At 38.1% G+C, this 72089-nt stretch overlaps 2 protein-coding genes across 2 annotated transcripts; one reads left to right on the top strand and one right to left on the bottom strand.

Annotated features, from left to right (window-relative positions):
- Positions 1 to 9252: 9252 nt before the first annotated feature.
- On the bottom strand, positions 9253 to 10177 carry LOC135610172 (photosystem I reaction center subunit II, chloroplastic-like). The gene has a single exon (XM_065104338.1). The coding sequence runs from the start codon at positions 10160 to 10162 to the stop codon at positions 9383 to 9385; it is 780 nt and encodes a 259-aa protein (XP_064960410.1). The 5' UTR covers positions 10163 to 10177; the 3' UTR covers positions 9253 to 9382.
- A 2864-nt stretch (positions 10178 to 13041) lies between these two features.
- LOC103981815 (aminopeptidase P2) lies at positions 13042 to 58764 on the top strand. The gene is made up of 13 exons (XM_009398558.3): positions 13042 to 13604; positions 20582 to 20707; positions 20836 to 20955; positions 22992 to 23267; positions 25503 to 25675; positions 34375 to 34632; positions 40580 to 40731; positions 43024 to 43214; positions 43362 to 43470; positions 43578 to 43732; positions 54195 to 54287; positions 55410 to 55490; positions 58282 to 58764. Exons 1-13 carry the CDS (start codon positions 13191 to 13193, stop codon positions 58351 to 58353), a joined length of 2220 nt encoding a protein of 739 aa, XP_009396833.1. The 5' UTR covers positions 13042 to 13190; the 3' UTR covers positions 58354 to 58764.
- The last annotated feature ends 13325 nt before the right edge of the window (positions 58765 to 72089 follow it).

Genomic DNA, 72089 nt, shown 5'->3' with positions numbered 1-72089 from the left:
AGGAAGATTCTCATTTTAGTCTTCTAACATATGTAATACATCCTATTGAACATGGGCAGACATGTAATTGAATGATCCTCTTGGTTGTCGACAAATGTCATCTCTCTTGGGTTTCAAACCAAATAAGAGTGAATCTTGCTCTGATACCAATTGATAGGATCAAGAGCAGCACTAAGAGGGGTGGTGAATTAGTGCAGTGGAAAATTACTAATTTCAAAAGTCTTCGTTTCGATTAAAGCTAATTCCGACAAAAGTCGTTTCATAAATATTTTAACTTGAAAGCATATGGAAGTGTAGAGAAGGCAGTAAGAAGGTAAAGTAACTTACAATAAAGATAAACTACTCAAAATAAAATACAAACCAGAATTTAGATTGGTTCGATTGTTGTGACCTACATCCACTTTTGGATTCCTCCTTCGTTGAGGTCACCGGTATCCACTAATGACCTTCCTTCAATAGGCGAAGACCAATCACCTTTTACAACGCTTTCTCCTTTTTATGAGTTTAGGAGAGAACCCTTACAAGTCTCACACCTCTCTTGAATGATCTCAAAACTTAGAAAGGGAGGAGGAGGACTCTACCACTTGTTTACAATACTTTTACACCCCAATAATTCAAGATTATCTCAATACTTTCATACCATTTCATGTAGAAAATGGTGGGATATTTATAGGCCCCAATGGCTTCAAAAATGGAGCCAAAAAATGTCTCATCCTGGATTTTTGGGGTACTAGCGGTACCACCACCTGACATCGACACTGGGCGGTACCACCGCTTAATAGAGCTCAAAGACCGAGCTCTGATGATACCACCGCCCAGACCACCTGAGAGACTATCTCCTAAGCGGTGCCACCGTCGACCATGTTTTCAAGGGCTGAATGAGTTGTTCAATCCGGCCCAATTCAGCCCTGTTAAGGGCCCAATTGGCCCTTAATTAAGTTAGTGGGATTACCTCCCAATTCTAACTTAATCTACTATCTAACTACAATTGCTAAGATATAATTTAAGGCACTTTTGTTCCGGTACGTCAATTGCTCTTCCAGCGACCTTCCGATGATCTTCCGATGAACTCTTGGCAATGTTCCGGTGGATTACCGACAAGCTCCTAGACTTTACGATAATCTTCTTGGTGAGTTCCGATGAGCTTCTTTGGCAAGGTCCTAGACTTCTCGGTTTGTTTCAGTAGAACTTCCAACGAACGTCCGAACTTCCAATGAACTCTTGAACTCCTAACGATATCTCGATCTTGACTCCGGCACAACATATACTTTATGTCTTACTACTATCGTAGTTAATCCTGTACACTTTTCTCAACATATAGATTAGATCAAACAATTTACAATTGACTTCATCATCAAAATCCAAGATTCAACATTATATACTTAAGACATTACCAAATTAGATATCAGTTTTGTAGTTAAAAATATTAGAAAGATATTAAAGTTGTTGGGAAACCTAGATAACATCATATGCGTAGTGGAAGAATAGAAAAATAAAATCCTAAAATTTCCCATAGAAAAAGTTTGTTATTATCGTGCAAAGATTGATGCGCAAAAACTCGCAAAACCAAAAAATTATGTGTATGTAAAAAATATGTTACATAAGGAGATCGCATATCCCTAAAAACCTATAGATTTATGGGAGAAGATGAAGGAGATCAACTATCCTCCTCTCTAACATGATCCACATGACAGGCGCTGCAAATACGCTCCTCAAATCACTACATAATCCTCCTCTCCATGCACACTATGCGATCAAGAATAGGTCGGCTCTTCTTTCTATCCACATACTCCAAACTAGAGCTGTTGGCTGAGGAGGAGCGGGAGAGAGGAGTATAGGAGGTGGCAGCCAAAAAGGGTATAGCCTATGGCCCTTTGGTTTCCTCCTATTTATAGAGGTCCCTATAAACTTACCCTAATAGATCTTACTTTATTGGGTACTGGATCTCCATCCAACTACCCAAGCCTCATGGATTAGTGAATCTCTACCCAATAACCTCTCATTGGCTCTTATTGAATCTCATTCATAAGATCCAATAATTTAGGGGCTTACTAGATATCCAATAAGATATAAGCTCCAGCGAATATCTCATATTTGAACCTCTACTCATTGCAACACCTACCATATGTGTATGACTATCTAAGCCTAATATCGAGCTAGTCATGAGTTGTACCTTTCAGAACTCATTTTGGCTTAATAAATTATTATCTTCATAATGATTCACACGACTCATCGACTACGGATATATTAGGTCACTATGTCGCAGTCCCCAAATGATACAAGGGAATCTAATCATTGGACTTGTCTGTTCTTAGTTACCATGTATCTATAGTCATTTATTCATCTAATATCCAAAGATCGTATATTATGCATGGTGTTATCGGGCCCATACGAAATCTACTCGAGTCTCGTTCTAATCGGATTCTCCTAGAGAACTCTTTCTCTCTTAATTTAAATGACCTTGGCTAGGGATTTGCTTGAGTAAGAACACATAAGATATTCTTCTCATAGAGAGCAGATGATCCTTAATCGATACTCAATTGCCCTCGTAAGGTTGGCTTCCACTCCCAATTGTCGGTTGTGCTAGATCAGGAACGTTCAGACCTATAAGTCTGATATCAAAGAGTGGATTACTCATATAAGACATCCTTTGTGTCTTAAGTCTAAGGACCAAATAGACCACTGAGACACGAAATTGTTATTTAACAATGAGCTATCATCAACCATCCAACATTTTATGAACAAATCAATTAGTGAACTCATTCTTCAATAAGCACCTATATTGTATCCACCTCACATGAGCAGCTATGAGATCAGCCGCCTCCATCATATGGATAAGTATATAACACACCAATATGTCCGGTTATCTCGATGTCCCTCTCGGGTAACCTATGACCAGGATTATTTATAGTCTGTGTTTAAAGGTGAATCAGTCTCATTATCGTGATATTATCATATCTAATTCTCATTGCACAGATCCATAGACGTCACAATATATGCAACATGCAACATAAAGTGAAAAAAATACTAAATAAATAATACGCAAAAAGAGTGTGTATCGTGTCACACGTGTCATCACTAACGTGATTGACTTATAGGGTATCTATGACTAGCAAAAGTTATCCAGAAATAAAAATACTAAAAGACTATAAAGAAAATAATAAAATATATAGAAAGGATGAAAGATTTTATGGCCATATATATGAAATTAGATCGGCATGAAATGATAGTATTTTTTATGAAATTAGATCGGCATGTTGGTTCTATAAATTGCATCGATAATAAGAAGTTCACTTTATGGTTTATATTTACATGAACTTGAGGGATAATTTATAGGAAATAAAATAAAATAATATATTATTATATTATTAACAATATAAGCTAATTTTGTGGCATGGTTTGATGCCACTAATCAAACTTTATGATTATGAAATTTTATCTCATGACTTAGTATTGTCAGACTCAATTGTCAAGTCACTCAAGATACTTTATAACATATCACAGTAGTTTTCTTTTCTAAGAATAATAAGTACTTAATAGTTAGAGAAAAAGAGTTCAGAAATAATTAATGTCAATTAAAAACTTGAGTTCCACTCCACTGTATCAATTGTTGATTTATTTACTTATGACTTAAAACCTAAAGTGTTTGAAAGAATATATTATTATAATTAAATTTATGAGCAACTCATAAAAGATATAATTATGCATGTCTCAATAGATATTATAATTGATATTCTTATTTATGTAATTAAAATTATTTATTTCTATTATCCTGTTTATATGTATATATATGCATATTGTGATTGAATGTGCTAACAAGACAAGATAAATTATGAGAGTCATTTTGGAGAAGAGTTAATAGGATTATGGTATATAGGAAGAAGTATGATATTAATGACATATAACCGTTATAACTTATATTGGTAATCAAACTTAACGTGATATTTATTGAACTTAGTAGACTATTTTATAAAATTAGTGTATACGTATATAAAATATTTTTTAAAGTTTTAGAATCCAATTAAATAAAATTATTTTTAAATAAAATTTTATTTTATTTATTTTGATTTTAATTTTTTTCTATATCATACCAATTAATTGGTCAAGTAGGATAATGTTAGATTATGCGAGATTCTCCTAATTATTTATCCTAGACCCTTTACTCTCGTCTATAAAAGGACAGAACCTCCTAAGAACTATATACACAATGTGTGAATACATTGATATATAAATAAAAGGAGACATAGATATATGAGATATTACATATCTTTTCTTATCTCCTCTTAGCCATGTGAATCAATCAATGAGAGATTACATATCTTCTTTATCTCCACTTTGTTACTAATTCATCGCTTATAGTGATCCACGAAGGATAGAAAGAAATAGGAAGGTGAATCTAGTTCTCTTGCATATCAACATCACTATAGCTTTTGGATCCGATGATACACCTACGGATCAGATAAAAACTTTCCAAATAACATCAAAAAATATGTATCATAAATTTAATATATTGTTATTTAATTTTAGATTTTAATATTAAGATTTTTCACATAACAAAAATATTAGGATGATTTTTATGCTCTAACACGTCAACATTAGCGGAAGAACTTCATTAGCGAAAACATTAATGAGATGAAGCCTTATTAAGTGGAATATATGCACAATGCTCATACGTAATTCATTGCAATGGTGATCATTAATTTTGACTAGGGTATTGCAGTGTCGAACTTTACCCATGACACTATGGATTGGTGAAGAGTCTTCTCACGTATTGGGTGCGAGGGGATGATCATACTAAGCACATAAATCTCTTTTAATTATATTTTCTTTGACCTAATATAATAGTACAACCCACTTTCACTGAAGACGATCATGCAATGGAATGTAATGGGTTGTCACAGTGGCAAGTGTCTTTTGTGACTGTGGCCAAACATAGTGAACAACATCTGACTCTGAATTGCTTGTTTGACCTACGAGTTGATCTATTGTATAACAGTCCGGTTGAGTGAATAAACAGGAGATTAAACAAGCTGAACATGAACATAAATTTATTCTTCTTTAAAAATTTGCATGAATGTAAAGCACGAACTGAATTTGAGTTTGATAATTTATTCTTCTTTTAAAACAGGATAGTAATTCTTATCAACTTTGAATTATTGGCAACAATTTAGTCGTATAGTTTCACGGTGACTATTATTTTAGTACTATATTTGTTACAATACAAAGAAAAATGCTGTTAGTCTTATACGTTCTGATGGAGACGTAAAACCACATGACCTTTATTTTAAGAGTACATTATAATGTGCTTTTTAAGGTGGATAGGAACGTGTATACTAACTAGGAATATGTTTCTTTGGGTAGATAGTGAAGTTGGGAATTTTGTCAGTTATTGGAATCCTATAATATATACTATTACGTGGTCTATATGTTTAATATTGATTTCAATAATATTACTGTCATTATGGTGATATGATATGAAGTTATATGATAGGTAATGACCAAATAATATTATTTTTATTAGTCACAAGAGAGGAGGTTGCCAAAATTGCTTTAAATTACTTTCATGGTGGATGAAAATGTTGAGAATAAATGCATTAAGTATGACACTAAATATTTCATTAATTAGAATGAATTGAGATCCCTTGGCTAGCTACTCTTTAAGTCTATTACTATCTATTAAGGTATATGCATCTTTGAAGTCTCGTAAAGAATAGACTCGAAGACACCAATTGTTTATAAGTGCAACAATTCAAGGAGTCTGATATGTTTTTTCGAACACATTTTCTTAAACAATCATAGCTGGATATATATTCAATACATTGATTCTTTTGCTAACATCCGTGATAATGCTGTTAAAAACATAAAGTAAAAAAAATTGAGATATTTCTTTGATAGAATTGATCTATTTGATTCGATTGCGAATTTTATTTTAATCGCTATCCTTATAAAGTTCTCTTATTCTTTTTTTATAATTGGTTTATAATGTTTATGCTTTTCTCTTTTTATACATGTTATATAAGGTAATTCTGAGAACTATCGAGTAGGCTTTAGGCATATAAAATAAAAAGATTTTGTTATGTGATATTGATAGATGATGCTTTGATTAACGAGATAATCTTTTGGGGCTTATCTTACTTGTTTCTTGTTAATATGACTTGTAATTGATGAGTCCTTTTAAAAATTAAAGTGGCACTATTAAAAAATTTGTGTCTTGTTATAACATGTATGTGCTATTTCGGTTATTTCCTATATCATCCATCAACATGAGGATTTATTGATGAGCTTATTATGAGATGTCATATAAATTTTCAATATTTGTAACGTAAGAGTAGACACAACGTCAATATTGGTTGATTGATGGCGACATCTATTATAAAGTAAACACTTTCATATGACTACAAAAGGTAAAAAGACATTAAGTAAGATTGTACTTAATTTGTAAAGGATGAGCATTTGGTCCTACAAGGAGATAATAATCTTTTATTGGTTAATTGAAATAAGATGATAATTTAAATTTTTATTTTTATTATAGCCATATGTGTATGGAAAATCATTATAGGTCTTATTAATTAAAGTATTAAAGTTTGATATAAATTCTGTACACAATGCATTAATATGTATTTGTTTCATAGCATAAAGTTGATTTCTTTTTTTTTAGTTTTACAGTTTTTCCTTATGCTCTTGTTAGTGATGTTCTTATTTTAAATAATGAAAATTTTTAAGCTACAAAGAAGGTCATAAGGTATTTGCAATGAATCAAATACTATATGCCGAGGTATAGACATTAAGGATTAAATTGAGATAATCGAATATTTAGATTCAAATTTTGATGGATGTGTGGATACTAATAAATCTACTTCTAATTATATATTTTTATTAGTTGGAGTTGTAATGTCATGGAAAAGCAGCAAGCAAATCGAGTTGAATTTATTAGCTGTTATAGAAGTACTGTACGTGTATTATGATTGTGGAACTTCATATTGTCTATAAAGATCTATTATGATAACTTGATCGTTATATTTCTTGAGAGTGTAAGTCATAACAATCATATCAGTATAAAATATTTTACTATTAGTGATCACAGAAAGAAGAATAAAATAAATATTAATCATATTAGCAGTAAACTAATGATTATGGATCCTATGACCAAATGATTACCGACAATACATTATAAGGGTACGGGATTATTAGTTCATTTAGTATTTGTTGTGATATATTATTTATATATTTTATGCACATAAAATATGCATAAATATACTTTGTTGGACTTTAAATGACCAACGGTTATTCATAAAATAATTAACTCAAAAAGTACTTGTTTAGTGGATATTATATATTATAATACATGGAAGAAAGTTTTCTAGTTAAAAATATTAAGAATAAAAAATAAATATGATATTAAATATTTCATGAATTACAATAAATCAAGGTTCCTTGTATAGCTTATATGTAGGTAGGTGTATGGTCATCCATCCTGGTGTTCATTGAAAGGTTTGATCTTGGACAACCATAGTTAGAAGTCGCGTGTTTGTTTGTTCAAAGGCTTTCTTTATCTTGGACAAGAAACTAGAGGTGATTTTATATTCAGCTACATGGCCTATCCTGATATCTATCGCTGGATTTGATAGTCCTGCTGCACTCTGTAGCTCGCACAGTAAAGAGAGAGGGACGGCAACATCAATGATGTGCCCATAGATTTATTGGGTATACAACAGCAGAGGAAGGAGTAATACATCGAACAATTCGTGTGCAAGTTCGGACTTTTCCAGGGCGGCTTCCCTGTTGTTGATCCCAATTCTCCTCTTTGCTCCATCCAATTCACTCCATCAAACAATTAGTTGAAAATTCTAATCAAAGGTAGAATCCACAATCAATCCACAATGGATCGGATAGGAATGCACACACGTTGTCGGAAAGCAAACAGGTCCACCAAGCCTTTGTCCTCCTTCGACTCACCAGTCTCTTCCAGCCACTGATTCGTCAAGCAAAGAATGATCTTGCAGGACTATCCAATCTCGCCCCGCTATGACCATGACTTGCACAAGGGTCGATATGCCAATGTGGCAACTCCTTCTTGGATGACGCCAAGTAGCCGTGCAATGATGGCCCCAGTGAAGAAGAGAACAGGGGAGGCAACAAGAAATAAAAGTAGGATACGCGTCCTTACGGTGACTAATGTAAAACACAGATCAGTCACTGACGATAGCCTCGAGCAACAAGTTTTGGATTTTGCTCGGTGGATATCTTATGAGCTAACTTGAATAGTAATGATTATTACTTATGTTAATGGTCTTTCAAAGACAAAATGGCAAATGATAAAGACCCAAATTACTCTTCATCGTAACAAAATATTGATATTTTTTGGAAAACAAAAACTAATAATTACTCGAGTCTGGTTTCATACTAGAGCAAGTAATTGGTGGCAAAATACCACCTTCCTCCAGATGGAAGAGGTCTTAACCTGATGACCGTAAAAGTAGGATTCATTTTTGTGTAGCCAGACATGCCATCATGAGGCAGCTATAATGCTTATAAGATGGAAGGTTTGAGAGGCTATGTTTGAGGATATTTCATGAAGCCAAGAATCTAAGTGACAAAAAATCAATGAGTGGAAAATTTATGTGGAGGTTGCTTTTGATTAGGGATCAGAAATCACGAACATAGTCACGTTTAATAAAGATGTGTGTTGGAGAGTCAGAGTATCGTTTGCAGACATGACAGGAATCAATTTGGGAGTGAAAATTTTTTAAAAGGTAAGATAATCTGGAGAGTTCTTTTTAGGCTTAGAGTTTTCTATATATATATATATATATATATATTAAAAAAATTAAATAATAGTTATAAAATAAAAATGCTCTACTTTATGTTTTTTTTTTTTATAGATTTGATACTATCAAAATCAAACAGTTACAGTATCAACCTAATGGTGACAAGAAATAAGGATCTCGATTGGTTTTAAATCAACATCCAATTCAAATAATTAAATTCTTATTTAACATATAATAATTCATAATGGGAATAAATTATGACTAAATGTAGAAATTACAGAAGATTATGTTGTTACAATAATAAGCACACTGATATGAATGGTATTAAAAACCCCAAAAGATTCGTCCAAGTGATTGGTGTTGTCAAGTGACTTAATTATCAGGGAGTTATAATAGGAAAGATTGAATGGTTGTCTTACCCTAATGATATTAATTCTTTTATGTAGTTTCCAGAATCAAAATCACATGACAGAAGTCAATCCCATGAGAAGGAAAGCACAGCAAGTACACACAGTCTGCATGAGAAACAATACAAGTTTACCAGATGTGGAGAGGAAGAACAGATTTCAAAAGGCCAACAAAATACAACATATGATGTCTACTGATCCATGTGATCACAGATCGTAAACTTGCTTGCCGGTGAACTTGACCTCGATGGGGCTGACGTTCTTCCCGATGGATCTCATGTTCTGGCCGACGCCCTGCCGGCCGGGGTTCACCTTCTCCGGGTACACCCCGTCCTTGGGGTGGAGGTACTGCACCTCACCGTTGGGGAACACCCGGTAGAACTGGTACTTGATCTTGTACTTGGACCGCAGCCGGGTGCCGAGCGCCAGGCACTGTTCCTTGCGCGCCAGCTTCAGCAGGTTGGGCCCCTGCCGCATGATGGCAGCGCCGCCGGTGGGCATCTCGAACACTTGCTCCTTGGGGGAGTCCCAGGTGATGACGTAGAACTCCTCCACCTGCGCCTTGCGGAGGAGCCCCCCGGTGCTGCCGCCGAAGATGGGGGAGGGGGTGCTGGGGTCCAGCTGAGGCGGGGTGAAGCCGGCGGGGGCCTCAGGAGCGGCCTCGGTCTTCTCCTCCGTGGCCGACACCCTAAAGCTGGCGCCGCGAAGCGACATCGCCCCGGCGGTGAGCGGGGTATGCTTCCACGGGAGGAGGGAGCGGGGGGCGGAGGGCTTGGAGGACGGGAGGGCGGCGGGAGGGGTGAAGAGGGAGGCTTGGGGCGACGTGGCCATGGAAGTGGTGATGAAGCTAGAGACCGTGGTGGTGACAATGGAGATAGCAGGTGGCGGAGGGCGAGGGGAGAAGCTATTTGTGGAGGAGATGAAGGATCGGAATCGGATATGGTGGGATGAGTTGGACCAATGGGAAGGGGTGATTTTGATAGGCATTGTTACACACACCACTTGTGAGCAAGCATGGAGATATCGTTTCTTTTTGTTTGCTTTGTGTTCAAATCTATTTTGGTTCTCCGGATATTGCCGATCTCTCATGAAAACAAACCCATGGACTGAGGAAGAACTCCTCTTATTGGCTAGGATAAATCAGAGATCCAGTGGCAAATTTCCACCTCAAGATTGGATATATACCATTTCAATGGGTTCCATATGTAGTCTATCTAATGGTATAATGTTTATACACACAAAGATTGATATGAACTATTTTATAATGCAACGTAACATACTTGAAAATCTTAATGTTAAGGTGGTGCATGTTAAGAAATAATTTAATACTATTTAAAATTAGAATGATGAGTTTGTTTAAGGTTTTGAGTAATCTTAATATGAGTGCAGAGGGTTCTAAAGATTTTGCATTTAATTTTTTAAATTATTTTTTTAAAAAAATTGCTTAGTTTTTGGTTTCTTTTTTTTTTTATTGTAAATGTATGACGATAATGGAGAACGGGATTTAGAGGGGGGAAACATTGGTTGTTACAAGTAGACTTCTTTTTTTTTTGGATATAACTCATATTCTCTTTATCTATATAGATAGTGTAATTCTCTCAAAACGTGCAGGAACTTCATCTTATAAAAATTATATTTCATGTTAAGTGTATTTTTGTCTATTTATTCAATATCAATAGCCTTTAAGTTGATATTGTTAAAACCAAATATGATTTGATAAATCCTTTGATCATTCACTATTCTTCAAACCTAAGCTAGAGTTGGTATTTCTTTTTTCCATTCTTTTAAGTTTTATGATATGATTTTATTAAATTTATGAGTAATGGTTCATTTGTTAATATTCTCTTTGAGAATTGAGTATCTGACATCCTCTTAGCTTAGAAGCAACCTTTTTGAGTATTAAGCATTTAATCTGGTTTTACCCTTATTAACAATCTTCAATGGGATATTGACAAGCTTGACTCATTATTTGGTAATCCCTTGATCCAAGAAATTTATAACAGTGACCTACCTATCGAATCCTTGATGATTTCTGATTGTGGAAAATGATAGAATCCCTATTAAATTTGCTTACTCGTTTACTCTCCTCCATTCAAAGTTAGCCATTGAGTTTGCAGGCCAATGACAACGCATGTGGAAAATCCTAATTGTGTCTTGAATAAAATTATCTGAAAAATTTTACATTGTCACCTCTCTTTGTCTAATAGGCTTGCTGGAGAACTAATGACATTCTTCTCTATCTATATTATGGTGTTGATCTTGAATTTTTTTCACTGTTTTTTTTTTTTACTCGTTTTTTGCTAGAATCTGACAACTTATTTAGGATAATATTTGCTTTCGATTCTCATTTTTTGATGAACGGATTTTCTGATTGTTGGTTTGAGGAAGGTAATTGTCTTCAAAGCTTCTCTGGTGATAAACTAATTGGCATGATGGATTTGGAGGACTAGAAATGATGTCTTACATAATCACCTTTTTACTTCTCCTGTATGCATTTTGCATTGAATATTTTATTCAATTCTAGATTATGATGTTGATGTTGCTCATTCCTCTAAAAATACTCTCACTGAGTCTATTTCAAAATATATCAAATGATTAAAACAAGAATTATAAATTAAACTATGATGGTTCAGTAAAATACCAAGATGATGGTCTAGGATTTATTCTCAGAGATGATATCGATAATCATTTATTTGTTGGTTGTAGGTGGCTTGACGGGAAAAGCATCCCTTTTTGTGAAACTGCAGCTATAAACTATTGAATCTAACTATAAAAGCTTAATCCTAAAGCTTAGTCCTCATTCTAAAAGAGAGTTAGCAGCTCCTGGATATATTTTGAACATTGTCAATGATATCTAATATTTTTAAAAATTTTGATTTCTCTCATGCATATAGAGAGGGGAATAAGGTGATCAATTGGCTAATTACACATACTCAGACTTGTAGAACTATTTATTTTTGGAGAGATGACGGGTCCTCGAATATGCTTTTGCTTCTTTCTTCAGATAGAGTATGAGCGAGTATTGTATTCCATAATATTTAATTATTAATAAATTTCTTTAAAAAAATCTCTCAACTCCTTTTTTAAATAAGCAACCCACTTATAGATGTTGTAATTGCCCATAAATAAATAATATAAAGCGCATATAGTTATTCTTATCCCCTCTTCCTCTTACCTGTTGAACGTCATTCTGCTCTCTTTCATCAGGAAAAAGAGAGAAAGGGAGTCTCGTTGAAGCCCGTGGATTGATCGGATGGGGCGGGGTCTTCCATGAGGCCTGCATTATTTGCATTCATAACATCGATCTAGATTGGTAAACAAGGTTCTAAATATAATTAATGTCATTGCCCTGTCATGTTTGTTTTGATCTGTGGTGAGATCCATTTCCATTTTTTAATGTCCTCTTCTAATCTTCTTTTGAATCAAAGCTCTCGTTTGATATCTTATGGACCCATTGACTGGACCAATACGAACTTGGTCCATGACGATATAAACTGGTACACAGAACATTCGTATATCAATATTATAATATCTAAAAGATCAAAAGAGAATAATAAAAAAATGAGAAGAAAAATAATAGTTTAATCAACAGAGGTGAACCTATTTCGTAAGACCTACAAACATATAAATTGAATCGGACCATCCGAAAAATGGATGATCTGTGTCTCGTTCATGTCCGGACCAATAAATATGCTCGAGTACCAATCGGTCCGAACAGAACCGAATTAGAATTTTAATAGTTCTATTCGATGGATTTTATATGCAACATATCTGAGAAATCACAACAAGTCGTTAAATTATTGGTTCCTCAGATCATGGATTTTAGGTTGCATTCGGTCCAACCCGAATCGAGCACGGCACAGAAATCGCGGAATTCTAATTAGACATGAGTCGACGCAACAACAACTAGAAGGCGTCGAAGCAACGGCATCCGCCTCTTGCGGATTTCACGGTGGACATCCCCCGATCGCTTCCGGCAGCGCTTTATCCTCTGTCACATGCGCAAACCCCGTCCATGATCGTCCTCCAAGCCAAGCCTCTCTCCGCTCTGCTCCCCGTCCGCTCCGCTGCCATGGAAGCAGCAGCGACCGCCGCGTCGCCGCTCTCTGCCCTTTTCTCCCGCTCCCCCTCCTCTCACCTCCGCTCCGCCCCCGGCTTCCGCCTGCTGGCCCTCTCGCTGCCCCTCGCTGACGAGCTCCGCGCTCCCTCTGGCAGTGCTCTTCTCCTGCCTCCTCGCCGGTTCTGCGTATCTGCTCGGAGCTCCGGGGATCAGATCGTTGCCCGCCCGTCCTCCGAGATGCGGAAGAATCCGTTTGGAGGCTGCGACCGCGGTACCGGTGACGAGAAGCTCCGAGCTCTTAGGGAGCTATTCTCGAGGCCAGATGTCGGTATTGATGCTTACATTATCCCCTCTCAGGATGCCCACCAGGTAGTCTTCGCCAATCCTTGCAAGAATCAAATGAGTATACCGTTTCTCTTCAGTAATATTAGCTCTATGGTTAACGGAGTCTCGTAGAAGTCGCTGTAAGACGTCGAGCTCTTGGAGCGGAGGTGTGTAAGATTTGGTGATTTACGCTTATACTCGTGAATCTCAGTCATAAGTTTTGTAAACCAGATGTAATGTAGAAATTTTTGGCTCTGAGCAGCGTGAAATGATCCGTTACCTTCATCTGATTCTAATCGATAAAAAGGACTAGAACCTTGGCAACACCCTTGACTATTCCTTGGCTTAAAGAAACTAAAGTAAAATAATCATTTATTCACCCTTGACTATTCATTTAATTGTCTTTTTTCTGTTTCTTACTCACCATGAAAGCAGAATTTAATGGGTTACATTGAGACTGCTAGAGCAAAGTTGGATCTAAAACTAAAGTGTAGGCATGGATTATAAAAATGCGAAACATGAAGACAGGGAGAAGAGAGAATAAAGTAATAAGAAGAACCAATGAGATGTTTAAATATCTGCTACAAAGAGATTATATTCCTCATAGTTCATGAACTGTTCTTTATAAGTGTGTTCTTCCTCTTCGGTCTATCAAAGTTAAACAGAATGTAGCCATGCAAAAGGTGAGCAACTTGTTAGGACTCTAGCTTGGAGAGTCCTAATTGAGAGGGACATTCATGTAAAACTGTTAGGACTCTAGCTAGGAGGGTCCTAATTAAGAGGGACATTCTGTTAGGACTCTAGCTAGGAGAGTCCTAATTGAGAGGGGCATTCATATAGAAGGTTTTTTCTTAGAGAAGAATTAGGAGTTGTAAGGGAATAGGAGTCTTGAGTAGGAGTCCTATTAGGAGTTGGTTAGAAGTAAGAGTCTTAAGTAGGAGTCATATTAGGAGTTAGGGTTTAGAAGCCCTATAAATAGCCATGTATTCCTTCTCTTTTCTTAAGCAATAGATGAATCTTTTCTGCAGCCTTTGAGCAGCAATTTGGAGGGAGGAACCCCTATAGAGTTCCAAGGAGGCCGATCCCCTAAAGAGATCAACCTCAAGTTTAGAATCTGCAAGGGTTCTAACACCTGGTATCAGAGCAGCGTTCTTGGCATCTCGCTGCCCTTCCACTGCCATCCATCAGCCCTCCACAACCGCCCAAAGCAATTCCCACAATTGCTTAAAAGATCGTCGCCGAATTCCGCCATCATCTCCACCACCGCGGATCATCCTTTGATCTCCCCGTGAATTGCAACAGGTTCTGGTTTCCTACCTTACTGCTGCTGCAATTTAGTTATCCTTATTCGAAAATCCAAAAAAAAAATTGTTCCTATATTGCTGCATAAACCTTTCGTCACAAAGTTTTCATCTCTACGACGAAAGATACATTGCAGAATTCCAACCGCATAGTACCATCTGTTTGATCTTGCTACTATGCTTTTTCTATCCAAATTTCTATGAAATTTTTATGACATCTTTGACACTTCCTAACAACAGATTTCCCTTTGGTTTTTTCAAAAAATTCTCAATATAAACCATTGATCTTTTACGTCAAATCTACTATACTTGAAAATCTGTACTGTAAAATTTTAGCCGCATAGCACTGTTTGTTTGATCTTGATACTACATTGTTTTTATCCAAATCTCTACGAAATTTTTATGATAGCTTTGACACTTCCTAATAGTGGATTTCCCTTTGGTTTCATCAAAAAATTCTCAATATAAACCACTGATCTTTTACGTCCAATCTGCTATACCTAAAAATCTGTGCTGCAGAAAATTTCAGCCGCATATTGTTGCCTTAACCCATCTATTTGTAATATTTTTTGAATGAAATTTCTTATACACTTCATAGATCATCTTGGCTTCCATCTAAGATTGATCTATTAAGAAATTCATCTCTAAAAACGATTTTATGTTGCTGCAAATTTTCGTCGTAACCCGTTGAAATTTTTCGACGATAATTCTGCAATCGCAACTTGCACCAATTTCCTTGCTGTTATACTGCCGAAATTTTCTTGATTAAATTAGATATCCTTGCTGTCATATAAACTGTGATTTTGCTATCAATTCCCTCCTTAATTCTCTCAAGTTTTTGGTGGAAATTACGTTGAGAAACCGTTGTTTCTTTGATGACAATTCTACTCTTACAAGACAACACATACTTGCTGCAACTTCCACTGATTTCTATCAAACCTTTGCTACCATCTACCACAGATCCAAAACATTCATCCATAGCCCTAAAACTCCACTAAATCACACCCTCAAACTGCACCCAAAACAGCCACAAAACAAGCCTAAATCGTAGCCTACATCCATCGATCCACCAATCTTTTCGACCATCACTTCTCTCAACTATACATGCCTTTAACCTGACAACAAAAGAGAGATCTTAACATCATAGATTTGGAGGCATATACTATGGCATCTAAGGAGGAAATCAATGCTAAATTCGAAGCCTTGGAGGCGCGAATGAAGGATAAGATTCGGACGCTCTTTACCGAACTCAGATTGGGCCTACCATTAAGCCCGAAAAAATCATATCACGGAGAGAGCTTTGCCCAATCACACCAGGCTCGAAGAGATGAGTTCCAAGGGAGGGGAAGCTCTATGACTGAACCCAACTATCCATGCATGAGAATGGACTTCCCTAGATGGGAAGAAGGAGACCCGATTGGTTGGATCTCGCGCGCGGAGCGATATTTTCAGTACCACAAAACCGCGGATGCATCTATGGTGAAAATTGCAGCTATACATCTTGAAGGGGATGCTATACAGTGGTTTGACTGGTTTGAACATACATATGGAGTCCTTTCATGGTAACAATTCAAAGAAGGACTGCTGATCTGCTTTAGACTAACCGATTACGAGAATATTGATGGACAACTAGCAAAGATCCGACAAACTTCCACCATTCAGGAGTACCAAACCAGGTTTGAAAGGTTATCTAATCAAACTCATGATTGGTCTCAAAAACAACTATTGAGGACCTTCATTGAGGGCTTGAAGCCGGAGATCCGAGGAGAAGTTAAAGCGCGACAACCGTATACGCTTATGGCAGCCATCTCTTTCGCACGACATCAAGAGGAGCAATTGAACCATGAAGCTCGGAGGACTAGGGTCGCTCCTCAACCAGTAATATTGAAGCCCTCAGCCCCCCCTACTATTGACCAAGTCCCTACACCAAAGAGGTTAACAAGAGAAGAGCTTCGGGAGCGATATGCGAAGGGGTTATGTTGGCATCGTGACGAGCCGTGGAGCCGTGAGTATCGCTGTAGTAAAGGAGGACTTCTTATGATTGAACCGATAGAAGAAGAGGTCATTGAACATTCAGAAGAGAGCCTTGAACATGAAGAAAAAGATGCAGAAGAAGAGCCACAACCAACCGAAGTTACGGTACATACACTAGCTGGCTACTCAAACCCGCAAACGATGAAAGTTGGAGGCCTTCTCAAACAACAACCGATCACTGTTCTCATCGACACGGGCAGCACTAATAACTTCCTAAACAGTAAGGTTGCTGTCCATATGAACTTACTTATTGAGAATTGCAGCAGGTTTGTCGTTAAGGTCGCCAACGGACGGATTTTGAAGTGTGATCATAGGTGCCCGCAGGTGAAACAGTTGCTGCAGGACCAAGAGATAATTACAGATTTCTTCCTCCTCCCTTTTGATGATCATGAGGCCATACTCAGAATTAAATGGTTGATGACATTAGGTGATATTTCTTGGAATTTTATGCAACTATTTATAAAATTTTACAGTAAGGAGAAACAGGTGATACTGCATGGGAAACGTAAGGGCGACGTAACGATGATTTGCACACAACAAATGGAGAAGGTTTTGCATAAAGCATGCAGGGGCTTTTTGGTACAACTTGAGCAGCAAATTAAAGGAGAGCCAATAGAATTTGAAGATCCAAACCTATTTCCTTTGCTTGCTGAATTTTCAGATATATTTGACGAGCCGCACAACCTACCTCTTACTCGTCGGCATGATCATTGTATAATGATTTTTCCAGTCAAATCTCCAGAAAATACTTAGCCATATCGGTATCCACATCTCCAGAATGATGAAATATAAATGATTTTAAAAGAGATGCTTGAAACAGGAGTTATTCGGCCAAGTTGCAACCTCTACTTTTCACTGGTGCTACTTGTACACAAGAAGGACGGAACATGGCGAATATGCGTTGATTACCGAGCTCTCAATGGCATAACCATCAAGAACAAATACCTTATTCCAATAGCAGATGAATTGCTAGATGAAAGGGAGCACAAATTTTCACAAAGTTGGACCTTCGATCCGGGTATTATCAAATACGAGTGTATGAAGAAGTCATACCGAAAACCGCCTTTCGAACACACAACGGCCACTACGAATTTTTACTTTCTTCAACAAAAGGTGAAATATCTTGGGCATATCATATCAGAGGAAGGTGTGACGGTGGACCCCTTCAAAATTGAAGCAATGCAAAACTGGCCTACCCCGAGGAACATAAAATTGCTACATGGATTTTTGGGTTTAACAGGCTACTACTGTAAGTTTGTGAAAAACTATGGAAAGATCAGTGCACCACTTACTTCCTTACTGGAAAAAGATGTCTTCCAATGGTCGGACAGAGCCTCCACTGCCTTCGACAAACTTAAGGCAGCCATAACGACGATGCCGGTGCTAGCGCTATCAGATTTCAACCGACCCTTCATCATTAAGGCCGATGCATTTGGAGACAGAATGGGAGACGTTCTTATGCAAGATGGTCGACCACTCACATACATTAGCAAGACATTGTCTCCCCCCTATCAAAACATGTTAACATATGATAAGGAGATGCTCGCCATTGTGCACGCAGCAACGAGGTGGAGATCGTACTTGATCAGGCGATACTTTCAAATCAAGACCGACCATAAAAGCCTAAAATATCTCTTGGAGCAGAAGATATCTTCCCCCGAGCAGCAAAAATGGGTAACAAAACTTCTTGGATTTGATTATGAAATAACTTACAAAAGGTGGAAAGAGAATGTTGTTGCAGATGCGCTTTCGCAGCTACCCGAGCAAGCTGAATTTTCGGTCGTTTTACTTCCAACCAGCGACTTCCTTGAGGATATTAAAATGGAATGGCAAGAAGATTTGGAGACCAGTAAGATACAAAAAAAATTAGAGGAAGCACCAAGCTCCGTGGCTCATTACAATCGGGACTCAAAAGAATTATGCTATAAGGGACGCATTGTGCTTGTGACAAATTCTACTTGCATCTTCAAGAGCAGATTTTGGACAAGGTTATTCTATATGCAGGGTACTAAATTGAAAAGGAGTACGACATATCACCCACAAACCAACAACCAGACGGAAGTTTTAAATAGGTGCTTGGAGACAGCCCAAAGCCACCCACCAAATATGACTACCCAAAGAGAACTCTAGACCCAGCCAAGTGCCATTATTGATCGACGGATCGTGACTCGACGACGACGACCCACTAATGAAGTGCTAATACAGTGGGCGAACCTACCAATAGAAGATGCCACTTGGGAGAACTATGACGACTTGAAGATCAAATTCCCAGAATTCACGAATCATCAACCTCGAGGACAAGGCTGATTTGAAGAGGGCGGGTCTGTTAGGACTCTAGCTTGGAGAGTCCTAATTGAGAGGGACATTCATGTAAAACTGTTAGGACTCTAGCTAGGAGGGTCCTAATTAAGAGGGACATTCTGTTATGACTCTAGCTAGGAGAATCCTAATTGAGAGGGGCATTCATGTAGGAGGTTTTTTCTTAGAGAAGAATTAGGAGTTGTAAGGGAATAGGAGTCTTGAGTAGGAGTCCTATTAGGAGTTGGTTAGAAGTAAGAGTCTTAAGTAGGAGTCCTATTAGGAGTTAGGGTTTAGAAGCCCTATAAATAACCATGTATTCATTCTCTTTTCTTAAGCAATAGATGAATCTTTTCTGCAGCCTTTGAGCAACAATTTGGAGGGAGGAACCCTTATAGAGTTCCAAGGAGGCCGATCCCCTAAAGAGATCAACCCCAAGTTTAGAATCTGCAAGGGTTCTAACACAACTGTACGTGTCTTGAAATGATATAGAGGCAATTTGATCCCAGGCCCAACTTTAAAATCCTGGTGACCCTTCCTTCACAAAGTTTGACTTGTTTTACTAGATCATGAAAGCTTTCCTCTTCCCTTTCTTTAGTACTTTAGGACGCAATTATTGTATCTGCAGGCTATCTCATTTCAAGTTTGACAGTACAATACAGGCACAGGTTCCCTTGGTGTGGAATGTAATAAATAATTAAAAGAATCTAAAAAAAAAACTATTTCGAAGAAGTCTGGGGTGTTGAATTTAGATACATAATCTTGTTTGTTGTGCTTATTCCATGTGACCAGTTAATAACTTTTGCCAAATGAGTCTTGGCCAGACCATTTTGCATTCTGGAGGTTGCATGAGGTTGGTAAGAGTCTGTGTGTGGTGAAAATGGATTTATTTTGTCTATGTGCTTATATTATGAGCACAGATTTTCTGAGAGGGTCGGGATGGTTAACAATTTGCAGAAAAGGGACTGGTGCTGTGTGGTTCATGGCATAAGTTTGTTAACATAGTGGAGACTTTCATCTATCTATGATTGGACGTTATCAAACATCCTGAACTAAATCCAAAATTAGGATACTTTTATTCAGTCACTTGTTCTTTTGTGCTTTCTTCTACACAGTACCCTGATGAGGGCTTCAAGATGAGAAAAATGATCAGTTGAGACGTTCTGTGGAGCCAATGTTTACTTCGATCAGTGCTTTCTGGCCGTTGTAATGCTATCTTTAGAAGTAGCATGATTACTTCAATATAGCTGCATTTTTGCACATCTTTGTTCGTAATTGACCTCCATTTATTTGAAAACATTATCATATTCTGTTCCCTTGATGATGAAATTATTTTTCATTTTTCATCATTTGTTGTCCTTTATGACATATCTGATTTTTAATTGATAGAGTGAGTTTATTGCTGAATGCTTCATGCGACGGGCCTACATATCGGGCTTTACTGGTAGTGCTGGTACAGCTGTGGTAACGAAAGAGAATGCTGCTCTTTGGACTGATGGGCGCTATTTTCTTCAGGTATGCAGTATTTCGCCAAAAGTTGTCATTCTATTATGTATATCTGGAATTAGTCAATGATATTGGTTCATATTGACTGAAAATTAATATTCATATATCATGTTAGCATTTGTGTTATTGGTGAATAGGCTGAGAAGCAACTGAGTCGCGATTGGATACTTATGAGAAGTGGAAATCATGGTGTTCCCACTACCAGTGAATGGCTTAACGATGTCTTGGCTCCTGGTTGCAGAATTGGCATTGATCCTGTAAGTTTTATACTAATTCCTTATTGCATCTTAATGAACATTTTTTTCGTATTAAATATTTAGCTTTGACATTAGAATGTTGCTGAAACTGATTTATTGGGCCCTTCTGTTCATGATCTATCATTTTTTACATAGGTTGAACATTGGCAGGTTAAGTATCTTTCAAAGTAGAGGTAAACAACATTCTTGGCAAGTTTTGATATCGGAATTGTTCGTTCCAGTTTACATTTTCATCTTAAGACAATGGGAAATGTAATTTATACTTTGAGAACAAAGTTGGATAGTAAAAGCATCATGGCTTTACACGATGGAACTGTTGGAAGAAATTCACTGAGAAGAACACTAAACATGCAAAATAGTTTTTCTTTTGTTTTCATATGACAAAATCCTGAACTTATTAGATATTTAACAAAAAAGGCATATGTTGATATAGGTCCTCGGAAGATTCCACGAATTGTTTATTATTGTCATGTCCTTTTTTCTTCCATCAATTTCTGGTTGCCCATCGAGCATGACCAAAAGGTTGAGTAGGCCACATGGAAGATTTGCATTATTTTCACCTCTGGCCACAATTGGCTATCAACTTGATGCTAACTTTTATTGTGATGCTGAACTTCTAGAAAGCAAAATTTGTTCACAGATGAATTGACCTGGCAAACCTAAAAGAGTGAGGAAGTTTCTTGTTCTGACTTTTTTTTCGCTGTAATTCAAACTCATGCAACCACGGAGAAAATAAGCAAATTTAAGTTTGCAAAGAGAGTTGTTGCAATGCACGGAGCTTCTAGAGTGGGCTCAGGTCTACCCAGTGGCAGTAGAGGATCAACAACATCAGGGGACCTAGTATCAGTATCAAAGGCCTGGTCCTGGCTAAATCCCTCCCAAATTAGGACAGTACATTCCAATCCGATGCAAAAGAGTTCTGTTAGATCCATTTTCTTATGTGAACATAGGAGCAGATCAACATAATATCCTCTTGATTCCCATGAGGAACCAGTGATCATTTGAACTGAAATATCAAACATGTCCACCTCACCTTGCTGCACCATGCCACACAGCATATATTTCTGAGAGATACAGTTCTTTTCAAGATAGTATTGTCTCACTCTCATCTATATGGCACAACTCAGACTCGAAAAACTCTTTTCAAGATGATATTCCACTACCTTTTACCAATTTGAAGTCAACACAGAAACTAGGTGAAAGAGAATCTTGCCTACTCTTCGGATAAAATAAATTTCTTTCATGAGAAATTTGAGCTGCTGTTGAAGTGAATTCATTTACAGTGCTCTCAGGAAAACCTGGCTCTTTCTTTTGCATATTTTTTTTATATTCCTGCTTATAGTTACTATTTGACCATCACTTTTCCTTTTGGTATTTGTTAATTGATGTATAAGTAGGTATATCTACAATCCTCGTAATGGCTATTAACATTTAAGAATCTAAATTTCATCCCATAGTTTAAAAAATTGATACAATTCTAATGTTGACCACCTGTCTAACTGAAGTAGCACACCAACATGTATCCTCCAATATCATTGGAAAAAAGAAAATGAAAGGATGCTGAATGTTATACAACTTTTTCGGTGCTTTGTTGGACTAGTAGCTTCATCCATTTATCTTGTTGTGTTAATAGTTTCGACTCAAGGAATCAAACACCGGTTATATTGGAACTTACCAACCAGTTTTTACCTCTGACCAAGGTTCCGTCCTTGACTATAGTGGTCAGTGCTGATGGGTTTTTATTTTTTTTAAATTTTTTTCAGTGGTATTGGGTGGTACAAATTGATATATTGCTCGTATGTTGGTACTACTGGTCTAACTGGTTGCCGAATGTGGTAATGGATCAAAATTTAATTCCTTGTTTCTGCTCTTTGCTGCATTTATCCTAGACATGTTGTTTTTGCACTCTTGCTTTTTTGTTGTCTGCTGTGAGTTCACATATTAACTTTTTGCTATATAAAAAGTTGTTGCTGGAATCCTTTTATGCTTGTGCTGAATATAACATCATGTTCTCTCTGACGTTTTGAAGGGAGCAGTTCCTCTTTTCTTCCAATGCAGCAGAAGAATTGAAAGATGAAATTTCTAAGAAGGATCATGAACTGGTTTTCCTGTATGACTACAATCTCATCGATGTGATTTGGGGAGAATCAAGGCCAAAGCCTCCAATTAACCCAACTAGAGTTCATGACATTAACTATGCTGGGGTTGATGTCTCATCTAAGTTGTTTTCTTTAAGATCTGAGCTTATCGAAGCTGGTGGATCTGCCATCATTATATCAATGCTTGATGAAGTTGCTTGGCTATTGAACATGGTAATCTATCTAGCCTACTGGACAATATGCACAATTACATCACAACACCATAAATAAGTTATCTGGGCAGGTTTCTTCACCAATGGGCTTTAGTATTCATAAATCTCAAGGCCACCAAGGTTTTCCACTTCAAAGAAATCAATGCTCCATATGTTGATCTCTTATCCACTGCAAAATCTGTGGTCGAATTCATTATAGTGTTATCTCATGTGTGACTGTGGAAATACTCTTGAATTTTGAGTTTGTTTAGTTTGTATCAGGGTTTAAATACTGGTTTGATACTGATTTCAGTAACCTATTAGACTAATAAGGTACTAGGCAATATAAAGTGACCTTTACAGCCCAATATAATTGTATAAAATAATAAAAAATATATGAATGGTATAGGTATTGGTATTAAGCTCTATACTTTTTGATACTGGTACTTTGTCGATCTGCTAAGGTACTAGTTGGTATTCCAACCTGTATTTAAAACCTTGTTTTATACCATTAAGTTATGGCATCAACAACCTTTCAAGTGAAATAGTACTAAGAACCTTGTTTCTTTCTTTTTATAAGCTACAATTAGATGCTGATTTAAGACTTAACTTTTATTTTAGTGAAATATCTCAACATTTTATTTTTACATTATTAGTTGGAGCATGTAAGAGATTATTAGATACTGTGGTACTGAATTTTTGTTGCTGCACTCAGCTGAGCATTATTTTTGAAATGCAATTATCACTACAATTAATGATTTCTTTAGTTGCCTGAGATTGATAACATGCCTGGAAAAGATTTACATTAGTACTGTAAAAGATAGATGATATAGCTTCAAATCTGTGAACAACTGCTATAGCAACATGATGATACATGCTAACAGTTCTGGACTGAAAACAACAGTGCTGATCTCTGCTGGACTACACAAATATTTGTGCATCTGCAGACATGAGTATAATGACAAATTTCATTGTCAAGCCTCCATGCAAATTACCCAATATTTGAGTTCTTCTTTTGTTAGTGCAATCTGCTAAATGCCATTTCTGTGGTATTTGTGCCAATATTCAGCTCATTATAGAACTAGGCTCTTGAATGGAGGCTTCATGCTTCTTTTGTTTGCTAATTAAGCAAAAGTTAACTTTTAACCTTGAACCAATTGCATAAGGTTATGGTAATCTGAGAATAAATTTAGCATTTGATGTTTCTCTGTCTCTATGACTAGCACTTCTTGGGAGAACTTTATTTGTCTTGAATATTGTTCTTTCAATTATAAACATGGATATTTGATTAGGTAGTTTGTTTTCTACTTGTGTATCAAGCATTCGCTGATGAAATCAATAGAATTATTTGATTTCATTTTCTGACAAGCTCTTGCAAACTTCATCATCTTCATCAGATTCTTCACACTGTATTAAAGTAATATATTTCATGATGAATACAGTAAGGAAGTCAGTTAATTCACAATTATCAAAGTTGAACAAAACAGCGCTATTCATCTAGAGAAACTATATAAGCATGTGGTTTAAATGACTGACCCACCAGTCTGACCAATGTCTGTATGACCTGAGAGCAAGGTAACTTTGTAGTCTGGTTTTGGTAATTATTAGTTAATCATTTAATCCTTATTAGGAATCATGATATATAAGTAATTATTGTAACACTAAGTTACTGTTTAAGTATATGTTGTATAATGTTTGCAAGTATTTTACATTGCCATATTCTTTTCATATTCATGACCTCTTTTTTTTCTTTTTAGTTTTGATGTATTAGCATATTTGAATGATGTTGTCTTGGTACCCATTATCCATTTTCATGCTTCTTAGCTCTTATGGTTATGAATCTCTGGCAGTTTTAGTTACATAGATGATAGATCTCTTCCACACTTGTGATAGAAAGGCGAATTACTTACTGCCATATCGTTTTGTGCTGCTGGAGGGAACTTTATTTCTGTTTCTATCAAATTGTTGTACAGATTTGGGATCTGAAATTTTACATGGTGTATATTGTATATCTAGAAATTTAGATTACATTAGTCCATTAAGGGGATATTGTGTTCACAGATTGGTTATGTAATGTGATTTCCTACTAGTACTATTTTGCAAAGGTAAATAATAAACTTTGTCTAACATCATGAAAATCTGTTTGAAGTTTGAACTTCCATGTTTAATGTTCTTCATATGTTTTGTTTTTGTGATAGTAATGTATGCTGTGATGCCTTCATTATACTAATGAACGTATCCCTGTTTCACTTTGTAGAGAGGAAATGATGTTCCAAATTCACCTGTGTTCTATTCCTACCTATTAGTGGAGATGAACAGGGTCAAGTTGTTTATTGACAATACTAAGATCACCATGGAGGTAAAGGATCACTTGACTAATGCTGGAGTAGAATTGAGACCATATGAAGGAATTCTACCTGAAATAGAGAGGTATTTTAAATAATCAGAAGATTTTTATTGAAAATTTTGCATGTCTTGAAGATGTACTTAAATCTTTGAAGATACTTATGTTGAATTTTTTGCATGTCTTAGAGATTTGCTTAAGATATGTTTGGCATCTAATTGCCATTCATGACCTAATTCTCTAGTTAATAAGATTTTGTTTAGAACCAATTAGGTTCCCTTTTCTTTACCAACCTACTTAGTAAAGGAGAAGAATAGCGTATATAAATCATACATATGCATTTTATATGTATATAAATCTATTTCTATTATCTATGTATTAGTTTGCTCGCTCTACTTTGACACCAGGTATACTACCCTATAAAATTGCCTACTAATTGCAGTGACTGGTAAGATAACTGGTGCAGCCCTGTACTGAAATTGGGATTTTTCAATAATATATTTTTTAAATATGAACTTAGGGAGGGTTGTCAACTGATAGCTTTCGACAATTGTTAACTAGTCTCAGCAGCTCTCCTTGCACCTTCTCTTCTGTTAACTAGTCTCAGCAGCTCTCCTTGCACCTTCTCTTCTCTCTCTCTCTCTAAACCCCATCTCTGCCCTTGTAACTTCCTCTGCTTTAGCCCCTCATTTCTTGCTCATGCCATTGCCTCCTAGCATCATTGCTGCTGCCTTCTTCGGTATGGGTTATTGCCTCCACCGCCTCCTCTTCTTCTTCCTCCTTTCCTTTTTCTTTCACTTTGGATCAGGTGATACATGATCCATATTGAGTATCCATATGTCATCGATCCATACCAATATCATACCAATCCACCCATAACTGCAAATCTTGGTGTACTCTAGGTAGGGGGGGTTGATTCGTCAGGTAATATGTGGATTTTTACATGAGTTATAGATGGCAGTTGAACTTGGAGACTATCCTGGATGTGCGTCATAGGAAAGAGAATCAAATTGGCTGTTGCAAATAGTTTTTGAGAGATGCCGTGCCTCTTCTGAACCATTGACTTACCTGTAGTTATCAGAACTGGATTGGTAATAACCTGACCAAACCTTGGGTCGAGCATTGGTCAGATTACATGTTCATTAAAATATATGAAAAATTGCACATCTAATATTAAAAAAAGAAAAAAAATTCATTTTTAACATTATTTTATTATTTTCTTTTTTCGTCCATTTTTCCTTATTCTTCCTTAGATTCTTCGCTTTCTTCTTTTCTTTTTTCCTTTTTATTCTCTTTTTCCTCTTCTTCTTCCTCTACTTTCCCCCTTACTCTATTTCTTTCTCCCCTAACCTTCCTTTCTTTGCTTTTCTTTATCTCTCAATTGCTCTCACTTTCTATCATTCTAATTCATTTTTAATAATGTGTTGGCAGAAGGGACTCAATAGGGTGTAGCCTATATAAGCAGCTCTTCTATCCTTTCTTCTCTTGTTTGTCTCCTAAGGTGAAAATAGGCCAATACATTAGATCGAAATAGGGGTGAATAGCTCACAAAAAATTTAAAGACTGGTTGTTTTTGACTTCAAATTTAATTGCTTTTTATTTACTTATTCTTCTGAACTAGCCAGCTCAGATCGTTCAATCAATAACCCACCAAGTTAGACACCTCTGTTTGATTTAACAGCTTATCTGATCGAATTGTAGAGCTGGACCGGACAGCAGTATGTGTTTCATTTTTCTGGTACATATTGTCTGTTTCAGTTTGGATTTTGTAACTTGGACTTTCCATTTATGTAATTAACCACAATTAATCAGGTTTATAGTGAAACCTAGAAGTTGATTATGATTAATTTTGAGTTGAGTAAACTCTACAACTATACCTGAGCATAAAACTAAGAAATGGAAGCAAACTGATTTTTCTCACAGTAAAAGATTGCTAGAGTAAGCATGTTTGTTCACTACAATTATATAGGAGTTTCTGTAGTGTAGCTTGAGTTTGAGTATAACTCAATCATTTAGGATTTCTTGGAAACTTGGGATTAGTTCTGTTGCTTTGGTCTTGTGTTGGTTGTAGATTGGCATGGAGCTAGTTGTGCTGTACCAACCCTGCTCACCTATGTTAGGTAATGTACCAAAATTTGTCTAGGACATGACCTGACTCTTTGCTGGTACATATCGTGTACTGTACATTTGTAGAATGGAAAACATGTGCTCGTTAACACAAGACATGGAGAACATATAACATGCAATTACTAATGCCTCTATACTGTACCCATATTTACTTTCTCGGCAAGTCTTGTATAGCTACATTATACATGCATATAGGCAACATTCTAAAGCAACAAGTATGTTAGGAAATATTGGCAACTTATCTAACGTAATCTCAAACACCATCGAGAGCTTCACATCACTCAATGAGAAGTCATGAAACAAAAACTTAAGGAAAAATATTTATCAACCTACTTTCAAAGCCAATCGGTTAAACAATTGTTAAATCTTAAACAGTTCAATTCTAGTATGGCAGAGTATTTGATCCAATTTGAGGAACTTTTACTTATGTGTGAAATAGAAGAGGACCAAATCATTACTATTCGAAGATTTGTTAATGAGTTGAGGTTTGACATCCAACGGGAAGTCTTCCCTAGTTTCCCCAAAACCATGGAGGAAACTTCCTGGAGAGCCCTTGAGATTGAGAAGTACATCAAAGCTTGTCCAATTCATCGAGCATCTTCTCAGTCTCTCGACAATAGAACTATTTTAAAATCTGCCCCAAGTAGTGGCTTTGTTAAGCCAAAAATCCCTTCAACTAGCAACAATCATGGCTCAACCATGAATCGTCCAACTCGTTTAATTACTGATTCTCAAACTAATTTGTTTTCAATCCAATGTCATTATTGCCATAATAAAGGTCACAATACCTCTCGCTGTCCTCAAGATACCCTTGCCTTAAAACAAGAACTAGAGGAGCAAGTCGAGGAAGCAAACCAGGTAGTTGAACTCGAAGCGTACTCACGAGATGAAAACGAACTAGAAATTGAAGATGCCCATGTTAATGTTGTTCGCATTATTCTATCTATTGCTAGTGATTCCAATGAATGGAAGAGGACAATTATCTTCCATACTTTCATCTGAAGCTGAGAGAACTTGCAAATTGATTATAGATGGGGGTAACACTATAAATGTAGTTTCAAGATCTACTATCAAAAAACTAAACCTTAAGGTAGAGTTACTTTTGACCCCATTCAAAGTAGCTTGGGTTGACAAAACCACTTTACTCGTGATCGAAAGATGCCTGGTACCAATCAAAATGGACGATTACCAGGATGAGATTTACTGTGACGTCTTACCAATAGACATTGCCTGCATTCTTTTAGGTCAGCTTTGGTTATATGACCTTGATGTTATCAATCATGGGAGAGAAAACACGTATGCCTTTCGATACAAAAGCAAAAACATTATCTTGCAACTAGCAAAACCATTAAGAAAAGGACAAAACAGGAATTCCTAAGTCTCTTCCGCAAGCTCCAACTACCAAGGGACTTCACTTATTGGATCCTAAATCTTTTGAAATAAAGAGCCTTGACAATAAATTTTGTTTGGCCATTATTGCTAATGAAATTCCTAAGCCTTTTACTATTCTTGACCTAACTCTTGAGGTTAAATCCTTATTAGATGAATTTTCTAATGTTATATCCTCATAATTTCATAATAAGCTGCCACCCTCATGGGAAATTCAATATGCCATTGACCTTATCCTAGGATCGTAGCTCTATAATCTCTCACATTATAGAATAAATCCTAAGGATAGAGCTGAGTTAAACAAGCAAGTTGAAGAACTTTTGGCTAAAGGCTTTATACGACACAGCCTTTGTCCTTGTGTTGTCCCTGTCTTGTTCCCCTAAGAAAGATGGGTCTTGGAGGATGTGTTGATAGTCGGGTGATCAACAAAATAATAATCAAATATCGCTTCTTAATTCCTCGACTTGAGGATATGTTAGACCTTCTCGTTGGATCTAGTTGGTTGTTGAAACTTGACCTGAAAAGCAGATACTAGCAATTCATATTAGACTTGGTGATGAATGGAAAACAACATTCAAAACTTAAGATGGGCTATACAAATGGCTAGTCATGCCCTTTAGTTTATCCAATATCCCAAGAACTGTCATGAGCTTCGTGAACCAAGTTTTACAACCCTACATAAGCAAATTTGTTGTAATTTACTTTGATGACATCTTGATTTTTAGTTAGACCAAAGAGAATCATTTAAAACATCTTCGACAGGTTTTTACTGCCCATCGAGTTGCTAAGCTCTATGTCAATTTTAAAAAGTGTTCATTCATGCAAACCCATGTCATATTCCTAGGCTTCATCATTTTTGCCCAAGGTGTTGCCACTGATCCTGAAAAGATCTACATTATTTTAGAATGGCCTAAGCCTAAAACCCTTTCTGAGGTTCGAAGTTTCTGTGGATTAGTCTCTTTTTTTAATAGATTCATTAGAGGGTTTAGTTCTGTCATGCCACCTATCACCTATTGCCTAAAGAAAGGTGGGTTTTCTTGGACCCTGGTCGTTACCAAAGCCTTTGCTGACATAAAAACGAAAATGACCACTACTCCTGTTCTTAAGCACCCTGACTTTGGTAAATCCTTTGAGGTCACTTATGATGCCTTTGGTATAGGAATAGGTGGATTTCTTAGTCAAGAGGGTTAGCCAATTGTCTTTTTTAAGCGAGAAACTTAGTGATGCAAAACAACATTATTCTACATACGATAAAGAATTTTATGCAATTGTGTAATGTCTTAGGTATTTGTGATATTACCTTATGCTGCAAGAGTTTGTCTTGTTGTTTGACTACCAGGGCCTAAGGTACTTAAATGCTCAAAAGAAGTTAAATGCTCAACATGCCAAGTGGATTGAGTTTCTCAATGAATACTCTTTTGTAAATAAGCATTGTTTTGGCGCTTAAAACAAAACTACTAATGCCCTTAGTCGAATTTCTACAATCCGATCTACCATAAGTGAGGTCATAGGATTCGAGCGATTAAAAGAAGTGTATATCTAATGTCTAGACTTATGTCACATATATTAAAAAGTCCAAGATGGAAATCATCGTGAACATATAAACTTCATTCTTAGGGATGATTACCTTTTTCAATCTATTAGATTGTGTGTTCTTCGATCCTCCCTTTGAGACTACCTTGTTTGGGATATACATGCGGGTGGATTAGCCAGTCACCTAGGCTGAGACAAGACCATTGCATTAGTCGGTAATAGATTTTACTACCCTTTCTTAAAGCGAGATGTTGCTCAAGTGGTGTTGTAGTGTCACTTCTATCAAATTGCTAAAACTCACAAACACAATACCAGCCTATACACCCCTTTATCCATTCCACATTCACCGTGGCAAGATGTGAGTTTAAATTTTGTCCTTGGACGCCCAAAACAGTCATGATCATGACTCTATTCTAGTTGTTGTTGATCGATTTTCAAAAATGGTCTACTTTATCCCATGTAACAAGACCAATGACTCCTCACACATTACTAAATTATTCTTTTGAGAAGTGGTTAAATTACATAGCTTGCCCTTAACCTTGGTGTCCGAAAGGGATGCGAAATTTGTTAGCTACTTTTGGAAAACATTATGGAAACTGCTTGGTATAACATTGAAGTTCTCTTCAGTCTTTCACCCTAGACTTATGGTCAAACTAAGGTTGTTAACTATTTCTTGGAAAATTTTTTTAGATGTTTAGTTGGGGTGAAACTCGAAAATTGGGCCTTAACCTTATCCACTGTAGAATTTGCATACAATAACTCAGTCAACCGCTCCATCGAAATAAATCAATTTCAAACTATCCTTGACTATACTCCTCGCACTCCCATTTACCTTGCACCCCTTTCACTTGACTATCATGCCTCGGAACCAACCCACTCCTTCACTCAACATATTCATGATTTGCATACTGAGATTCGACGTAAAATTGCCTTAAGTAAATTACAAACTTATTGTTAATGCACATCGTAGAAGTCAAGAGTTCCAAGTTGGTGATTATGTCCTAGTTTGCATTTGCCCTGAGAGATTCCCTAAAAACTCATTCAAAAAGTTGCATGCTCAAGCCATTGGTCCTTCTCCCATTATCCAAAAACTGGGATCTAATGCTTACATGCTCAATTTGCCTTATGACTGAAATATTAGTCCAGTTTTCAAAGTGGAGGATTTAGCTTCGTTTCATGGTACTTTTGATCCTCCTCTATCTACCGATGTTCCTCCAGGTGGCGATCCTCTCAAAGCACTGATTCTCCCACAACATAGGGATAACGTAGAGGCCATTCTTGATAATCACGTTGTTCGTCTACTACTAACAATTACTCAACACTTTCTTGTCAAGTGGCATGATCGTCCAGCTTTCGATGCCACTTGGATTACTTTGGAGGAACTTCGTGACTTTACAGTAGACTTATTGGACCAGTACCTTGTAGATCACTCTTAGGGGTTGAGTTCTTTTCCATTGGGGAAGAATAAATGGAGAACTATCAAGCTTTACAAAGGATTTCAGAAAAGTTTATTCTAGGCAAAGATATTAACAAAAAGTCATCAATTAATTAGCCTAGAAATTTTAAGAGTTGTGTTGAAAATTAAAAAGTTTTTTGGTCTTTCTAGAGACTCCTTTTGTATTAAGTGCCTCTTCTATTAAGGGTACTAATTTATTATTTAGTTATCTTAGAAGTCACATTTTGGATTTCTAAAAAGCATACTAATTCCTTAAGAGATTGCTCTTGGGAATTATTATCTTTATTAATTGTTCAAAGCAAGGTTTGTTATTTCGTATCGTACCGGAGTATCGAGTTCAGCTCGGTACAGTATGGTACGAGTATATCGAGTGGTACGCTTAAGTGTACCATTCGGTATATATAATAATAATAATAATAATAATAATAATAATAATAATAAATCAAAAATAAAAAGAGAGGCGATGTCGCCGAAGCGACGCGATGTTGCCTTGTTTCTTTCGCCTGCGTGGGGAGAAGAAACGGTTTCTTTTGCTTGGTTTCTTCTCCCTGTGAGAAGTCACCGACGGCGGCTCGGCGACGTTGCCTCGTTTCTTCTACCCGTGTGGGGAGAAGAAACGGTTTCTTCTCGATTTCTTCTGCTTGGTTTCTTCTCCCTGCGGAAGCCTCGGCGATGTCGTCGAGGCTTCTTCTTCCCGCACGGATGAGGAGAAGTCGCCGATGACACTGAGGCGTTGTTGCCTTAGACAAGGAGGAGGCAACATATCATCTGCGGCATCCTACGAGGGAGGGCGGTGATGGATCGGGATCGTCGAGGGAGAGCGGCATCGGATTTCCAGGTTCTCCCTTTTCTTCTCACTCTTTTTCCTTCGACCGTCACCGACCGATCTCGGGTGGTAACGAGGCAGAAGCAGCCCAAATTGGCTGTACCGCCCAATAGCGGGCGGTCCGTGTATTGGTCTATTGGCGGACCATTTCACCGGGTGGTATCATTCGAAATTAAAAACCTTGGTTCTAAGGCTCCTAGACCCCTAAAAATAGTAGAGCTTGTTAATGGATTAAACACTTCAGATTTGAATTTAAAAAAGGCTTGCATCTTCTCTCTCCTAGTCTCTTACACTCTTCTCTTGCTATCTTGTTCTCTTGCTTTCTCTTTGCATTTCTTTTTCTCTACTTTGTTCTACATCAATATGTCATATTAGTTTGCAGATTTGAACTACCACACTACTACAATCTGAGGCATTTAGCTTGGTGGTCAACTTTTTGTCTTTAATTTAATATAGCATCAATGGAAGTCTCAAGTAGAAGACAAAGTCAACAAATAAAGATAATTGAATCTATGGAGTGAAAAGGCAAGGGGGTAGGAGGTCATGGATCTGAACAAGGTCAGAAGGTGAAGAAATGCTCATCACAAAGAGAAAGAAGACAGCAAGGTCACAAGGCCTAGAGTACATTGTTTCTTTAGACTACAAATTTAGCATGTCATCCTGTTTCAAGCATCTTTTTGTTTATACATTAACTAAAATTATTCAACTACCAAGACACTATAAAATGAGGACTTCATCACATATTTTTCCGTATTCATTATCAACTAGAACTCCCTAAAAATTCGATTATATTTTCAGGTAAACAATAGGAAGAAAAATAAAATAATGATAATATAAGACTTCTACTACAGGAAACCGACTTCTAAAAGTTAGTTCAGAAACACTTCAAAATTTCCTGAAAATAAAAAATGGCCAAACTAAATAACTTGACTCTTGGATTATGATTAATCAAATCGAGTCAATAGGACTTGAATTGGAACTCCTTTTCATCAAGGGTCTCCACAATATGGGAAAATGGATCCATTTTACTCACTTATTGGTTGATTAAGGCATATTGTATGGACCCCATGCTATTTGGTGGTGCTTCTCTGAAGGTGCATATGATGCAGTCATTCTTCTTCTGCTTTTGTAAATAGGGGTATAAACTGAAGTTGTTAGCTATATCCTGTTAACTGCAGTAATAGCCTTAGAAAAAGGGATACAGAGAGAACAAAAAAGTGGGAGGGGGGCAAAAGAAAAGCATTGAAAGTAAAAGAAACATGCTCCATAGTTACTTGACATGATAGATTCTGTAACTCTCTTCATAAGCAGCAACAGTTGCTGTTAATTGGTTTAAATGCTATATCATTCAAAAAAGATCTTGTGCTTTAATGTTATATTGTTCCAATTGATGACAGTTACATGGCCATTACTTCTCCTTGCTGATATTCTAGGTGATAACTTCCATTGTGCAGGTTGGCAGCAAGTGGTGCAAAACTCTGGTTAGATCCATCAAGTGTGAATGCTGCAATTGTCAGCATTTTCAAGTCTGCTTGTGAAAAACATAATAGAAAAACTAGAAAAGGAGAAAAAAAGGAAGTTGTTGCATCAATAAAAAATCAAGATATTCAGGCAGAAGGGCCTTTTGGACTGTACAAGGTTTCTCCTGTTACCATGGCCAAGGCAGTGAAGAATAGGGCAGAAATTGAGGGGATGCACAATTCACATTTAAGGTAAAAATTAGCTTGTGATTTGACATTACATTTTGTGTTTGATAAAGTTGTCAAATCATACTTTTTTATGTTTCAAACATGCAAACATGGAGCTAAATATTAGCTATGGCTAGAGATTAGTCAACTTATTCAAGGCTAAATTATTGAAAACTCTAAATCTAGAATTTAGCGAGAAAATAGTTATTATCATGTGTGTATCTACACATACTTTTTGTATCTTAATACACATCAACATATGCAATTATTTTACTTTTGCAAATTTCCATGTCATCCTGTATCCGTGAACTCGATAGCTGATTCTGTAGTAGAATATGATGCCAGGCTCCATACTGGTCACATCCTTTGCTGCTTGCAAAATTTCTACAGTTGCCTCTTGTATTTTGCATATTTAGTTATGAGAGTCAAAGAACTATCACGGCTCTGTCAACAAATTTGTGGCTTTGTCATCCATTAGGGTGAACCTAGAGCACAAGACTCTTGCTGCAGGGTCTGAGAAGGGTAAATGTTTGCAGACTTACCAATCCCATACACTTGGTGAAATACAAGTGAATGCCATGACTAAAATCAAGATGCTTTATCTTGATTGCACAGATATTCAATTAGTAAGAAACTTGCAATAGTGATTCCTGTATTGTCAAATTCTTTATGATAGTGGTCTGAACTATGAACTTTTGGCTATATGTTGCCTTAAATAGTTCTCATTATAGGAAAAGAACCATTTAGTCAGCCCTAGATAACTGGGGACATTACTGCTTGTTATTGTGGTTTCACTTAGCATGGCAATGCATAGATGAGCATTCTTGGCTTCACGTGAATACATTATATGTCAGCTCAATAATACGTTGATACACGCTTCACATGACATCATGTCGTGTTATACTAGGATCATGCAACAGTGAATCTATTGGCTCACCTGTGGACCATGTGATGGAGAACCACTAGGTTTATAAAGGATTTTAGAAGAGTTTATTCTAGGTAAAGAAATCAACAAAAAGTCATCAATTAGATGGCTTAGAAACTCTAAGAGTTGTGTGAAAAATTGAAGGACCTCTTGGTCTTTCTACGTGTTAATCTTGAACTCTACTTTTGTTTTAAGTGCACTCATTTTTTCTTCTTAGATGCGATAAGGTTTTTAAAGCTATTTCGGTCTCCTAGAAGTCACATTTTGGGTTTCCCAAAGGCATATATAAGTTCTCTATAAGTCAGTGGAGATAGTCTAGGTGATTAGTCTTACATTGTGTTTATTGATTGTACTAAGGTTCCTAAATCATAGTAGAGCTTGTTAATGGGTGAAACAATTCAGGTTTGTGTGAAAACACTTGCATCTTCTCTCTTCTAGTCTCTTACTCTTCTCTTTAATGTCAGGCCTGTCTTGGTTTCTTGTTCTCTCTACTTCTCTTTTTGTTCTAATTCTACATCAATTGGTATCAGAGTTTATCAAGAAACATGCCCTGTATCCCATTGGGACATAACTAACAACAAAAGCTTCATTCAATAGTGAGGCCACTCATGGATCCTCACGTGTGGAGTTGGACTTTAGGGCGACTATCCTTACATAATTGGTGGATCACTTAGCTTTTGGTGCCTTGTAATTTTTTGAAAATTTCACTAATATTTTTGTCAAAAAATACTTTTTTTTGTTAGATCGTGATTTTCATCGCTTCTTCGCCCCCCTGTTTTCTCTCTCTCTCTCTCTTGTTTTTTTGTTTCCATTTATCACCCTCTCTCTTCCCTTTAACTATGGTATTATTAGACTTTGTAACCTTGAAAGTTGTCAACAAAAAAAGAAAAAAGAAAAAAGAAAAAGAGAACCACTTGAATCATTACACCTCTACCTTAGATGTTACAATAGTTAACACCATCATTATCGAAAGGCAATTTGTTGATAGCAATAAAATCATAGCTAGGCGAGGTGAAAACCACACAATTTTGATGATTCCTAAAACCAGTAAACACCCTTATGACCAAATTAACAGACCATGGTACAATGTTGAACCAATTTTTTGATTAAATGACCCAAGTCCTAAGAGCCCTCTATCGCCTCGAAAAATGACCCATGAATGAGGAGGTTGATGAGTCGATTAGGCAGCATGATTATTCTTCACAATCCATAACTTCAAATCAAGGAATTTTGCATACTCTCCAACTCCATTTCAAATGAATCATAGGTCTACATATAGGGTATCGGTTTAGAACCATGCTCCAACAATTCCTAATGATTAAGCTTTTGACCATAACAATAAATTCCTAAAACATGCTAGAAATCCACAAACCTAAGTAATGGGCCAATGAGTTCTGTTTGCTAACAATATGAGGGAAATGACTGAAAGAGTCAAATTGGATGTCTCAAACTTTGATGCTAGGTTTGACCTAAATGTGTTTGTCAACTGGTCAGATAGTATAGCGGATTACTTTGAGGGGCACGGAATGATTAATATTGAACGTGTGAGGTTTGCAAAAATGAAATTGATAGGGTCCACTAAGAAGTATTGACAACATGTCCAACATAGTTTTGACTTCGTATTACTCAATGGGTAGTCTTGAAACAAAAACTTAAGGAAGAGAACTGACAAGTTGATTATAGTGTGGGTAGCACTATAAATGTAGTCTCAAAATTTTTTATCAAGAGACAACTTTAAGATAGTCACATTCGAAGTCTTTCAAGGTAGCCTAGGTTGACAAAACCACTTTACTTATGATTTAGAGGTGCTTGGTGCCAATTAAAATGGGCGATTACTAGCATGAGATTTGTTATGATGTTCAGCCAATGAATGTTGTCCATATTCTTGGTTGTATGATCTCGACCAGGGTATACAGTTTCGAATGATCCCGCTCGGTACGGGCAGTACGTGCTGGTCCGACAGGTTACCGGTACGCGGACCGTCCGTTATCGGGCGGAACACTTAAAAGCGTCCCGTATCGGACGATATAGGGTTATATCGGGCGGTAACGGTCGAAATTTCGATTGTTACATCAAGCCCTTGAGTTGGGGAGATTGTAACACCGTAATTAGTCCCACATCAAAAGTAGACAAGACTAAGATTAATTTACAAGGGTTTGATGGGTGTACTATTGTCAACTTCAGCATAAGTATTTTGGCCAATGGTTTGACTCAACAAAGTTAACATGCCATTTATCCCATTTGGTCTGGTCGTGACAAAGTTACTCTTGGAATCATTACGTTCATTGATTGTACTAAGGCTCCTAAACCTTGATAAATAATAGTGCTTCTCAATGGATGAACCAGTTTAGATTTGAATGAAAAAACTTACATCTTCTTTGTTCTAGTCTCTTCCTCTCCTCTCTTGCTCTCTCTCTCTACTTCTCTCTCTGTTCTACATCACCCTGCCAGCACATTTAGTTCCTGCCAAGGACAATATAAGCTAATTACATGAGTCAGTTTGGAGGGGCTAAATTGATTACAGATTATGTTGCCAATGTTGAGTGAGTTATCTGGGTTTGTTTTGAGATGTAAAGTATTTTTTTATTTTAAGAACCAAAGGCTGAGTATAAACTTTGTTGCAAGCACTCTTTGAAGTTTTGGTTGAAACTTGAAAGTCAGAACTTAATTTTTTTTTCCCTGAGACCCAGTTAACTTAAAGCTATGTTTAGCTTTGGAATTGTTCAATAGATTTCTGTAACATATAAATTGTATATATGGTTTAACTAAGTTACGTTAACTTTGACATCCTCATTCCTTATTTTTTATTTTACTTTGATTAGAAAGTTTTATGATGATGTGCAAATGCCATCAATTTGTTTTATGTCTATGCTTCATTGTGACAAATAGAAGTACACCTGTGAAAGTATTGATGTAGCTATAACATTGCTACTTCTTTTAAGAATTCCTCATTTATTTGGCACCTGAGAGAGCTTGCTGACTATTGTCTTCAACAGTTGTAGTTATCTACGATCCTCTTTTGAATCATTCTGCCCATCAACTAACATTTGGGCTCTTTAGGTGAGGCCTTCTTTGTCTAAACTTGTCTTTCATAGGACCTGGGTCTAGCGATTGACATCCAGTTGGTCATAAATTTTGCTGAATTCGTTTTTGGTCCTTTTGGTCTTAGAACGTGCATTACAAGCACCTGTTTCTTAGTGAGAAAATGTTCCAGTGATGGATGGTGAAGATTGCATGAATATTCACACACAGTACCAATTTGGTACTGTCTGTGATCTTTCAAGTGTGTCAACAATTGCTTTAGGCTTTTGTAGTCTTCTGATTCCTGTCATTTTTGGTAACAAAATGTTGAAACCTCAGAAGAAGTTTCATAAGTGGAATTAGCAAGGTTTGCAATACCGTACCGTACCGGTATTTCGATCTGGGCTCGGCACCGGTACGGTACGGTATACCGAGCGGTACACCTAGGTGTACCGAGTACTGTAGCAGTGCTACAGTAACTGCTACAGTACTCGGACCGGTAACAGTAGGTCCGCGTACCGAAAACCTATCGGACCGGCACGTACCGCCCGTACCGGGCGGTATGGCTCGGTACGACAGACCCTGGGAATTAGTATGTTAGACTCCTCCATTGTCACTCTTTGAATTTCTCTTTGCCTGTCTTTTTGTTATTTATTTCCAGTTCACTTTTCTTTAATCTTTATTATGGTTTATTTGATGTTCTCTTACATCATAGAAGAGCATAACAGAACAATAACGTGTAAGATTATGTATTCAAGGATATAAGTCTAGTACCATATCTCATATTAGAGCCTGGACTGATCAATATGGCTTGTGGGTGTTGGTCATATACTTGGCCAATATTGATTGTATCAATAAGGAAAAGTAATAAAAAAGGAATAGGTTATTCTTCCCATGTTGTGGTAGAAGCCTCATTGATCATTGGCTGGCAAGGTGTATGAGTGTTTGCCTGAGAGAGAGGGATGGACTGCAGGCCACATTGGTGGGAGGTGGTGGAGGAGAAAGATGAGAGTATGAGGAGCACTATGCTCTCTACATGTGTCTGGGATTCCTTGTTTAAGTTTTTCAGTTGCTGTTGGCTGGTTTTTGATATTCGGAATTGGGTGATCCACATACTAAACTCCAGTTGGACAGGGTCTTGCTGCTTGGCAAACATGGTGTACCATGATACATAAATCATTGGATATATTTACATGCTTACTTAAAAGGTATCCATGCTTTTATCATCATAGACTTTTATCACATTAGGTTCCTTATGGTACTACTCCCTGCGAATCAGTAAAATGATTCTTCCACTGGTTGTTTGTGGAATTGTTGCCTAGTTTCTTTGGCTTTATCTGTTTCTCTAGCTTGAATTTTTTTATGCTTTACTTACAGAATATTTCCATGAAGGTTAGCTTTCACACTCCCCAGCAATTATGTAATTTGGTTGTCTCCTGGTAGTATACATGTCATTATATTGAGACATGTAAATGATGGCATTTATTACTGAACTTATATGTGCTTAGACTTTTGTTGTACATGCAATAAATATGTGTTAAATGAGACATAAGATAGTCCCAGAAAAAAGCCACTAAGATTTCATAGGGCTTTCTTATTTTCTGTTGTGTGTCTTGTATCTGATCCAACATTGACAGGAAATGTATTGGATGATAAATAAGATTGATGGTGCAGTCTTAATAATGTGTATGTATCTACATGCTATCATTAGTTTATATGAAATAATTGATAGCTTTTTGAACTATTTTTTGTAAAACCATGGATTTGGGCATGGGACAGTGTTGATCTATGTCATGCTGGTACACAACAATGTTCTAATGCATAACCCAACATGCCCTTTTGCTGTGAAATTTGAAACGTTGCTCAAAACCTCTGATAACAAGAACTAGTATGAGTTTAACTGCTGTTGATAACAAGAACTAATGCATAACCCAACAATGTTCTATAAGTTTTATTTTAATAATCATGCCGAATGAAAGATTAGTGATACTTATGTGATAGGTAATGGTATTTTTTCTTTTGCAGAGATGCTGCTGCTTTAGCTGAATTTTGGGCTTGGCTTGAAGAGGAAATTTCTAAGAATATAGCATATACAGAAGTAGAAGTTGCTGATAAATTGCTTGAATTTCGTAAAAAACAGCCTGGTTTTCTAGATACAAGTTTTGACACTATTAGTGGTAAGTGTTTTTATAACGATGTTGATAATGGGGCATGCCTTTCATGGTAAACATTGATGTTGTCTAACCATGTGAGAAATTCCATGCATCATTACACAAACAAGTTGAAATTCCCAACCATTAGGGACCAGTTATATGAATCATGATTTGCCTTATCGATCCATACCGACGTATCAACTAATTGTTGGTACGGTATGTACTGAGTTGTACCGAGCTATACTGAGTGTACTGACACGTACGACATGGGGCGTACTGATTACTACCCATACTGGTTCCCTATCAGATTAGTAGGTACCACTCGTACCGAGCAGTATGCAGTGGTACGGTGAACCTTTATGAATATTTTTTCCATTGAGTTCTATTAACTGAAACATCACTATTCCAAGTGATCACTATCTAATCCTTTATTATTGTTTATAATAAAGGTTTCTTAGGCATTCCTTACCTCTTGTTTCACTTCCAATCTAAATTTTTGTCGCCTAATAAGTCTTTTTATAGGTCTCTTTAACACATGCAGCCACCTACAATGGTTTTCCAACATTCAACACTGGAACTATTCTGTATCATTCACAAAAAGCCATATGCACCGTTATATTTATCCACCATTATCTTTCAACATAGTTATTTAAAGCTAAATATTCACTTTCTTTCGTTTGTTTATGCTGATATTTCATTGTTATATGCTTAAAATTCTGAATCACCTTCTTAAGTCAGATCCATCCTGATCTTTCTATATATATATATATATATATATATATATATATATTCAAAAAAACCATAAGATATACCTACAGAGTGTTTAATTTGTCAACTGAGATCGGATTTCTTAATGTAATTTTGCAATATCTTCTTTTTAGGGCTGCATCGTTTTTTCCACATATGATGAATCTGTTGTACTCTTGTGCTCTTAAAGTCTTCCATGTAAATCCAAGTCCATTAAATTCGAAGTTATATGGAGATGTTAGTGCCAGGTCAGTTCTACATTACACCACTTCAGTGCTATGATACATGTATCTACAGTTAAGGTACAAATTAACAAGACTTTAAGTTCCCTGCCATGGATTGTAACTACCTTATCTATGTTTATGAATTTTCTATTTCTAATTGTTTAGTACTCCATGTTTGAGTTCTAACAATCTGGATTCTTCCAAACAGATTTTTATATCTTTAAAAGTTGAGATTGAGCATTTATAGCATTCCCCTACTGATCAGGCTTATTTTTTAGCTTTTCTCCTTGGAAAATTCCATAGTTCCTTTCTACTTAATATTCATATATTATAAACAAAGAAAAAGTTATCGTTGCATTTACGAAACCCTAGGAAAAAAACAAAGAAAATGTTGTTCATTTGGTGAATTAACTTCATGATGGAGAACCTGTGTCATAATGTTCACAGTAGTCACTTTTAATTTATTGTTATCATATTTGACCTGGTCTAAATCATCATGATTATGCATCAAACACCATCCGCTGCAACATTTCTGCAAAATTCTGGAACTATTGTTTCTTAGATTCTTGTTTCTAACATCGTTGCTATTCTCACCTCAATTATGTTATACTTATTTCTCGCTTTGCTCTAGGGGCACATTCAATCCTCTAATGTTTCTTTTCCCTAACCGCATAACCATTTTTGTTTGAAACGATTTGTGGAAAACCTACTGGTTTTACATGAAAACGACTGGAGAGACAGAAACAAAAAAAAAAAAGAAAAGAAAATATCAACCTACAGAATTAGATGTTGTCCTTGGTGTGACAAAGTCTTGGCTTACTCCTGGAGAAATGTTATGGAGATATCCTTGATTAAACAAGATGTTAAGTTTCTGCCATATATTGTCATATACAAAAAATGTAAAGTGAAATGAGTCCATTATTTTGACTTTTCAATTAGGCTACTGTTTCCATACTATGCCTACTTCATCCTGCCATCCTCTTGTTCCTGGTCCACAACAACATTTGTGAAATATGTAATTTGAATTCAGCTTAAGGTTTTCTTATACTTATGTCAAGTTATATTTTGGCATATTGATTGCAAAAGTAATTGTATTCATAATATTAATGTTCACCTTGACTCCTATTAGAAAGAAATTAATCTAGAGTTTAAAGCTTCTTCGTGTCAGATTAGTGGCAGGATGTATTTTGGCTGCTTAAAGACTCGAGAATGGTTTCAACAATTCCTAAATTTTTAAGTTTTCTTTGAGATCACCAATGTTATAGAATTTTGATGATTATCTCTAATTATCATGCATAATATATCTGTTAGATATCGTAATAAATAAAAGTTGACCAATTTGCAGGATATGGTGCAAATGGTGCTATAATACATTATAATCCGAATTCAGAAAGTTGTAGTGTTGTTGGTGATAAAAACCTCTTCCTATTAGATAGTGGTGGTCAGTATGTGGATGGTACCACTGACATAACAAGGACAGTGCATTTTGGTGAACCTTCATTGCGACAAAAGGAATGCTTTACCAGAGTTCTACAGGTGCTCAGCTCATCTGTTTATTATTGTTTCAGGTTCAAGTGCTGTCAATAAATTTAGACAAGATTTTTAGTTTGTATATATTTTGCCAACTTCAGCAAAATTAGTTTATGACTTGTTGATCTGAGTTGATTTACTTTGTTGGAACAGGGTCATATAGCTATTGATCAGGCAATATTCCCTGAAGGTACTCCTGGTTTTGTTCTTGATATACTTGCACGATCACCTCTTTGGAAAATTGGACTTGATTACCGACATGGTCAGACTCTCATAATTAGTTATATTATTGGAACATCTATTTTGCGTTTATAATTGTTGAATGTATCAGTGGATAACACGGTGTGATTTCTCCATGCATAACTTCAGGGACAGGTCATGGGGTTGGAGCTGCGCTAAATGTCCATGAAGGACCACAGAGTATAAGCTTCAGATATGGAAATATGACTGCTTTGCAGAAGGGCATGATAGTTAGCAATGAACCTGGATACTATGAAGACAATTCATTTGGTATACGGATTGAGGTGGAGTACATATTCTTATCTTTTTCTCCTCTTTCAGATAAGAGAATATAAATGTTTTGCAGAAGGGGATCAGTGTATGTGTATCACTGTCTCTTACAAATAGAAAACAGGATGTCTTTGCATGCTTCTCATTTTATTTTTGAAAAGGAGATCATGCACATGCACATGCTGCCAGTTTGCAATTATTTATATATGAAAAATGGACTTCTTCTGCACTCTGTATAAATGCAATAAAATGTCAATATAGGAATATTTTAAGAAAACAGTTAAAACTTGGAACAAGCTAAAATTGATGAGCATGCTATTCTAGTTCTTTGACATGACTATTAATAGAAGGAGAAGGCTATCATGCAACGACACTAATGTCTAGGTAACCCGTTATTTGGTTACTTCTATGTCCAGTGATATGATTGATTTAGGGATTCTAGTTAGCATTTTTTTTTCAAAAAGAAGTTCATTTCAGAAACATGTTGACCCATTAAATTTCATTTTTGATGCACGTGATTCTCTCGTGTAGGATGTGCAATACAGTGATTAATTTTCAAATATTTGTAATTTTGTGTTAATGTCTGAATTAAAAGATAAAGAGGTCTTCTGTTACTATAAGTATATTAAAAGAATTTGTGACTATCTATATTAAAATATGTCCTATTGATCTGTGTATCATTTTGTTAGTGCCTATTGATAAGAAAATTCTGTCGCATATTACCTGAACGAATATTTTGTACATAGTACTAACCACTAACCTTTTTAAAGGGAAAAAAAACTGTCAGAAAATTTTCAAGGTATGACTGATGTGATGTAGGAATATGGTAAAAGTTATTGTATATTTGTATGTTGCAACTATTTTTAAGTCAATTACATTGATCTTTCCCAGCATTGGTTTTTCTTGAGGGCAATATTATCAGTCAAATTTAAATCTACAAGATCTGCTGTAATTTTTTCTAATGAATTTTTCTTAACTTTTCATCTTTAATTTTCTTGCACCACTAATTAACTATTATTGTCTAATTGGTGTATATAAAGTCCTACTGAATTTCATTTTTAAAACAATCCATCATACCTATACAAATACAGGACGGTTTTTATAGGTTCAAGCCATGACTGAATGGTTTTTATATGGATCGGGCAATTTGGCTAGTTCATTGAGGAATAATGTCCGCCCAATACACTTACTGCATCAGGTGACTTGGTTAAAATTTGACCAGTACACAGGTCTCTCTCTCTCTCTCTCTCTCTCTCTTATGCGCTCTCTTTCTCCCCTTGTCCTCCTCCCTGCTTGTCGTCTGTGTTGCCTCGCAGATACTATCGCCTTGCACATCGCCAATGACCCAATGTTTCCTCTCATTCAGGTCGCTGTCTCATCCTCTTAGGTCCTGTATGTCTCCTCTTCTGCTTGTCCTCTGCACTCTTCCTTGTCCCCTTGCTCCATCTTCTCCTCCACTAGTCTTCCTTTTCTGCCTCCTCTTCCTTGTCTCTCACTAGTCTGGGCAGTGCCGGCATGTATGAGTGTGGCTACATCAATCTATATTAGTCAGGCACTGAACAATATTGGCATGAGATTGAGATGTTAAATGTTGCTCCATAAAAACAACCAAATCTGTTTTGTTTTGTTTCTAGTTAATTCAATGCTACAAAAAGACTTGTGTTGATAGAGTGATGTTTGGAAGCTAGAAGGGTGCTATGGTAGAAAGGTGAGTTTAGTTGACAGACACTTAAGGAGGCTCCTATAGGATGTAGGTTTAAATAGATTCAATGAATTTGCATTATATTAGGATTGAGATGATTCTGGACAATTAATTCTTGTTATGTAAGGTGATTCTAACCAAAGTTTGTCATACCGCAGCATGCCACTTGGTATGGGCTGCATGTACTGGTCCAATAGGGGACCGGTATAGGTGGTATGTCAGTATGCCCCCATGTATCATATGTCGGGACATTTGGTATGGCTTGGTATAGCTCTATACCGACAGTTGCTCAGTATACTGAAACGGACTGGTAAGGCAAACCATAATTCTAACCCATAAATATAGCATTGTAGACAAGAAGAGAAGAAAATTAGGTGAAAGAAAGGAGAATAAGGGCCTGATTTTCTATTGCAAGAACATAATAAGTAAAAGGAAATCTCTGTCTCCACTCTCCAGGTTTTAGTTTCTGAGTGCAATACTGAAAAGCATCCTTAAATAGGATTTAGAGCATTCCAGTGCCATCATGGCTGATATATAGGTTCTCATGGAATCCATTTGAAAAGGATAGTATAATATGTCATCTCAGAAGAAAAAAATGGTGAATAATTTTCATGCTTGAAGTGGACAAATAACCAACCAAAGGTTGTCCATAATTGCAGTGAAGTTAAAGCAGGGATTGCCTAATTTGCACCTGATCAGATCGCCACATGAAAACAAACTGTTCCCAAGTTACCTTCTTCTTTGCAACAATTTTTTAGTACTAATTGTCAAAGCTGCAAATATTTTTCACTGATCCACCAGCTCATTTGTTTTTGCAAGGTATCAACAACTCTATGCACCAACATAATATACTTTAAACCAAGGTTCGTTGTATCGTACCGTATCGGCGTTTCGACCCGGGCTCGATACGGTACGGTACCGGTGTACTAGGCGGTACATCAGGGCGTATGGAGCGGTATACCCTGGTGTACCGAACAAATTTTTATTTATTATTTTATACTATAGCAGTGCTACAGTATAGTACTGTAGCACTGTAACGGTACCGGGCGGTCCGCGTACCGGTAACCTGTCGGACCGGAATGTACCGTCCGTACTGGGCGGTACGCTTCAGTATGGCAGACCTTGCTTTAAACCAAGGTTTTCAATTTCGAATAATACTGTCCGTACCGGTTCGTCAGTAGACCGGTACACGGACTGCCCGCTACCTGGCGATTTTTTTTTTACTTATATATATATATATATATGTATATATATATAAAAGCGACGTCGCCCCGCGTGGGGAGAAGAGAGGTGACGTTGCAGATTTTTTTTTAACTTATATATATATATAGAAAAACGGGGCGACGTTGCCTTGTTTTTCTGCAATGTCGCCCCGCCTGGGGAGAAGAGAGGCGATGTCGCCTTGCGTGGGAGGCGAAAAAGATTTTTTTTCACTTTATATATATATATATACATACACACATCGCTCTGTCACAGACTTAGCTGGTTTTGACTAAGTCGTGCAGCATCCTTGCGTATTCATCCGCAAAGGTCAACCTCCCCGAAGCCTCCCATGGTTCCTTAGAACCTACAAAAGAGAAAACGGGATAGAGAAAACGCCTCACTCGGGATCTACAAGCAAACATCTCCGAAAACACTTCATAGATAATGCAAATTACAGACTTTACAAGCTCTGAACAGTTGCACAACAAAGGGTCAAAATTGTCCACTACAGACCGAAAATCTCTCACAAGTGTCCACATGACACAACTTTTATTTACAAGCCTAAAGCGGCTACCAAACCCAACTAAAATGGGACTATTAAGCCTTCGGCCGTCCCTCTACATGCTGTGCAAAGCATGAACATGCCAAAAGACACGGACATACATAAGCATTACATCAAACATCCTGTGTAGAAGTTTGTCCGTGACATTCTCCCCCACTTATTCCTTCGACGTCCTCGTCGAAGCCTTTTGCCGACACTACAACTCATCGCCTTTGTTGAGTCTTCAATCTTTTGCTCTAGCTGCAATGCACCTCTTGGCTCCCAACTGCTCTCCGCTGTTGTTGTTAAGTAGTCGAACTTTTGATCCGCTATGCTGTTTCAACTCGTCAATGACTTTGACTCTGGTGTGGGGTTGGCTGAGTTGTGTCGATCCTTGTTGATTCCTACGGATTCTCCAAATGAAGGAAAAGGCCATCCTTACTATGCGCTAGTCTCTCAAATACTACTTGCTGCTTGAACTGGGTGGATGCTTGTTGGAGCTGTAACGAGCATCGCCTCGCAAACTTTCGAAGTTTTGGGTCCTTCTTCTACAAAATGTCCATCGACTCTTCTTTCATTTAGTTGTCACTTCCAAGTAGATTCGCATCACTTCTGCTTTCGATTGACATTCTGTTGGGAAATGAAGCAGATAATATACTCTCAGTAGCACTAATTACCATTGGTGAGGATTTGACAACTATTGTCTTTCATTATCTTCGAATGGTCTTTGAACTTGTGCAGCGCTCCTCTGCTGGATAAATAAGAGAATTGGGGTACTCGGTTTCACCCATTCTCTTAAAAGTTGAGAAGGCAATGGTTACTTGACTTCGCCCGCCTCCTCAAGGGTTGTACTCCATGCATCGAGCTGGTTACTGACCTTCGCCTACTCTTTGCTCACATTTTTGAAGCACTTGAAGTGTTTGCACTCCTTGCATTGAGTTAGCTACTGTGATTCGCCTTCTCAATGCCATTGAACTTCTGGAGTACAGGAAGTTTTCACCCCAACTTGGAGTAATTCTCTAATAGATTTGGTCGCCTCTGGGATTGTATTGTCTTCTCCATCAACCCTGTCGCCTACTCCACTGAGTAGCGAAGGTACAGCACCGCGTACTGCCTGCTTCGTTCCTTGGTCGTGCACTCTTGCATGACCCGAAATCCTTCACTTTCGGCTATCTTGATGAGAAGCTCGTTGATACCGGTCTTACGAAGTTCCTTGGCCTTTGCCCTTCAGCCTTGTCTCGGTACTTGGAGTTTGCCTCTGTATGCTCCACCTTCTCGGCCCCTTTCACGACCAAGCGCTCTCCCTCCATGAGAGCAAGGGATCAATGACTTTCACGGAAGTCTCGCCTCTGCAGTACCATGGCGCTGTCATGCCCATGGCCCTACTATCCGTCGCCTCGCATCTGCATCCCTTTTCTTCACGATCAGTAGATATGTCTCTGTGGCACTCCTCCAAGTCCACCTCCATTCTAACTGATGCTTGATTTTGGGTAGCTAAGTCCCTCTGGATTCGTCGTCGCTTCCTCGCCCCTTTCGACCCCTGCTTCAACACCTCTGTGTTCTCCAAGCAGCTCCCTTTGGTCGATGGAAAGACAGACTGCAACTCCCATGCATGGCCTCTGCCATGACGTTGTAGGATTTGCATCGATTCTGTTATCCTTAGCTTCCTTGGCAGCAACGTTCGCTTACTCGACCTTGTCCTCTGACTTGCCGGGCTCCCTTAAGCGAATATGGGCTTTAGAGCAGTCCAACTCTCCAGCTACTTCGATCATACCTCTGCATGATCAAGTCCCTCCTATGGGACTCACTGGTACTTGCATTCGAACTTGTCCCTTGGTGGAACATAGCCCCCATATGCTGATGACCAAGGCTTTTATCCGATGCAAAATTCGATGCACGTATGGAAGACCCGCCTCTGCGGTACCATGGCCTTCACTCCTTGAATCCATAGCCCTTCTTGCCGTCGTGTTGTTCACCGAAGTGGAGCTTCCAATAGCTCCCGATCATACCTCCGTATGATCTAGTCCCTCACGGGACTATGTCGTGTGTATCACATTGCCACGAACTGTTCAACCACGATCCGCTGCACCATGTCGCCTCCTGGTGACATCTCTATTGCATTCTGATCCTTGTGGGATGAACTCGAATTGTGATCCCTCCATGTGTGGCATCTGCCAATACATCGCAGGGCCTCTTCCACTTTCGATTTTGTTCGCTCCTTTGGCAATCGACCTTCATCCACCCACTCTTGGGTCACACCTAGATGAAGCACCGCTTAAGGACAGTCCGTCGCCTAGTAGCTCCCGAAGTCCATCGACTTTGCTGAAAATGGTGCACCATTGTCTGGATCCTGGGCCTCTGCCCCTACAAGCACAATCTCCGCTGCACATCGCTTCCTGCCTAGCAACTTGACTGGCAACACTGAGGCATATTCTTCAAGAGTACCCGCCTCGGCATCCTCTTGCCCCGTGCCAAGGCCTTCTGGACCCAACTTCGCCTCCGCAAATTGAGTCGCCTTAGGTCCTCAATCAAATGCTTCTCCGAGATAAGGTGTATGTGCCCAGAAGCTCCCTTTGTCTTTGGCGCCATGCAAGATGAGTCCGCTCCGTCAGAATGAAGGACCCATGGAACAACATGATCTTGCTCTTGCCTCTGCAAGAGTTCATGTCCTTGACCTCTATCGAAGGAAAGCATTGTGCCTTCGCTCCATGTTCCATCTTCTATGCTGGCTCCCTTCATGCGGCTTGGGTACTTCGCCAAGTTACACCCAAGTTGCTCCGCTCCCCGTTTTTGCATTGAGTTGATGGTGGCCCTCGCACCCATCATTCCACGGGTCAACCCTCCCTTGAGTGTGATCTCCATATCGACTCCAGGTGTGCCTTCATTTGTATTGTTTTGGGTCGCTCCCCCACTTGATCTCGCAATGCATCCACCGATGCATTCTCTTAAGCGAGATCATGCGACGACTCCTCGCCGCTCGCTCGGTCCGTTGAGTATCGTGGAGTTATTGTTTTTGAGGTACTACTCCAAAACATGTGCGGTCTGTTGCATATGATACTCCCTCTAGAGAGCCGGGACTTATCCCTCATGGATATCTATCCCATTGGAGCAACATCTCTCTTCGTTTCGAGTACCACCATCCCCTTGGACTACTTCGATTTGCTGAACAAATTGCGCATTGTTCTGCCTCCTGCAAACGCACTTGCTAGATTGCGACTCCACGTCAATACGGCCCCCACTACACCACTTAAGGCCTAGCAACATGCTGAACTCGCTGCACACTTCAGCCTCTTATGGACGTATCCTTCACATGCCGAAGAGAAAGTTTTAATGCTCCATGGCGCCGAGTTTCGATCGCCTTAGGATGGCCGCGAACATTCCATCGTCCGCATACAAGCCCATGCATGAGTACCGAATTCTTCGAGTTAGCAATTCTCCTCACCTCTGTGAGCTTTGCACAACTCTTTCGGTCGCTGAGCAACTCATTCCACCTTGCATGGTCTCATCCTTTACCAAGCTCCTCGCTTGCCTTGAGCACCATCAAGTATTGTTGTCAATGTCGAGCCGTAGTTCGAACTCAGCCATCTCAACCTTTGTGTGCTCCACATTCTTCCCAGCTTGCTTGTCCTCGTGGTGCCTCTTGCGCGAAGTGTTGGCCATTCCTCTGAATACCACTCTCAGATGCCCACTCCTCCGAGCGACTCCTTTTCCCTACATCTCCATACCCGTTTTCCCCCAAACGGTCGCGCGTGTGCTGACTGCCCTCAATGCAGCCCTACTAGGTCCCCCACGTTTGCATGGCAAGTGTTTCTATTAGTGCTTGTCCCGCTCTGATACACCATCTGTCACGGACTTAGCTGGTTTTGCCTAAGTCGTGCGGCATCCTTGCATGTCCGTCCGCAAAGGTCAGCCTTCCCGAAGACTCCCATGGTCCCTTAGGACCTACAAAAGAAAAAACGGGTTAGAGAGAACGCCTCACTCGGGATCCACAAGCAAACATACCAGGAAACACTTCATAGATAATGCAAATTATAAACATACTTTACAAGCTCTGAACAGTTGCACAACAAAGGGTCAAAATGGTCCACTACATACTGAAAATCTTTCACAAGTGTTCACATGACACAACCTTTATTTACAAGCCTAAAGCGGCCACCAAACCCAACTAAAATAGGATTATTAAGCATTCGGCCGTCCCTCTACATGTTATGCAAAGCATGAACATACCAAAAGAGACGGACATACATAAGCATTACATCAAACATCCTGTTTAGAAGCTTGTCCATGACAATGTGGGATGAACTCGAATTGTGATCCCTCTATGTGTGGCCTCTGCCAATACATCGCAGGATCTCTTTCACCTTCGATTTTGTTCGTTCCTTTGGTAATCGACCTTCATCCGCTCTTGGGTCACTCTTAGATGAAGCACCACTCTAGGACAGTCCGTCGCTTAGTAGCTCCCGAAGTCCATCGACTTCGCTGAAAGTGGTGCACCATTGTCTGGATCCTGAGCCTCTGCCCTTACCAACACAATCTCCGCTGCGCACCGCTTCCTTCATGACAACTTGAATGGCAACATTGTGGCATATTCTTCAAAAGTACCCGCCTCCGCGTCCTCTTGCCCCGTGTCAAGGCCTTCTGAACTCAACTTCACCTTCGTAACTTGAGTCACCTTAGGTCCTCAATCAAATGCTTCTCCGAGATAAGGTGTATGTGCCCAGAAGCTCCCTTTGTCTTTGGCACCATGCAAGATGAGTCCGCTCCATTAGAATGAAGGACCCATGGAACAACATGATCCTGCTCTTGCCTCTGCAAGAGTTCATGCCCTTGACCTCTGTCCAAGGAAAGCTTTGTGCCTACGCTCCCTGTTCAATCTTCTATGTCGACTCACTTCATGCGGCTTGGGTACTTCGCCAAGTTACACCTAAGTTGCTCTACTCCTCGTTTTGCATTGAGTTGATGGTGGCCCTCGTGCCCACCATTCCACGGGTCAGCCCTCCCTTGAGTGTGATCTCCATATCGACTCCAGGTGTGCCTTCATTTGTATTGCTTTGGGTCGCTCCCCCACTTGATCTCGCAATGCATCCACCGATGCATTCTCTCAAGCGAGATCATGCGACGACTCCTCGCCGCTCGCTCGGTCCGTTGAGTATCGTGGAGTTGTTGTTTTTGAGGTACTACTCCAAAACATGTGCGGTCTGTTGCACATGATACTCCCTCTGGAGAGCCGGGACTTATCCCTCATGTATATCTATCCCGTTGGAGCAACATCTCTCTTCGTTTCGAGGACCACCATCCCCTTGGACTACTTCGATTTGCTGAACAAACTGCGCATTGTTCTGCCTCCTGCAAACGCACTTGCTAGATTGCGACTCCACGTCAATACGGCCCCCACTGCACCACTTAAGGCCTAGCAACATGCTGAACTCGTTGCACACTTCAGCCTCCTATGGACGTATCCTTCACATGCCGAAGAGAAAGTTTCAATGCTCCATGGCGCCGAGTTTCGATCGACTTAGGATGGTCGCGAACATTCCATCGTCCGCATACAAGCCCATGTATGAGTACCGAATTCTTCGAGTTAGTAATTCTCCTCACCTCTGTGAGCTTTGCACAACTCTTTCGGTCGCTAAGCAACTCATTCCACCTTGCATGGTCTCATCTTTTACCAAGCACCTCACTTGCCTTGAGCACCATCAAGTATTGTTGTCAATGTCGAGCCGTAGCTCGAACTCAGCCATCTCAACCTTTGTGCGCTCCGCATTCTTCCCAGCTTGTCCTCGTGGTGCCTCTTGCGCGAAGTGTTGGCCATTCCTCTGAATACCACTCTCAGATGCCCACTCCTCCGAGCGACTCCTTTTCCCTACATCTCCATACCCGTTTTCCCCCAAACGGTCGCGCGTGTGCTGACTGCCCTCAATGCAGCCCTACTAGGTCCCCCACGTTTGCATGCCAAGTGTTTCTATTAGTGCTTGTCCCGCTCTGATACACCATCTATCACGGACTTATCTGGTTTTGCCTAAGTCGTGCGGCACCCTTGCGTGTCCGTCCGCAAAGGTCAGTCTCCCCAAAGCCTCCCATGGTCCCTTAGGACCTACAAAAGAGAAAACGGGATAGAGAAAACGCCTCACTCGGGATCCACAAGCAAACATCTCCGTAAACACTTCATAGACAATGCAAATTACAAACAGACTTTACAAGCTCTGAACAGTTGCACAATAAAGGGTCAAAATGGTCCACTACAGATCGAAAATCTCTCACAAGTGTTCACATAACACAACCTTTATTTACAAGCCTAAAACGGCCACCAAACCCAACTAAAATGGGACTATTAAGCCTTCGGCCGTCCCTCTACATGCTGTGCAAAGCATGAACATACCAAAAGATACGGACATACATAAGAATTACATCAAACATCCTATTTAGAAGTTTGTCTGTGACAGCTCGGTATACAGTATTGTACCGTACTGAGTGAATCTCGAAACTTCGGTACAATCAAAACTCAACCAGAAAGTTTGCCCAAGAAAAGCATCTGAGTTAACATGGAGATATAGCAAATTAAGTAATCCACTATAAAGCCAATTGGGCTTAATAGTAAGATAAATGCAATAAGAAAGTAATTTTCTTGCAATAGAGGTTGATATGGTGGAGTTTGAGAAAGCTAAACTTAGATGAAAACAGTCTTTGGAGGGTCATAAAAAACAGTCTGACTAATTAGGGTCAATCTACATAGCCCTACCCCTGCTATCAGAGTGATGGTTTGTTGCAACCAAATATTAGCCACATTGAAATGATTAACCTGCTTACTTTTAACCTAGAATACTAATTAAGGTGCAACACTTTGAGATTGTCTAGCACATGATTAGCCAACAAACCTTCACAGTTAATATAGGTGACAAACTATTCATGTCACTATTTGCTATATGTTCCTAGTCTTTATTTTTATTTTGTGAGTTTAAGTGTAGATTTATTGTATGAAAAAGAATCTGTTGTTTCTCAAATGATTCACTTCTCATGTTTGTTTTTTCAGAACCTCCTTATTGTAAAAGAGGTTGAGTTGCCAAATTATTATGGAGGCATTGGTTACCTTGGTTTTGAAAAACTTACATTTGTCCCAATACAGGTATGTAAACATATTTTGCTCTGAAATATATTATTGTTCATGAAGAACTTGCAATTGGTGGTTAAATTGCATCCATAATAATTATCTCATATTTTATGATTATATTGATTTCCTCAGCACACAGAATCTGGTGTCCTCAATTTTGCAATAGAATCTTTATTTCGTAGGTGGTAAAAAATATGGAGTATCCAATTTCAGTGAAAGATATAACAACTCTATTGATATTGTTAAATATTTGCAATATGTATTAGAAAGTTATACTATGTCAATCTTCTTGCAAGACATCAGTTAAGCAAATGACTAACGAAATACAACAAATTAGGAATTCAAATGACACATCAGGACTATTGTTCTTAGTCGTATCTGCAAATTTTTTAAAAAAGAAAACGAACTTAACAGAATGTGCCAAGGTATATGACAATGTGACTGGAATTTTGGGACGTGAAATTTCAACATGTGGCACGGATCTTGCCTTTAAGATTGTAAGGGCATGCATCAATGTATGGAACCATTAAACTTGTTGGCTTCAGTAGTTTCTGCTTGTAGAAGGCCTAATAAATTAGGCCTTCTGTCGTGAGAATATTAGTTAGATAATGTCAAAATCTTATTATGTTTTGTGGTTCTCTTAATGAGAGCTTTTAATTATGTTCTCTTATTATGTTTTGAAAGTTCCGATTGTTTTAACAATATATGTGAGCTTTTAAGTTGTTGAGATATGTATTGTTAATTGCCCAGAATGTTTAGCATGCATATTTTCTCTAATAGTAACTCTGCACTTGGCATGTGATATTAGGACAGACAAATGTGGATAGCACTAGTTTGATTGCTTAATATTTTGTATAATATCTCATCTGCAAGCACAATTAACTATATAGTTTGTGTACTTAAGTTACTTTGATCAATTACACATCTATTTGGTGCATACATGAACTTTACAGGACATTTTAGGACAGCTTAAGTATGACATGTTTTTAGGGAGAGAAGTGATTATATTAGATCCATGATATTCTCTCTTTTTCAAAGTTTGTGTAATTTTTTTTTTGTTTGGGATCAACCTTCTGGGAAATACTTGTCATAATAAGGACACATTAATTATTGTGTTTAATGGTCTTTTTTTGCTAGAATAAATTGGTTGACTTATCTTTGTTATCTCACGCGGAAATCAACTGGCTCAATGATTATCATGCACAAGTTTGGGAAAAGGTTAGTTACCTAAAGCATCTTAAAGCTAGCTTGACATATTTCCTTACTGTCCTATGATTGAATTGACAATTTAGTGTTTGAGAATTTTCTTTCAGCTAGTATATTTACTTGCATGGTTTTACCTAATGTTGCTTAAAGCTTGTGCAGAAAAGGAAATTTGTTATAATCTTTTCTGACTACCTTTACTTGATTGTGAGGTTGATCCATTACTTTCTAATGTTGGGTATCTTAGGTCCTCGGCAGTTGGGTTTGGTGGATTGTGTACGGTCAAGGGAAGATATAAGACAACAGTGATCTGATGGAATTTAAGTGGTAGGACAATTCAAGAGAAAGATGAAAAGGGGACAAAAAATAAATAAATCTTTTGCACTCGCTCAAAATCCTCATAGCTTACTTTGGGAGAAAGATTGTGGCCTCAACACCAGTGGTTGCAAAAGGCGCTCGGGCGCTCGCCTAGGCGCTCGGGCGAGGCGAGGTGAGGCCCGAGTGCCTCGCTAATGTCCCAGGCGGCGCGCTTCAAACAGGCGCCGCCTGGGCGCTCGCCCGAGCCCAGGCGCTGGGCGCTTCGGGCGAGCGCCTGGGTAAACCAAGGCGATCGAACTAGAATTTTAGGTCTGGTTCGGTCCTGGTTCGGTTGTTAGTTGGTTCAATCGAACCAACTAAATCGATATAACCTCAACCCTAACCCTAACCCTAACCCAACACTAACCTGCTACCGCTGCCGCTCTCGATCCCGATCCCGATCCCGATCGCGATCCCGATCCCGATCGCGATCTCGTCGCTCGCTGCCGCCTGCTCCCGCTGCCGCTGCTCGCCGCTGTCGCTGCTCGCGCCTCCCGCGAGCCCTCCCGCTGCTCGCGCCTCCCGCGAGCCCTCTCGCTGCTCGCGTCTCCTGCGAGCCCTCCCGCGAGCCTTCCCGCTGCTCGCGCCTCCCTCGAGCCCTCCCGCTGCTCACGCCTCCCGCGAGCCCTCCCACTGCTCGCGCCTCCCGCGAGCCCTCTCGCCTCCTGCGAGCCCTCCCGCGAGCCTTCCCGCTGCTCGCGCCTCCCTCGAGGCCTCCCGCTGCTCGCGCCTTCCGCTCCCTTTCCCTTTCCCGCTGCCGCTGCCGCTGCCGTTGTCGCCGCTCGCCGCTACTGCTGCCGCCGCTCGCCACTGCCGCTCGCCGCTGCTTCCTCGTTTCTCCATCAGGCTCTGTATACTCTTAATATTAAGTTTATTTGAATTTTGAAATGATTAATTTTCTGTTAATAGATTAATAATATATTATTTTGATTTTAATGTTGTTAATTTTTTTTATTTGAAATTATTTATTTAAAATTATTTGAAATTTTGATTTTAATGTTTTGAATTTTGAAACTTTTTGTTAATGTGACATTGTGATTTTGTATCTTAGATTTTCTTAATTTAATAGCATATTTTTATTTAAAATTTTAAATAATTATATTATATATTTTTATAATTTAGCGCCTCGCTTCGCTCGGGCGAGCGCCTAGTGCCTCGGGCGTTTGTGGACCTTGGCGCCTAGCGCTTTTTAAATCACTGCTCAACACATCACATGTCATGAAAAGAAACATGCATTCATTCACTGATGTCGTAGTCACAATCCCTTTCTTCATTGACTCCCAACTATAAGAAGATAAAAGAATACAAAAATAAGGAAAGAATATAATTGTGAGATTACAGTTAACAAAATTATTTGAAGACATCAATTATTTATTGTATCCTTCTTTGACGAAGATGATTTTATATATTTATTTTGATGAATATTTTGCCTTATTTGTAAATTTTTCAGCCATGATGGACCTTCCTTATAGAGACTGAATCTTCAATCAAAAATTTGTAATTATTACAGAAACCCAAAATTTGTTATCTTTCATTTTTCTTTCTTCATTGGTTTCATTTTCTTCTCCTTGAGCAAGTTAGGAAACTAAATTATTTGTCATGTGACAACTTATGATTTTTTAAAAAGAAACCCTTTTCAGTACTAAAATGTTTTCAAAGAAAAAAATTAACTAGAGCAAAATGAAAACATGTTCAATTATATCAAAATCCAAATTTTCACCAATTGAAAGCAGTTCAAGTTGTCATTTCTTCTTTCTACACCTAGTAAAAATCAGAATTCATGCCTAGTCTAAAATCAGAAAGTGTCTCGATTTCCATCATGTATTGTCCTTGTTAGGGCACTAATCCTGCACCATGCTGCTATCATACACACAAGTGTACTCGTCTCATTGAGCTGAAACAACTCTAAGAACCTAGCCCACGATCTGTTAGCCAAACGAACCATATCAAGTATTCTGATACCATATACAAGACCTTGGAAAATCTGCTTGACCACTAAATCACATGGAATTGACATCTTTCTCCTGATGATTGCAATAATATACTTTATCTCTAGAAATAAGTCAATTCCATGGTCTTAATGTGAGAACAACTTTATGGAACATTATAGGTCTATTTTATTTTCATCTACAGTTTATCATAATTTCATCCATTTCACTAAATAAAAACAATTGTATGGTGTGTGCGGTAGAAAAACTTATAACAGTAGACATCATGCCAGAAAGTCATGCCCATTGCAAGAAACCTGTGACCACACATTTCATCTGTGCAGGGCCAATTACTTTGTTTATAGCATTTTTGAAGATGCCACATCCCTAGAATTAATTAGTTGCTCTTTTACCATGGTCAAGAACTAGTCAATCATCATATTCTCTTTGCCGTGGAACTCCCAAGTCTGGTGAGTGACCATTGTAAACTTTTGATGAAGTTTTTTTTTGTCTTTCCACAGGTTTCACCTATGTTGGATGGTGGGGCTCGTGAATGGCTTTGGAATAACACCCGGCCTATTCCACAAGACTGAACTTTTCTTTTGTCCTCTCACAAGAACAGATCTGAGGGCTTCAGATAAATGTACTCCAATATTTATTTATTGAATTGGCATTACTTCTCATATGATGGCAGGAGGACAAAATATCCTTATCCTTCAGTGGATATTGTGGTGTTTATCCTTATCCTTATGATAAATCAGTGTCAATAATTCCTGAGGACAAAATCAGTGGTATTTATTGAATTGGCATTACTTCTCATATGATGGCAGGAGGACAAAATATCCTTATCCTTCAGTGGATATTGTGGTGTTTAGCCTTTCCTGAGTACATGCCAAGCTATTTTGGTGTCAATAATTCGAATGTTTTATAATCCATGTTCTTTTGCGTTGGATATCTGAATTATAAATATGGCTCTTAACAATCTGAGCATATGATTTTGTTTATTTGTTTATTGTATGAGGTGATAATTTATCTGCCAAGATATTACCTCTTTCTAACTAAGATCCTATCATCACAATTATAGCTTGATCATATTTTCAAGCACACCACATCCTCTTTATGATAAATCAGTCGATACGATAGATCCTTTCAAAACCAAATGCTACAGTAGGCTCTTGAAATGTTGGCTTCAGTAGGCTATTTAAATGTTGGTGAAACTCAATAAATTCGACATATCCCATCATTTGCAGACTGCCATCAAGGCGTAGGCCTTGACAAACTTTGTAATGGAGATAATTATCAAGGCGTAGGTCTTAGCAAACTTTGTAGTGGAGATGACTATTATAGAAAAACTTTGTAATGGAGATAATTATCAAGGCGTAGGTCTTAGCAAACTTTGTAGTGCAGATGACTATTATAGAAAACTCCTCCACTGAGCCTATGTCTTAGCAAACTTTGTAGTGGAGCAGCTTATAAATATGTACTTTGATTTGACTTGAAAGTGACTAACAATAAAACTGAATATAAAGCTTTACAAATGGGGCTTCGTCTTAGTAAAGAAATAAATGTGATAAATATAAAAGTTTACGACTCTCAATTGGTCATCAACTAAGTAAATGAACTATATAAAGCTCATGATCCCACTATAGCGCATATCTAGCAAAGACAAAGCAAATAGTAGCTGACATCCCTTTATTTAGTATTGAACAGATTCCTCGGGACTATAATATAATGGCTAACTCTATCTCAATTATTGAAATTCTACTTGGATCAACAAAAGTGAGATGGTAGTGACATCACTCGAGACATTTGGATGGGGAATATCTAATGGTACCTCAAAACATGAGTTTTTTCGGATCTCCGAAAGAAGAATAACGGCTCCAGAGACAACAAGCATGGTTTAAAAGCATGGTATAGCATGATAAATGATAAATGATGTACTCTACAAATGATCTATAACATAGCCTCTCCTGTATTGCCTTCACCCTAAGGAGGTTGCTTGAGTGTCATATGAAGTCCATGAGAGAACACGTGGAGAATATATCGGAGCATAATCTATTACCTTCAAAATTCTATAGCAAAAATATTATTGTCCGACCCTTAAGTAGGATGCTCTGGAGTATGTAAGATTCCCCTCAACCGAGCTGACTCCCTTGTACTCGACATCGCCTTTTGCCATATGGAGGTTGGACATTTTATGACCATTCTCTCCCGCCTTAGGCCAAAGAAAGTATCTTAGTAGTTGGAGTTGACTATTTAACTAAGTGGGCCAAAGCCGACCTTTGGCCTCCATCTCATAGGTAAGTCAAAGGGTTCATTTATAAAAAGTATAATCTCCCAATTTGGCATCCAACGAATTATATTCATCAACAACGAAAAGTAATTTCAATAATACCAAGTTTAAGCCAAAGTCACCAATAGAGTCATTTTTGAAGATTTGAAAATAAGGATGGCCGAGGTCAGAGGCACCTAAGTGGATGAGATCTCTTGAAGTGCACCAAAGGTTTCCATAGAAGAATTACCTTTTTGCTTAGCATATGGAACCAAAGCTATAGTTCCTACTAAGCCTTAACTACCAACTATCTAAACCTAAAATTATAACAAGGGGGTGTCAAATGTTGAACTTTGAGTGAATCTTGACTTAATTGATGAAGTCAAAGGGCCCATCTCATAAACTTAATGAAAGATCTATGTTCAAATCCTTTAATAAATGGGTTCAACACCAATGGCTAAAGGTGGAAGACTTGATCTTTCAGAGGGTTGAAGTTAGTGATCCAAATCATACCAAGGGAAAGTTCGTGTTGAATTGGGAAGAGCCATATCGAATCTTGGAGGAAGTTCAACCAGGAACTTATCAACTCCAAACCCTAGGCGGGTTGAACATGCCTTAGACTTAGCACACTTCTTATCTCAAAAAGTATTATATGTAAGTTTATGAACATTATCAAGACACAAATTTTGATACAAATATTATAAAAGTCCTTTTTGTTAGGATCGGAGCGACACTAAGAGGGGGGGGTGAATTAGTGCAGTGGATTAAAACTCATAAGTTTGAAAATGATTTTGTAAATGCGTAGAGATTTCGATTCGACAATGAATGACTTGGTGAAAGTAGCTCGAGTAAAGTGAGAAGATAAAAACCAAAAGCTCGTTGCTATATAAATAACGGTTTAAGAAAGGTAAACACTCACACATTCAAGGAACACACCAATTTAAAGTGGTTCGGTCAAAATGACCTACATCCACTTGCAAAGCCTTCTTCAATGAGGCTCCCAACTTCTATTAGTAAATCACTTTGAAGGGGAAGGATAAATACCCCTCTTACAACCTTTTACAAGTGGTTCACACTCTTACATATTTTCAAAGAGAAAGAGGGTGGTGAACACTTAAGCTATTGAAAATAAGACTTGCTAAATACTTTGCTAAGGCTTTTTCTCAATTTCTAACTTCTCAAAGGTTGTATTCTCTACTGAGAATTGAGGGGCATTTATAGGCCCCAAGAGGATTCAAATTTGGGCTTCAAATTTGAATTGCTTTTGGGTTTCCCGGTGCTGGCGGTGCCACCGCCTGTCAGTGTTTGACACTGACAGTGTACTGGCGGTGCTACCGCCCAGTCCGATGGTCCCACCGCCGAACCTCTCAGGTGCTGGGCGGTGCCACCGCCCAGTCCGCCGGTGCCACCGCCTGGACTTTTCAGATCACTGGTTGGGCTCCAAACTTGGCCTAAACCAGTCCAAATTTGGGTCTAGTTGGCCCATAACCAGATTATAGGATTAACTCTTAATCCTAATCCTAATTATATGTAAACTATGAAATTAAATATAGTCCTAAGCAAGTTTTTAACCGGCAATGTCGAGTTTCCTTCCGGCGAGCTTTCCGGCGAACTTCCGGTGGACTTCCAATACACCCTCGGATTTCTTTCGGCGGACTCCCAGCAGGCTCCCGGTCTTGTGGCGACTTCAGCGAGTCTTTGGCAAGTAGCCGAACCTTCTTAGTAATCTCCGTGAACCTCCGATGATCTCTCCAATGGACTTTCGAAAACTTCGGCAAGTCCCCGATTCTTTCTCGGTTGGTTCCTGCAGCACTTTCGATGAATCTTCGGACTCTCGGCGGACTCTCGAACACCTATTGAACTTGACTCTGGTAGACTTGCTTTATGTCTTCAAGCTATCGTAGTTAATCCTGCATACTTAAAACAAAACTTTGATCGAGACAATTAATCCTAAGCAATTAAAACAAAACTTCGTCTGATTCTTCGGCACATCATCCTCTCTTGCGACCAATTGCCCAATTGCCCAGTTGACTCTGTAACTCCAATATCCTTGGCACAATCTCTGCTCTTCTTGGCTCGATGCCCGAATCCACGGCCAGAAGCCTTCTATCGATACGTCGACCGATCCACCGGCCCGACGTCCAATCTTTTGACATGTTCCTCTGGCACAACATGATTTTCCTGCTATAATTATCTCATCCTGATCGAAGCATCCTACGTCACTCAAAAACGTAGATTAAAACATAAACACATATTGATTGGTTTCATCATCAAAATTCAAGATTCAATAATCTCCCCCTTTTTGATGATGACAATCAATCGACGACGGAATTAGCCTTAACTCCCGGAGTTTAAATAAACTCCCCCTATCAATATGGCAATATGCCATATTGATAGAACCTTGAATTCAAACTGAATTCAAGTCATTGCAATTATTCATCATGAATATTTGCAACACGTCATCATGCATAACATGATCATACTTCTCTCCCTTTGTCATCAACAAAAAGGAGAAGTACTACAATCAAGTGTTTGTGATACACAAATTCAACTCATTGTATGAAAAATATAATATCCATTTTTATCATCATGCAAGTTGTAAGCTTGAAAATTTAGCAAGTGTTATATCGTGCTTAGAACATTCAAGCTATCAAGTTGTAGATATGAAAGTTTTACAACATACAAGCTAGTAAATTTAAAGATGTGTAAGTTGGCATATTTGCTTTTCTTTGCGATGTGTAAGATAGTATTTCTTTGTAATGTTCAAGATAGCAAGTTCTGCATCATGCTAGCTAGCAAATTAGAAATGTTCAAGAACGCAACTCTTGCTTCTTGAAATATGCAAGTTGCAAGCAAGCAAATTTTTACTTCCTTTGCAATGTTTGAGCTAGCAATTTTGCTTCCATTGCAAAGTGCAAGTTAGCATGTTTTGTATCTTGAGATAAGCAAGATTGCACATTTGGTATGCAAATTTATAGTATGCAAGATATCAACTTTTACACATAAAAGGTTAGCAAAAAGATGTGCAAGATGGACTATTTTGCCTCTTTTCGAAATGTGTAACTTGGCACATATTGCTTCCTTTGAGATTTGCAAGATAGCACTTTTGCTTCTTCTTGAAGTATGCAAGCTAGCTAGCAAACTAGCAAAATTTGCTCCCCCTATGTCATTGCCAACTAGAAGGGAATAACAATACAATCATGTAGTTCATTTCCCTTTACTATAATCTTCAAATCATGATAAAGATAAAGAACAAAGATGAAAAATGAATGTCAAAAGATATATCATTTTTGACAAATTTCTTCTTTTGTAAATAGAAAGCATGATAGGAAACAATTTTGATTCAAAGAGAAAACTTAAGTTATAAATTATCAAGATATCAAGTAGCATATCATAGTTTACAAGAACAAGTTTCTTGTTAGTTAATAGCAAAAAGAATTGTAGGAGAACAAAATCTCAATTCATACATATAAAATCTTATGATTCACATAGAAGATCTCCTCTTTTATAAAACGAGAGAATCATGATGAAGAATTTTGATTTACATAAAGTTTCAAAACATAATTATCAAGATCATATATACTAAAAGACCATGAAACATTTCGATAAATCTCCTTTTAAATAGAAAACAATCTTGATTCATTCAATAGAAAATTCAAATTATAATTGCGAGAAATCAAGATCATGATTTCAATAAAACCCATTAAATTCAAATCATTTTCATAATCCATGAGATTCATAAAAATAATACAAATGGATTCATCAAAATCAATAAGATAGAGAAAAATAATTTTTAAGAAAAATGTTCTTCTCTTTTAGTTGTTTCAATTCATGTGATTTATTTCATTCAAGCATGCCCTTTTTATTTATGTCAAATAGAAACATATATCATGTTTAAAGTCGAAAGTGCGAGATTTATTACGACAAGGATCAATAAGGCACTTTCATTATGGTAAAAACCGATAATCCGTAAATCACAAGATTCATCATTCATAATTTTGAAAATCTCATGCATAGAACAAAATCATCAATCATGAAATCAAAACATTTATCATTTAAAGCATTCATGATACACATCATATGCAATACATCACATACATTATAATAATAAAAAGCATAAGTATTGCATGCATCATTTTAAATCATAAATATTTCAAATCATGATGGTATTAATTTGTCAAATTACATCCTACCATGCATGATCATAACATTTCATTTGTATGCATCAAAATAATATCAAGTGTATTTCATGCATAATTTTATATCACCACATAAGGAATATCAAGAAGAAAATAATTGGGTGATGAGATAAACATTTCATGAATACAAGGAATTGCATAAAAATCATATCATGAAAGATTAGAACATGTGAATTCCAAAAAATATGATTTCTTTTTGAAAAACTTACTCATAAATAATCAAAAGAAAATCTTAGGAGATCGATTAATGAAAAAATCTTGATTCATAATAAATCTTAATTTGTAAATATCACGGAATCAAGTTCATGATTTTGGATAAAACTCATTCAAATTCAAATAATCTAAATCATCAAAATCTCAACATTTCTTTCAAGAGATTCAAAATGGCATAAATAATTTTATTGGTTTCTTAGGTAGAAATTAATAAGATAGAGAAAAAAAAATTTTAATAAAAAATTATTTCCTCCTTTTGTTTCAACTTATTGATTGATTCCATACATGCATATCCTTTTCTTTCAAATCCATGCATCATTGTTTAAAACGGAAAGATAAAAAATCATCAAGATAAAAAAAAGTGCAACACATAATTCAAAAAAAATAATTTCAACTCATTACTTTAAGTCAAACATGATTTCATTTAATCAAAATCAAATAACTTCAAGACCAATAAATCATCATGTATAATAATCATCAAGTATGATACAAACTTTTCAAAACCTTTATACATATCAGCCAAAGAAACTATTAAACATAAAACATATTCATGAATGATGGTTTCATTGGGCATAAGGTATTTTCAACCAAAATCATTTTGTTATTTGTTGTAGTTATGCAATTTTCTTTTTAGATTAATCTATCTTTTTATACTTAGTTTTCCATACAAAAGCCATGTATCATCATTAAGCATGATGTTAAATTTCTTAATATTTTTATTAAGACATCAAGCATGATTTCAATCAAAATAAAAAATCTTCAAGATACACATTTTTTCTTCTTAAAAAAAAAATGATCATTAGATTTAAATCTAATATTTTATTCCATTAACATAAAACATATAATTTTCAAGAAAAATGATTATTCAAAAAAAAAAATGCATCATGAAAAACATCAAGTAATTTCAAAATAAATTAAGGGGGTTTCAATTACCTCATCACTGAAAGCCGTTGAGGCGTAGTTTGCCACCTTGCCTTTCTTGATTTTCTTCTCATCTTTGGAGGAGCTTGATTTATCCCATTTTTTGTTCATCTTCTTGCATTCAAAGCAAGTAGTTTCGTTCTTTTTGTTCTTTAATTTTTGTTTCATTTGTAGTTTAAGTTCATCATCACTTGAGCGCTCGAGTGGTCTTCATGTGTTCTATGTCCCAAATCCTTCCTATCCTTTAGAAGGTTGTTCTCGAGTTTTTTTTTTTGTTATATTGTTCATTTCGTAGGTCATTAATGATCCAATTAGTTCTTCGAGTGGAAATGTTTTAAGATTCTTGGCCTCTTGAATGACCGTAAATTTTGGATCCCAACTCTTTGGAAGGAATCTTAGAATTTTAGTTACTAATTCAAAGTTAGAAAAATCTTTACCAAGAGCTTTGAGTCCATTGATAATATCAATGAAATGGGCGTACATATCTCCGATGGACTCACTTGGTTTCATCCGAAAAAGTTCGTAAGAATGCACAAGAATATTGATTTTGGACTCATTCACTCGGCTAGTGCCTTCATGAGTGACCTCAAGAGTTCTCCAAATATCAAAAGCCAAATCACAATTCGAAACGCGATTAAATTTATTTTTTGTCAAGTGTACAATATAAGGCATTCATAGCCTTTGCATTTAGAGAAAACATCTTCTTCTCCAAATCATTCTAATGATTCATTGGAAGAGAAGACATTTCAAATCTATTTTCGACTATGTGCCATAAATTCAAATCCAAAGAAAGTAAGAAAACTCTCATTCGAGTTTTCCAATAAGTGTAGTCCGTCCCATTGAAAAAGGGAGGACGAATGAGAGAGTACCCCTCTTGAAGGCCGTAAAGAGCCATTTCTCTTGGGTGTTAAACCAACTAAGAAATAATGAGGCTCTGATACCAATTGTTAGGATCAGAGCGACACTAAGAGGGGGGGGGGGGGTGAATTAGTGCAGCGGATTAAAACTCGTAAGTTTAAAAACGATTTCGTAAATGCATAGAGATTTCGATTCGACAATGAATGACTTGGTGAAAGTAGCTCGAGTAAAGTGAGAAGATAAAAACCGAAAGCTTGCTGCTATGTAAATAACGGTTTAAGAAAGGTAAACACTCACACATTCAAGGAACACACCAATTTAAAGTGGTTCAGTCAAAATGACCTATATCCACTTATCAAGCCTTCTTCGATGAGGCTCCCAACTTCCACTAGCAAATCACTTTGAAGGGAAAGGACAAATACCCCTCTTATAACCTTTTACAAGTGGTTCATACTCTTATAGATTTTCAAAGAGAAAGAGGGAGGTGAATACTTAAGCTATTGAAAACAAGACTTGCTAAATACTTTGCTAAGGCTTTTTCTCAATTTCTAACTTCTCAAAGGTTGTATTCTCTGCTGAGAATTGAGGGGTATTTATAGGCCCAAAGAGAATTCAAATTTGGGCTCCAAATTTGAATTGCTTTTGGGTTTCTTGGTGCTGGCGGTGCCACCGTCTATCAATGTCTGACACTGATAGTGTACTAGCAGTGCTACCACCCAGTCCGGTAGTGCCATCGCTGGACCTTTCGGGTGCTGGGCAGTGCCACCGCTTGGACTTTTGAAATCACTGGTTGGGCTCTAAACTTGGCCCAAACCAGTCCAAATTCGGGCCCAGTTGGCCCCTAACCAGATTATAGGATTAACTCTTAATCCTAACCCTAATTATATGCAAACTATGAAATTAAAACATAGTCCTAAGCAGGTTTTTAACCGACAACGTCGAGTTTCCTTCCGGCGAGCTTTTCAACGAACTTCCGGCGGACTTCCGATACACCCTCAGATTTCTTCCGGCGGACTCCCAGTAGGCTCTAGGTCTTGTGGCGAGTTCAGCAAGTCTTTGGCAAGTAGCCGAACCTTCTCGTTGATCTCCATGAACCTCCGACGATCTCTCCGATGGACTTCCGAAAACTTCGACAAGTCCCCGATTCCTTCTTGGTTGGTTCCGGCAACACTTCCGACGAATCTTCGGACTCTCGGTGGACTCTCGAACACCCATCGAACTTGACTCCGGTAGACTTGCTTTATGTCTTCAAGCTATCATAGTTAATCCTGCACACTTAAAATAAAACTTTGATCGAGATAATTAATCCTAAGCAATTAATCAAGTTGTCTGGCATGTCATTGGTCCCTCGACGCTTCGTCCGATTCTTCGGCACATCATCCTTTCTTGCGGCCTATTGCCCAATCAGCTAGTTGACTCTGTAACTCCGATATCCTTGGCACAATCTCCGCTCTTCTTGGCCCGATACCCGAATCCACGACCCGAAGCCTTCTGTCGATACGTTGACCGATCCACTAGTCTAACGTCCAATCTTCTAACATGTTCCTCCGGCATAACATGATTTTCCTGCTATAATTGTCTAATCCTGATCGAAGCATCTTGCATCACTCAAAAACGCAGATTAAAATATAAATACATATTGATTGGTTTCATCATCAAAATCCGAGATTCAACACTTTTCATTTATGAAAATCTTAGTACATTATCCTTCGGGCTCTTTATAACAAAACAGAACCTCCCAACTAAAAACAAAAAAGAAAGAGAAGGAAAATAGGATAGTTCAGCTTGAATCCTAGGAGAGGATCTTGACCTTATCCTCCTTTGGGGTTGGGGTGTGCGCTAAACTAAGAGCCTCAATGAATCAGGGGCTCAACCTTGGACTTCGGTTCCTCCAACTCGGGAGGTGGATTATTGGTGGGCAACTTGGTAGCTTCAACATGAGGTGTATTAGCTAGTGGATCAATCTTTTTTGTCTCCCCTTTGATCTCCTCGCTGACTTAATATTGCCATCTTCCATAAGAATTGTTGACTCATTATGGTCGTTGATTACATATGGGCTAATGAAGGCCACTTGACCCTCGGTTGGGTGCAAAATTGATGAATCCTTCAGGAGCTTGATGTTGGAGTGGTCAAATTGCACTTGAGAGATTGCAAGTTGGTAGTTAAATTTGAATGAGTTAACCCTTAATCTCATTAGCTCCATCTTGAATGCTCAGGAGACCTTATACTGGAGGGACTTAACCACCCTATTAACTTCAATCTTTGGCTCGTGGGGCTCCACCTAGGCTAGTTGCCTTGTCAAACCCTTTATGATGTATTGAAGGGAACTGACCTCCATCTTTAATAAAGCATTCTCAATCTTTAAAAATTTGACCTTAGCTCCGACCTTCAGAGCTAGCTCATTGAGCTTAACCCTTACAACCCTCACTTCATCGATCGACTTTTGAAGTGATTCCACCTGAGCTTGAAGCATCGAGATCGTGTCCCTCCCCACCTCAATCTCATGATCTAACTTGTTGACTTGAGTATAGAGTCGAGTTGACCTATTTCAGTTGTGCTCCCTCTCAATCACCAACCCCTCCTGCTCCTTTAGTTCTTCATTCTCATGTAGGAGTTAGGCCATAGTGGCCAAGGAGTCCTGCACTTGATCAATCGTTATTATTATGACATTGTGATTTTGTAAAGGCAAATAAGGTCACAGGTGTAGAAAAAACAAAATGCCTTTGGATAGTGGTCGGATGCTTACCATGACAAGCTACTTATGTGTGTTGGCCATTGGACCTTCAATGGGCCTCACATAAAGGCCCTTTGCTGGCACAGAGTGCAACAAGTAGCGATTTCAGCGATTTCAAGAGGCAACTTCCTTTGGAATCTCCTAGGGGCAATTGGTTTATGTTATTCTCCACGAGGGGGTCACCACTCATTTTGTTAGGATCAAGAGCACTAAGAGAGGGGGGGGTGAATTAGTACAGCGGAAAACTTTTGACGATTAAAACTGCGTTCGTACGTTGAAATTTGATTCCGATGTAAAAGTCGTTTCATGCAGATAATAACTTTGAAAGCTTACGAAAACATATTTGAAGTAAAGTAAGGAAGGCAGTTTGCAGTTAAGATGGAAATCAGAATGTAAGCGCAAACTGAAATATGATGTTCGTACGATAAAATCGATTTCCGTCTTAACGCCGATTCGGAAAAATCTTAACTAAGAAACACATTTGTAAATGAGCAGAAGGTAGTAAGCTACTGAGGAGGTTTGCTGTAAAGATAAGATGCTCAAAGTAAATGCAAACCAGAGAAGATGAGAGTTTATAGTGGTTCGGTCAATCGTGACCTACATCCACTCCTCCGATTCCTCTTCCGTCGAGGCCACTGGCATCCACTAACGATCTTCCTTTACTAGGCGAAGATCAATCTCCTTCTTACACCCCTCTTCTCCTTTCACCGGGTTTAGGAGACAACCCTTATAAGCACTCACTCTCCTCTCTTAAACAGAATTCTAACACTTAAGCTAGAGGAGGGAAATTCTAGAGATTGCAGCAGCGTTTTCTCTCTTTTAATCTCTCTGTGCTTGTGTATTTTACCCAGGGATAGGAGGGGTATTTATAGGCGGCAAACCAGTTTGAATTATGAGCTCAAAACTGTCATCTCCCGAAATTCCGGGGTTTGGCGGTTGCACCGCTTGACTTGGGCGGTTGCACCACCTGGCAGAGCTCGGAGACTGAGCCTCTGGGCGGTGCCACAGCCTGATAGGGGCAGTTGCACCGCCCAGTCTCGCTCGGAGACTGAGCCCTGGCGGTGCCACCGCCTGACTGGGGCGGTTGGACCGCCCAGCCAGAGCTCGAAGATCGAGCTCAAGCGGTCGCACCGCCCAGCCAGAGCTCGGAGACTGAGCCCTAGGTGGTGCCACTACCGACCCAGGCAGTGCCACCTTTGGCCAAGTAATCTGGGTCAGAATGGGCTGATCCATTCTACCCAATTTGGGTCTATCAAGGGCCCAATTGCCCCAAGATTAAGTTAATGGGATCACCTCCCATTTCTAACTTAATCATCGTGCTAACTACGAATTTCTTAAGACATTTACTGCAACTTGCTCCAGTGCGTCAATCGCTTCTTCCGGCGAGCTTCCGTCAATCATCCGATGAACCCTCGGTGATGCTCCTGCGGACTTCCGGCAAACTCCTGGACTTGCGATGATCCACTTGGCGAGTTCCGACGAGCTTCTTTTGGCAAGCTCCTGGACTTCTCGGATTTGTTCCCATAGAAACTTCGACGACCGTCCGGACTTCCGTCGAGCTCTCGAACTCCCAACGTGATCATAGTCTTTGACTCCGGCTCAACTCCTACTGCATGTCTTACTTTCATCGTAGTTAATACTGCACACTTAAAACAAAACTTCGATCGAGACAATTATTCCTAAGCAATTAACCAAGTTGTCCGGCATGTCATTGGTCCCTCGATGCTTCGTCCGATTCTTGGACGCATCGTCCTCTCTTGCGGCTTATTGCCCAATCGGCTAGTTGACTCCGCAACTCCGATATCCTTAGCGCAATACCCGCTCTTCTTGGCCCGATGCCCGAGTCCACGACCCGAAGCCTTCTGTCGATACGTCGACCGATCCATCGGCTCGACGTCCAATCTTCTGACATGTTCCTCCGGCACAACATGATTTTTCCTGCTTTAATTATCTCATCCTGATCGAAGCATCCCGCATCACTCAAAATGCAGATTAAAATATAAACACAATTATCAATTGGTTTCATCATCAAAATATGAGATTCAACAATCTCCCCCTTTTTGATGATGACAACCAATTGATGATGAAGTTAAACTTAACTCCCGGAGTTTAAACAAACTCCCCCTATCAATATGCCATATTGATAGAACCTTGAATTCAAACTGAGTTCAAGTTATTGCAATATTCATCATGAATACTTGCAACACGTCATCATAAACTTATGCATAACATGTCATGTCATCAACATACTTCTCCCCCTTTGTCATCAACAAAAAGGAGAAGTACAACTATTCTTTGTGTTTGTAATATAAGTTCAACTCATTGCATGAAAAACATAATATTAAATTTTTATCATCATGTAATCTAGCAATTTTACAACATTTTAAGCTAGCAATTTAGAGATGTTCAAGAAAGCAACTCTTGCTTCTTGAAATATGCAAGTTTTACAAGCTAGCAAATTCAAAGATATGCAAGTTGGCATATTTGCTTTTCTTGAGATAGGCACGATAGCACATTTTTGCATTTTCTTGATGTTTCAAGCTAGAAATTCTCGATGATGTTCAAGATAGTAATTTCTTCTCTTTTGAGAAGTGCAATTTTTTCTTTCTTCTTGAATTGTGCACGCTAGTTATCTCCCCCTTGGTCATTGTCAAAAAGAAGGGAAGACCCGTTCTAAAGAAGGGAAGACCCTTTATGTCAATTTCTAAATCATGACAAAGGTGAATAATCATTCTTATTTCAAAATTCTATAATTGAGATAAACCTTGAATTCAAATTAAGGCAATTTTAATCATGATTTATATCCTATGCAATACATCACATAAAAAGCATAAGTATTACATGCATCATTTTAGCAACAAATCGTAGCATTTCATCACATGGCAAGATATCAAGTAAAATTACGATGCAAGTTCTTGATATCTTAACATGATGCAAACATGACATATGGCAATCATAGCATTAATTCATATATTTCTCATTCAAATATGACACTCATAGTATCAATTCATATATTTCTCCCCCTTTGTTATCAACAAAAGGAGAAGTAGCTCTAGCTATTTTAAAAGATATGCAAGTTTTTGTAACATGAAGCTAGATTTTCATCACAACATATAAGCACAAAAGCATAAC

The sequence above is a fragment of the Musa acuminata genome, chromosome BXJ2-4, assembly GCF_036884655.1.
Source record: "Musa acuminata AAA Group cultivar baxijiao chromosome BXJ2-4, Cavendish_Baxijiao_AAA, whole genome shotgun sequence".
NCBI classification, from domain to species: domain Eukaryota; kingdom Viridiplantae; phylum Streptophyta; class Magnoliopsida; order Zingiberales; family Musaceae; genus Musa; species Musa acuminata.
This window is presented reverse-complemented; position numbering and strand designations above follow the sequence as displayed.

What these genes read in the sequence shown, in the direction of transcription:
- LOC135610172 (XM_065104338.1), bottom strand. Translation starts at nt 10,162, where the DNA reads ATGCCTATCAAAATCACCCCTTCCCATTGGTCCAACTCATCCCACCAT.
- LOC103981815 (XM_009398558.3), top strand. Translation starts at nt 13,191, where the DNA reads ATGATCGTCCTCCAAGCCAAGCCTCTCTCCGCTCTGCTCCCCGTCCGC. An exon ending in CCTCTCAGGATGCCCACCAG is followed by an intron (nt 13,605 to 20,581) that starts GTAGTCTTCGCC and finishes TTTAATTGATAG; the next exon opens with AGTGAGTTTATTGCTGAATG. An exon ending in CATTTGGTATACGGATTGAG is followed by an intron (nt 43,733 to 54,194) that starts GTGGAGTACATA and finishes TTGTTTTTTCAG; the next exon opens with AACCTCCTTATTGTAAAAGA.